This window comes from Nerophis ophidion, linkage group LG03, assembly GCF_033978795.1.
Source record: "Nerophis ophidion isolate RoL-2023_Sa linkage group LG03, RoL_Noph_v1.0, whole genome shotgun sequence".
Lineage (NCBI taxonomy): Eukaryota > Metazoa > Chordata > Actinopteri > Syngnathiformes > Syngnathidae > Nerophis > Nerophis ophidion.
The window spans coordinates 1355324-1425323 of NC_084613.1; the positions used below are offsets into that span (position 1 = coordinate 1355324).

The 70000-nt window shown below is 42.2% G+C and overlaps 1 protein-coding gene and 3 gene segments (V, D, J or C); 2 read left to right on the forward strand and 2 right to left on the reverse strand.

Annotated features, from left to right (window-relative positions):
• Positions 1 to 8216: 8216 nt before the first annotated feature.
• Positions 8217 to 42531, reverse strand: zgc:101744 (Receptor expression-enhancing protein 6-like). Of its 3 annotated transcripts, XM_061893860.1 has the most exons (7): positions 42401 to 42531; positions 42186 to 42319; positions 27888 to 27981; positions 23041 to 23179; positions 21319 to 21487; positions 14029 to 14138; positions 8217 to 8639 (listed from the first exon to the last, which is right to left on the reverse strand). In XM_061893860.1, the coding sequence occupies exons 2-6, from the start codon at positions 42298 to 42300 to the stop codon at positions 14068 to 14070; spliced, it is 588 nt and encodes a 195-aa protein (XP_061749844.1). In that variant the 5' UTR covers positions 42301 to 42319; positions 42401 to 42531; the 3' UTR covers positions 8217 to 8639; positions 14029 to 14067. The 3 variants fall into 3 exon arrangements, with proteins under 3 accessions (XP_061749844.1, XP_061749845.1, XP_061749846.1); XM_061893861.1 differs by lacking the exon at positions 14029 to 14138; XM_061893862.1 differs by lacking the exon at positions 14029 to 14138 and having other exon boundaries at positions 21297 to 21487.
• A 4509-nt stretch (positions 42532 to 47040) lies between these two features.
• Positions 47041 to 48837, forward strand: LOC133548910 (Ig kappa chain V region 3547-like). The segment is given in 2 exon segments: positions 47041 to 47161; positions 47233 to 48837. Coding segments are annotated over 2 exon segments (363 nt in total).
• Positions 48838 to 59714: 10877 nt separating this feature from the next.
• Positions 59715 to 61587, reverse strand: LOC133548670 (Ig kappa-b4 chain C region-like). The segment is given in 3 exon segments: positions 59715 to 60164; positions 61327 to 61411; positions 61570 to 61587. Coding segments are annotated over 3 exon segments (438 nt in total).
• Positions 61498 to 63192, forward strand: LOC133548911 (Ig kappa chain V region 4135-like). The segment is given in 2 exon segments: positions 61498 to 61643; positions 61715 to 63192. Coding segments are annotated over 2 exon segments (363 nt in total).
• The last annotated feature ends 6808 nt before the right edge of the window (positions 63193 to 70000 follow it).

Sequence of the window (70000 nt, forward strand, 5' to 3'; positions counted from 1 at the left end):
ACACACACACACACACACACACACACACACTAGGTGTGGTGAAATGTGTCCTCTGCATTTGACCCATCCCACCTTGATCACCCCTGGGAGGTGAGGGGAGCAGTGAGCACACAAAACACAAAGCTTGTGTCTTCAAAGACTTGTAAAATATGTAAAAACATTTAGGTAGGTACATATATGTGTGTATATAAAGGTATATATATATATATATATATATATATATATATATATATATAAAGATACATGTGTGTATATATACATACATATACATGTGCAGTATATATATATATATATATATATATATATATATATACACACACACACACACACACACACATATATATAATAGAATAGTAAGTACTTCATTGATCCCTGGGGGAAATTCAGCACCACAGTTTGCTCACAATAGACAATAATAATAATAAATAATATAATATATATCATATATATGAGTAATATAAATATAGTAGTCATATATTCTATATAACATATACATATACATATACATGTGTATTTTTACACACACATATATACACACTTTTATTTAAATTGATCTGAACTCTGTACACTGCTGCTGGAATTTTAATTTTCCTGAAGGAATCAATAAAGTACATCTATATCTATCTATGTACTGTATATATACTTATGAAGAATGCCAAGAGTGTGCAAAGCAGTAATCCGAGCAAAGGTGGCTATTTTGAAGAAACTGGAATATAAAACATTTTTTCAGTTATTTCACCATTTTTTGTAAGTACATAACTCCACGTGTTCATTCCTAGTTTTGATGTGACTATCTACAATGTAAATAGTCAAGAAGATAAAGGAAACACTTGGATTGAGGGGTGTCCAAACTTTTGACCTGTACTGTCCATATTTGACATGTATATTATACACTATTATACTGTACATATATGACATGTATATTATACACTATTATACTGTACATATATGACATGTATATTATACATTCTTATACTGTACATATATGTACAGTATAAGAGTGTTGACCAATGCATGACTCACCACCAAGCAGATGTATGTCGCCGCCTGCCGGTAAGTTCAGGTACTACAAAAAAACCTCACTTAGAATTGAATGGAATTGTATTTATTGTCATTGCACAACAAGTACAACACATTGTTGTTTTCAGCACAAAGACGTTGAAGATTAGACAAACATTGTACAAAGTTACAGAACAGGACCACCACTCCATGGGGCGCCTCGTAGAAGGTGGGAAAAAGGTAGACACTGGGGGAGGATGAGTAAAGAGAAAGTAGTTGTCAGCACAACTCCACATTCCAACATACAGCTGGAGACTTACAAGAAGGGGTGTGTGGGCAGTTGTGTTCCAACATAGCAGGTGGAGTGAGTTGTGTCCTGGAGACTTACAAGAAGGGGTGTGTGGGCAGTTGTGTTCCAACATAGCAGGTGGAGTGAGTTGTGTCCTGGAGACTTACAAGAAGGGGTAAGTGGGCAGTTGTGTTCCAACATAGCAGGTGGAGTGAGTTGTGTCCTGGAGACTTACAAGAAGGGGTGTGTGGGCAGTTGTGTTCCAACATAGCAGGTGGAGTGAGTTGTGTCCTGGAGACTTACAAGAAGGGGTAAGTGGGCAGTTGTGTTCCAACATAGCAGGTGGAGTGAGTTGTGTCCTGGAGACTTACAAGAAGGGGTAAGTGGGCAGTTGTGTTCCAACATAGCAGGTGGAGTGAGTTGTGTCCTGGAGACTTACAAGAAGGGGTAAGTGGGCAGTTGTGTTCCAACATAGCAGGTGGAGTGAGTTGTGTCCTGGAGACTTACAAGAAGGGGTAAGTGGGCAGTTGTGTTCCAACATAGCAGGTGGAGTGAGTTGTGTCCTGGAGACTTACAAGAAGGGGTAAGTGGGCAGTTGTGTTCCAACATAGCAGGTGGAGTGAGTTGTGTCCTGGAGACTTACAAGAAGGTGTAAGTGGGCAGTTGTGTTCCAACATAGCAGGTGGAGTGAGTTGTGTCCTGGAGACTTACAAGAAGGGGTGTGTGGGCAGTTGTGTTCCAACATAGCAGGTGGAGTGAGTTGTGTCCTGGAGACTTACAAGAAGGGGTAAGTGGGCAGTTGTGTTCCAACATAGCAGGTGGAGTGAGTTGTGTCCTGGAGACTTACAAGAAGGGGTAAGTGGGCAGTTGTGTTCCAACATAGCAGGTGGAGTGAGTTGTGTCCTGGAGACTTACAAGAAGGGGTAAGTGGGCAGTTGTGTTCCAACATAGCAGGTGGAGTGAGTTGTGTCCTGGAGACTTACAAGAAGGGGTAAGTGGGCAGTTGTGTTCCAACATAGCAGGTGGAGTGAGTTGTGTCCTGGAGACTTACAAGAAGGGGTGTGTGGGCAGTTGTGTTCCAACATAGTAGGTGGAGTGAGTTGTGTCCTGGAGACTTACAAGAAGGGGTAAGTGGGCAGTTGTGTTCCAACATAGCAGGTGGAGTGAGTTGTGTCCTGGAGACTTACAAGAAGGGGTGTGTGGGCAGTTGTGTTCCAACATAGCAGGTGGAGTGAGTTGTGTCCTGGAGACTTACAAGAAGGGGTAAGTGGGCAGTTGTGTTCCAACATAGCAGGTGGAGTGAGTTGTGTCCTGGAGACTTACAAGAAGGGGTAAGTGGGCAGTTGTGTTCCAACATAGCAGGTGGAGTGAGTTGTGTCCTGGAGACTTACAAGAAGGGGTGTGTGGGCAGTTGTGTTCCAACATAGCAGGTGGAGTGAGTTGTGTCCTGGAGACTTACAAGAAGGGGTGTGTGGGCAGTTGTGTTCCAACATAGCAGGTGGAGTGAGTTGTGTCCTGGAGACTTACAAGAAGGGGTGTGTGGGCAGTTGTGTTCCAACATAGCAGGTGGAGTGAGTTGTGTCCTGGAGACTTACAAGAAGGGGTGTGTGGGCAGTTGTGTTCCAACATAGCAGGTGGAGTGAGTTGTGTCCTGGAGACTTACAAGAAGGGGTAAGTGGGCAGTTGTGTTCCAACATAGCAGGTGGAGTGAGTTGTGTCCTGGAGACTTACAAGAAGGGGTAAGTGGGCAGTTGTGTTCCAACATAGCAGGTGGAGTGAGTTGTGTCCTGGAGACTTACAAGAAGGGGTAAGTGGGCAGTTGTGTTCCAACATAGCAGGTGGAGTGAGTTGTGTCCTGGAGACTTACAAGAAGGGGTAAGTGGGCAGTTGTGTTCCAACATAGCAGGTGGAGTGAGTTGTGTCCTGGAGACTTACAAGAAGGGGTAAGTGGGCAGTTGTGTTCCAACATAGCAGGTGGAGTGAGTTGTGTCCTGGAGACTTACAAGAAGGGGTGTGTGGGCAGTTGTGTTCCAACATAGCAGGTGGAGTGAGTTGTGTCCTGGAGACTTACAAGAAGGTGTGTGTGGGCAGTTGTGTTCCAACATAGCAGGTGGAGTGAGTTGTGTCCTGGAGACTTACAAGAAGGGGTAAGTGGGCAGTTGTGTTCCAACATAGCAGGTGGAGTGAGTTGTGTCCTGGAGACTTACAAGAAGGGGTGTGTGGGCAGTTGTGTTCCAACATAGCAGGTGGAGTGAGTTGTGTCCTGGAGACTTACAAGAAGGGGTAAGTGGGCAGTTGTGTTCCAACATAGCAGGTGGAGTGAGTTGTGTCCTGGAGACTTACAAGAAGGGGTGTGTGGGCAGTTGTGTTCCAACATAGCAGGTGGAGTGAGTTGTGTCCTGGAGACTTACAAGAAGGGGTGTGTGGGCAGTTGTGTTCCAACATAGCAGGTGGAGTGAGTTGTGTCCTGGAGACTTACAAGAAGGGGTGTGTGGGCAGTTGTGTTCCAACATAGCAGGTGGAGTGAGTTGTGTCCTGGAGACTTACAAGAAGGGGTGTGTGGGCAGTTGTGTTCCAACATAGCAGGTGGAGTGAGTTGTGTCCTGGAGACTTACAAGAAGGGGTGTGTGGGCAGTTGTGTTCCAACATAGCAGGTGGAGTGAGTTGTGTCCTGGAGACTTACAAGAAGGGGTGTGTGGGCAGTTGTGTTCCAACATAGCAGGTGGAGTGAGTTGTGTCCTGGAGACTTACAAGAAGGGGTGTGTGGGCAGTTGTGTTCCAACATAGCAGGTGGAGTGAGTTGTGTCCTGGAGACTTACAAGAAGGGGTAAGTGGGCAGTTGTGTTCCAACATAGCAGGTGGAGTGAGTTGTGTCCTGGAGACTTACAAGAAGGGTTAAGTGGGCAGTTGTGTTCCAACATAGCAGGTGGAGTGAGTTGTGTCCTGGAGACTTACAAGAAGGGGTGTGTGGGCAGTTGTGTTCCAACATAGCAGGTGGAGTGAGTTGTGTCCTGGAGACTTACAAGAAGGGGTAAGTGGGCAGTTGTGTTCCAACATAGCAGGTGGAGTGAGTTGTGTCCTGGAGACTTACAAGAAGGGGTGTGTGGGCAGTTGTGTTCCAACATAGCAGGTGGAGTGAGTTGTGTCCTGGAGACTTACAAGAAGGGGTAAGTGGGCAGTTGTGTTCCAACATAGCAGGTGGAGTGAGTTGTGTCCTGGAGACTTACAAGAAGGGGTAAGTGGGCAGTTGTGTTCCAACATAGCAGGTGGAGTGAGTTGTGTCCTGGAGACTTACAAGAAGGGGTAAGTGGGCAGTTGTGTTCCAACATAGCAGGTGGAGTGAGTTGTGTCCTGGAGACTTACAAGAAGGGGTAAGTGGGCAGTTGTGTTCCAACATAGCAGGTGGAGTGAGTTGTGTCCTGGAGACTTACAAGAAGGGGTGTGTGGGCAGTTGTGTTCCAACATAGCAGGTGGAGTGAGTTGTGTCCTGGAGACTTACAAGAAGGGGTGTGTGGGCAGTTGTGTTCCAACATAGCAGGTGGAGTGAGTTGTGTCCTGGAGACTTACAAGAAGGGGTAAGTGGGCAGTTGTGTTCCAACATAGCAGGTGGAGTGAGTTGTGTCCTGGAGTCTCTCTCTCAGACAACTTCAACCCCCAGGTGTTATTGGAGGGCGGCTATCAGCGTGATGTCCTTCATAGGATGTTTTCAGAACAGCCTTCATCTGTTGAGGGCATCGTCAAGGCCATTTGACGGAGTCCAATCGTAGATGAGGATTGTTGTTTACAGGCGAGCAGACATTACAATGGCTTCTCTGATCTAATCCCTCAAATTGATCAATCTTAGCCTTTCACTAAGCCTCTCAGTGATGTGATCCATCTTACAATTCAGTGCAGAAATTGCCACAGCCTGTGTTCCTTCCAAAGCCTTTGGGCTTATTGAACGGCTGCATCGTCTTCCAAATGCGATGATACACCAGACCCAGCCCAATCAGCAGATACTCCGCAATCACACTTGCAGATAGATAGATGTCTTCCATGTCCTCGATGGATGTCTTCCATGTCCTCCACGGATTGCACTGAAAAAGTATTTAGTCAGCCAGCGATTGTGCAAGTTCTCCCACTTCAAAGGATGACAGAGGTCTGTCATTTTCATCATAGGTACACTTCAACTGTGACAGACACAATGTGAAAAAAAATCCAGGAATTCACATTGTAGGAATTTTAAAGAATTTATTTGTAATTTATGGTGGAAAATAAGTATTTGGTCAACCATTCAAAGCTCTCACTGATGGAAGGAGGTTTTGGCTCAAAATCTCAGGATACATGGCCCCATTCATTCTTTCCTTAACACGGATCAATCGTCTTGTCCCCTTAGCAGAAAAACAGCCCCAAAGCATGATGTTTCCACCCCCATGCTTCACAGTAGGTGTGGTGTTCTTGGGATGCAACTCAGTATTCTTCTTCCTCCAAACACCACGAGTTGAGTTTATACCAAAACGTTCTATTTTGGTTTCATCTGACCACATGACATTCTCCCAATCCTCTGCTGTATCATCCATGTATCCATTTTGGTATAAACTCAATAAATGCTCACTGACACAGATTTGACAGCTTTGTGAACAATATTTGAGAGAAACAGGTATTTTGTTTATATAGGAAAAGTTTAACCCATGAAAAATGGGAGCAAAAAACAAACTGTTGTGTTTCTATTTTTGTTCAGTGTACATATACATAATTACATACACATACATATATTTGGGGTGTAAAAAATAATCTGTACAAATCGATAACAGATTTTAACTTCAGGAAATATTAATACATCATCTGGCGAGCCTCTGGATCGATCTTTATCTAGTATGGATCGGTCGATGTCCAATTGGGAAGCCGTGAATCGGTTGACTGGAGATTTGTTCTAAAATATGGCCGTTCTAATCTTGCGAGACTTCTTTGATGACATAACATTCTCCTTTGCGACTGTCGACATCAACAAGGCGCCATCACTCTTTCCTAAAATAAACATTAGTATTTGAGTCACACTTGGCTAACTACACCAGAGCAAGCCCAGTCAGAGACAATGACAGAGTCTGTTAGTCCGGGTGAGGAGTCAGTTAAACTAGAACTAACCTGCACCAGGCTGGAACATTCCTGCACACACAGCATTTCTCCTAGAATAACACATAACTCACATAATGTTTTCTTCTGTAGTGACTGTGCCAGAGGTGAACATGCATTACTGAGGTGGAAAATTATGACGCGCTAAATCTACCGCAAGGACCATGCGAATAATCTCAAGATCCCCATCATATCAATTCCAAGATGTGATCGAAATTATTTAAGGTGCACTGCGAAAAATAGATGTAACGTTATTAATATCAGTACTACGGATACCATTTAGAAAAATGCCTCAAAACAGCTCACTACCTATAATATGGGATTTTTAAACATCAGATTATTGTCTCCCAAAGTGTTATTAGTCAATGAGGTCATTAGGGATAATCTTATCATTGGTCTCAGCGAACCTTTGCTAAAACCAGATAAATATTTCCCACTTAACGAGGCATCTCCTCCTAACTGTACGAGTGTACATTTGTACCGTCCCTTTAAAAGGGATGGAGGGGTCGCAGTAATATCCAATGAAAACCTTAACCTTAGCCCGAACTTAAATAGTAGATATACATTATTTGAGGTGCTTACCTGTCACATACCTATCCATGTGGCTAACTATTGTTCCCCTGGGCCCTATTCCGACTTTATCAGAGAATTTTCAGAGTTTGTTGCTGATCTAGTGATGCATGCAGATAATATAATTATCATGTGGGATTTTAATATTCACATGAATACCCAGTCATTTTAGCGCAGAAAAAAGTATTGCTTTTCTGCTTGATTGATGACATCACGCGAGGTATTGCGGCTCCTTACAACTTATTTTTACTGATGTTCGCTGTCATTTTGGCAAATGTTTTAAATGCTACGGGAGGGGGTGTGGCTGTGGTGGTTGTAAAACTTCCCAAAATCGGGATGAATTAAGAATGTCAATAATTTTTTGTGCACTCTTTACACAAACATAATTTATTTTTAATTAATTATTTAACCATTTTTGAAAAGTATAAATATATATCAAAGTGGACCCCATGCATTGACCAAAATGTCAGTAGCTATTTAGAAAAAGAAGTTGGATATTCCTGGTTTAAGGATTTAAATGCAATTCTGCACACCAAAAATGTTTATTTAAAGACCCTCAAATTAGGGGCTTAACTGACATCCCTAGTTTGAGTTTAATAGACTGCACTCAATTTTTTAAAGAGTAAGATGAAGGTTTTATTCTGCGACAAACGTATGTCACGCACACTTTTCCAAGGTCCTTATTGCCTTTCACAGACTTTGACGGGGTATTTCTTTTTTCCCCCATCCATGCGAGTTTATTATTCTCTCGGTCTCAAGGTTTTCATCTTCCTCTGCTGCTGCCTGATTCAAAGCCTGGGATAGATCGCCCTTCTAATGGCTTTCTACGTCCCATTTGGGTTTAATCAATAACCTGTTGTGGACCAAAATCCGGGCAGGGAGAATAGACAAGAAAGTGACAGCAGACACCTCTGTGTGTGTGTGTGTGTGTGTGTGTGTGGCCTCCGTCCACCATTTCCTGTGCATTCTCTGCAGTGTCCCTAACACAAAGGGCGAGCCATTCAGGACCTCTCAAGCGTGAACGGAGCCAAACACAAATTAAAGTCTGGGCGGTTAGGCTGTCTGAACGGCCATAAATGTGCTCTGAGGGGGCGACGGGCCAGGCTAGCTTTTCCTCACACTGCTGCTTCACAGAAGAAAAAAAAAGCCACCTCGGTTGAAATTTAGTGAGTCAAAACATGTCATTAATAGAGCAAAATGAGCAAGACTGTGATGGAGTGAGAGGGCCAAAGAAGACGTCTTTGAAGAGTTGGTCATGGTTGCATTTTATTGTGTCTTCATCGTTAGAAGATGTACATTAAGACATCGATTGGAAAGATCTTAAAAAAGGAGCTGCTACATGCGCAAGTTCACCATGGTGAGAGAAACAAAGACGTCGACAGAACAATGCGATATAATAAAGTTTTGTTTCCAGTCTTAAATGGTCCGACTAAATGTTCACATTTGTGCTCATCGTACAGACAGCAGTGAATTGCTTGATGAACTTTAATTCATAATTCACACACACACACACACACACACACACACACACACACACACACACACACACACACACACACACAATAAATGCACAAAAAAACCTTCACTTTGTCTCATACACACAGAAGCCACACAAGACTTTCCCAAGTTCCTCACTGGTCCTTGTCATGGTTGAGAGCTCGATTAACAGCTGAAGACAAAACACAGAGAAGAACAATTTAAAAAATGTCCTGCAAATTGTAATTTGGAAATGTAGAATATCTCACAAAAGGTGCACACCTCACATTTCAGCAAGCATTTCTATCACAGCACATCTTCAAGGAACAATACGACAGCTTAGAGATACTTTGTTTCTTGTGTTGACGAAGCAGGACCAACAACATGTAAACCATGAATAAACTCTCTATTGCTCAATGTTCTACCGCCTGGCTCAGACCTGCTTCCTGTTCCGGTCTACAGCCTCCTGTGTAATGTAGCATACAAACATCTGGCATCTTCCCTTGCTAGTTAACATGTACTGTCTTTTTTGGACTAAGTGTGAGCAGCAGATGGCAGTCACACATAACACATACGTCTGGATTGCAAGTTGACGGACACATGTTCAATAAATGATCAGTGTTGGGACTAACTAACGCGTTACAAAGTTACTGTTGCGATCTGCTGCTCAGATCTACACTATTTATTTTTCTATTTTGTATATTTCTTTGACTCCTTATTTCCTGTTTGCTTTGTCACCATGGTTACTCATCAGTTCACCTGCTGCTCACGCCCCGCACACCTGCTACAGATAATCACCGTCACTTTATAAGCCGTCCTCTTTTGTTTGTTCAGCCTGGGTTCATAATTTTCTTTCACGCAATGAGTTACGTCTGCACTCTACATCGTATGTATATTCTCGCTAGCTTTTCACGCTCAGCCATTTGTTTATTCCAGCTCTCATGCTGTATGTTTTGTTTTTCTCTTTAATGTGTATATGTGCCAGTTTAGTTCTCATTTTTGTATATCCTAGCTTTTATGCTAGCGTCTTTGGTTTGCCTTTTTATTAGCACCAGTGTTGTGTTTCATAGATCATATTCGTTAAATAAATTGTTTATATTCTTACCTTTGCTGTGTTCACTTGACGCATCCTCGAGGGAATCGAACCCGGCATCACAATGCCAAACAGACGTAACAGTATGAACCCAGCAAAAAAGAATTCCCTCGCGTCGAACCAGAGGGAGGAACCCTTCGACTTAGGGTTGTGGTTGGAGCTCATGGCTTGGGAGCAGGAAAAACTCGGCTGTGGGCCTGAAGTCTCCTCCGAAGCCGTTCGAGCTGCCCCGAAGAGGCGGGGGGTCCAGTGGAGAGGTCCCCCGCGCAGCAGTAATGTTCCAGCACCACTTATTCCTCCCCATGGACACAGCAAGTTTCACCCCGTCCAGGATTCACCCGTCATTACCGGTAATTCTGCTTGTTTTTTTTCAAATCATTCCTTCAGCTGCCATGACACTTTTTCTAACACAAGCGATGACGACATTTGGGGAACGCCCACCAGTGACGCAACACCAGCCGCTGTTGATGACATTTTTTCAGAAGATTTTTATATTGTGGACAGTAATTCTCATTCCCAACCTTTTTCGAATACCAATAACATTTATGATAAAATACATAATTATCAGGATATTTTTTCTCATTATTCTAGTCAACCTCAGTCACCTAGTTTTTCTTCTACTCCACCGTTTAAACCTCTTTCACCGCCCAAGTATAGTGTTGTTTCGCCTTCTAATTGGTGTACAAGTTAAAGGGGAGGAGTCTGCCCGCCTCCATACCTCCCACCACCCTCCCTTAAGGTCAGTCCCTGACCACAGGGAACGGGTCTGGGATCCCCGTCTGGAGGGGGAGGCTATGGCCTATAGCTGTGCTACGGAGGCAGCACAAAGGCGACCTATCAAACCGCAACCTCCTATGAGGCCCCCTTTACCTGTTTTTCGGCTCGCTAAACGCTTCGCTCCTCCACCTGTTTTTCCCCCGGCCAAGTCTCAACGGCCTTGTAGACCTCCTCCACCTGTTTTTCCCCCGGCCAAGTCTCAACGGCCTTGTAGACCTCCTCCACCTGTGTTTCCCCCGGTCAAATCCCAACGACCAAGTAGACCTCCTCCACCGGTGTTCAGACTGGCGAGGTCATTACCTCCAGCACGTCCTCCACCACCGGTGTTCTGCACTTCTCCCAGTCTGGTTCTCACACCAGCACATGACTCTAACCTGGTTTTCACGGCAGAATCCAATTTTCACCCGGTTTTCACACCAGAAAATTTTTCTAGCCTTGTTCTCACACCAGTTTAAGACTCTAGCCTGGTTCTCAAGCCAGCACCAAATCTGAGGCTGGTTCACATACCACCACCAAGCTCTAGTCTGGTTCTCGCACCAGAAACTGACTTTAGCCTGGTTCTCAAGCCAGCACCAGTTCCTAAGCTAGAGCGCACTCCACCACCAGTTCCAAAGCTGGAGCGCACTCCAGCACCAGCTCCAGAGCTGGAGCATACACCTGCGTCGACGACAGGGCTGGAGCCCACTCCAGCACCTCGACAAGTGCCGGTACCAGCACCTCGACAGGTATCTGTACCAGCTCCACGCCACCAAGCACCGGTACCAGCTCCACGCCGCCAAGCACCGCCGACGAAGGGGCTGGAGCCGACACCGACGACGAGGCTGGAGTCCACACCAGTCACGCCTACGACGACGTCGCCGTCTGCTTCTACGCCGACGACTCCTGCGGCTACCACGCCGCCTCCGACGACTCCTGCGGCTACCACGCCGCCTCAGACGCCTTCTTCGGCTGCAGCACCCGCATCATCCTCGCCAGCTGCACTCGGGCCTGCTTTGGCTGCAGTCCCCGCACCCTCGTCTGCTGCTTCCAATCCTGCTGGGATTTCGGTGCTGAGGTGTCGTCCACCAAGTCGACCACGGGCGTCCTCCTCGCCAGACACTCCCTCCTCCATGTCGGCCACGGATGTGGCCATGCCCTGGTCGTCCGCCTCGCCGGGCACCTCATCCTACGAGGCGGCCACTAATGTGGCCTTTTCGAGGTCGCCCGCCAAAACTTTTTCGGCAGCGGCGTTCCACCCGCCGCCGCCACATGATGTGTCCTCGGTGGATTCGGGGACATGCGATCTGGCGACCCTCCACCGTGGCCTCCCTCCGCCCTCCCTTCGTTTGTGAACTTTCTGGTTTTGGGGAGGGGGTTCAAGTTTTTGTTTGTGTTTTTTGAGACATCTGGTATCTGTCTTTTGTTGGGGGGGAATACTGTTGCGATCTGCTGCTCAGATCTACACTATTTATTTTTCTATTTTGTATATTTCTCCGACTCCTTATTTCCTGTTTGCTTTGTCACCATGGTTACTCATCAGTTCACCTTCTGCTCACGCCCCGCACACCTGCTACAGATAATCACCGTCACTTTATAAGCCGTCCTCTTTTGTTTGTTCAGCCTGGGTTCATAATTTGCTTTCACGCAATGAGTTACGTCTGCACTCTTGTCATCGTATGTATATTCTCGCTAGCTTTTCACGCTAAACCCTTTTCTCATTCCAGCTCTCATGCTGTATGTTTTGTTTTGCTCTTTTATGTGCCTACGTGCCAGTTTAGTTCTCATTGTTGTATGTCCTAGCTTTTTTGCTAGCGTCTTTGGTTTGCCTTTTTATTAGCACCAGTGTTTTGTTTCATAGATCATTTTCGTTAAATAAATTGTTTATATTCTTACCTTTGCTGTGTTCACTTGACGCATCCTCAAGGGAATCGAACCCGGCATCACAATGCCGAACAGACGTAACAGTTACTGTAAAGCAGTTATTTTCGGCGGTAACTAGTAGTCTAACATGTTATTTTTTATATTCAGAAACTCAGTTACCGTTACTACATGATGCATTACTGCGTTATTTGATATTTTTTATGTAGTATCGGCTGGAAACAGAAGACCTGAGTGTGTTTTATTGGAGCGCTGCGGTGTCACAAGGAAGAGAAGAGGCTGGCTTTGTGTGGGTGGGGGTGTCTGTGTTTACTAACAAGACATCATGGTGGAGCCAGAAGTCGAGTTTCTTAACATGGAGATATTCTCACTACTTTTCTCTGGTCAAGCACAAAGAAAAGAACATTTTAGTTCAATGTAAGTTGTGTCTTGGATCAAAGATCCTATCTACTACCCAAACCAAAGAAAAGAACATTTTAGTTCAATGTAAGTTGTGTCTTGGATCAAAGATCCTATCTACTACCCAAAACAAAGAAAATAACATTTTAGCTCAATGTAAGTTGTGTCTTGGATCAAAGATCCTATCTACTACCCAAAACAAAGAAAATAACATTTTAGCTCAATGTAAGTTGTGTCTTGGATCAAAGATCCTATCTACTACCCAAAACAAAGAAAATAACATTTTAGCTCAATGTAAGTTGTGTCTTGGATCAAAGATCCTATCTACTACCCAAAACAGCAATTCAAATCTGCTGAAACAGCTATAAAAGCAAAATGCTTCGCCGAAGCTAGTAAATAGAGACAGAGTCCGATGCTACTTCACCTCCACTTAAGGAATTTAACGGAGGGATTGCTAGCCAGGACAAAGTTGAGAAAACACATTTTTGGGTGTAATAATAGATGATAAAATGAACTCCAAACCTCATGTTAAAAATATACAACATCAAGTAGCAAGTAACACGTCATTATTGAATGAAGCAAAATATGTTCTGGACCAAAAATCAGTCCATATTCTCTACTGCTCACTAGTGTTAGCATATCTGAGTTATTGTGCAACAATATGGGGAAACAACTACAAATGTGTGCTTTATTCACTAACCGTGTTAATAAAAGATCAATTGGAATAATAATACATAATGTTGGATATACAGAACATACAAACCTTTTATGTATTGAATCAAAAATATTTAAAATTGAACGCCTTGGCGAATTTGCAAACAGCTAAAATGATGCACAACGCAAACTATAGCTTGCTACCCAAGAATGTTCAACAATTATTTTAAACAAAAGAGAAATATAACCTTAAAAGAAAATCTAATTTAAAAGACTTGTATGCCCGTACAACACTTAAGACCCTAAGTATATCAGTATGTGGAAAATAAATGATGACACAAAGAAATGAAACCAAGCAGCAATATGATTGAGTTTAAGGGACAAGTGTTCACAAAGTGCAGTCAGAAGAACAATTATGATGAACAACTTCAGCCTTTTTTTTTTTTTGCCATGATTATGTATTTAATATTCTTTTACTTACTTATGGTATGTTATTAATGTATTGATTCACTAATCTGTTACAAACAGAGAAGTAAGTTGGATAAAATAAGCTCTGCTTCTTCCTACTCCTTTTCGGACGTGCTGTAATGAAACGACTGGCAATATGTGACGCCTGACATTGTGTGGTATGCAAGTTCCATAAAAACTGAAACTGAACCGAACATACTGTCCAGGTGACTTTTCCTGATGTATTCACAATTTTTCTTGACTCATTTTTACTTTCTCTTCTCACTCCATGCAAAGAATCAACCCAGGACAACAAAATGGCGCAAGCATACTTCATTAATACTAATACTGTTACCTGATTGGCTGTTAGCGTGTCACTCCCACTGATCAGTGATCACTTCCTGCGTTGCTTGGTTACCAGAAAGCGAGTGACTCTGTTCATGCAACCAACCTTGCTTCCGGTTTCTTCCGACAAAGAAGGAAAAATATATATATGTATTGAACGTTTTATTAGACGCATTTTTTTATTAAAAGCAATTACCGTATTTTCCGCACTATAAGGTGCACAAAAAAAACTAAAATTTTCTCAAAAGCTGACGGTGTGCCTTATAATCCGGTGGGCCTTATATCTGGACCAATATTGAGCCACAACAGGTCTCACAACTACGGTAAGCAGCCGCCGACTTCATTTTCCTCTGTAGGAGAAGAAGCGCGTGGTGCATGCTGGGATATATGACAGCGCCATTTCCATTTGTGTGTTTATGTAGAGACAACAAAATGGCTCCTAATGAGAGACATGATTTCAGGAAAGCAGAAATTGTCACTGAACTGCTAGACAACAGCAGCGACACTGACTCGAAGTAGTGCAAACTAATGACAATATGTCAATAACTCAAACGTTAATGTCACACAACACAACACACAAAATAAACATGTAGAGCTCACTTTATTAAGTTATTCCCCATCCACGAATCCCTCAAATTCTTCAGTGTCTGAATTAAATATGCCACAAGAGGTCTCGCAACTACGGTAAGCAGCCGTCTACCTTATTTTCCCTCGTAGAGGAAGAAGCGCGCGGTGCATGCTGGGATATATGACTGCGGGAGGTGTGCAGAGTTTAAAGTCAAGGTGATCAGTCACACAGTAGAAGACGGGAATAGAGCAGCAGCGAGGGAATTGAACATTAACAACAGCGACACAGACTCCTTTAATGAGGACTTGGAGGAGACGGAGCCGGGCATGTTGGAAGCCGCATTCGCATGTTGGATGCCGCATGTCGGATGCCGCATGTCGGATGCCGCATGTCGGATGCCGCATTCGCATGTCGGATGCCGCATTCGCATGTCGGATGCCGCATTCGCATGTCGGATGCCGCATTCGCATGTCGGATGCCGCATTCGCATGTCGGATGCCGCATTCGCATGTCGGATGCCGCATGTCGGATGCCGCATGTCGGATGCCGCATGTCGGATGCCGCATTCGCATGTCGGATGCCGCATTCGCATGTCGGATGCCGCATTCGCATGTCGGATGCCGCATTCGCATGTCGGATGCCGCATTCGCATGTCGGATGCCGCATTCGCATGTCGGATGCCGCATGTCGGATGCCGCATTCGCATGTCGGATGCCGCATTCGCATGTCGGATGCCGCATGTCGGATGCCGCATGTCGGATGCCGCATTCGCATGTCGGATGCCGCATTCGCATGTCGGATGCCGCATTCGCATGTCGGATGCCGCATTCGCATGTCGGATGCCGCATTCGCATGTCGGATGCCGTATTCGCATGTCGGATGCCGCATTCGCATGTCGGATGCCGCATGTCGGATGCCGCATGTCGGATGCCGCATGTCGGATGCCGCATGTCGGATGCCGCATTCGCATGTCGGATGCCGCATTCGCATGTCGGATGCCGCATTCGCATGTCGGATGCCGCATTCGCATGTCGGATGCCGCATTCGCATGTCGGATGCCGCATTCGCATGTCGGATGCCGCATTCGCATGTCGGATGCCGCATTCGCATGTCGGATGCCGCATTCGCATGTCGGATGCCGCATTCGCATGTCGGATGCCGTATTCGCATGTCGGATGCCGCATTCGCATGTCGGATGCCGCATTCGCATGTCGGATGCCGCATGTCGGATGCCGCATGTCGGATGCCGCATGTCGGATGCCGCATTCGCATGTCGGATGCCGCATTCGCATGTCGGATGCCGCATTCGCATGTCGGATGCCGCATTCGCATGTCGGATGCCGCATTCGCATGTCGGATGCCGCATTCGCATGTCGGATGCCGCATTCGCATGTCGGATGCCGCATTCGCATGTCGGATGCCGCATTCGCATGTCGGATGCCGCATTCGCATGTCGGATGCCGCATTCGCATGTCGGATGCCGCATGTCGGATGCCGCATTCGCATGTCGGATGCCGTATTCGCATGTCGGATGCCGTATTCGCATGTCGGATGCCGTATTCGCATGTCGGATGCCGTATTCGCATGTCGGATGCCGTATTCGCATGTCGGATGCCGTATTCGCATGTCGGATGCCGTATTCGCATGTCGGATGCCGCATTCGCATGTTGGATGCCGTATTCGCCAAACTGTTTGATACCAACAGTGAAGAAGAAAAATATGAGGAATTGGTGGATAAGAAATAACTTAATAAAGTGATCTTTACATGTTTATTTTGTGTGTTGTGTTGTGTGACATTATCCTTTGAGCAACCTTGAGTTATTGATATATTATTGCTTTGCACTATTTCCAGTGTTATTATATTGTTATTGCACATTTGATTTACCGTAACAGTATCAGACTGTTTTTTATCGGTTTATTGAATCGGGGGAAAATTAAAACAGCTGTTTATTCATTTTGGGAGTGAATGGAGTTGTCAGAACGCTGGTTTGTCATCTATTAATAAAGTTTGACTGACCTGACTGTTTTGTTGACATTCCCTTTGGCGCAGCTCCATCTAAAAGGATGCATAACGTAACCCCAGCCTCTAGTGTAGCATCTATTCTATGTGCCTTATAATGCGGTGTGCTTTATATATGAACAAAGTTTTAAAATAGGCCATTCATTGAAGGTGCGCCTTATAATCCGGTGCGCCTTATTGTGCGGAAAATACGGTATGTGTTTATTGCAATATAGATTGATATTGTTTTTATCGTCCAGCCTTAAATATTAGTTATAATTAAAACTGTCCAGTAATTTGACAACAAGCGCCAAGTATGTGCTTTTGCTCCCATCTAGTCTACTTTTAGGTCTATGTGGCATAAAATGAACAAAACATCAATACAGTATTTGTTTTCCAATTCTTGTTGAAATCCTGTGCTTTGTGAGGTTAGGCTTACAATGAACATTTTTAAAAACATTCAGTATATTTCCATGCACTTTTTCAAATAATTTGGTTTCTTCTAGTTTTTTGTGTAGCTATTTGGGAATGTGAATAGGAGAGAAGGCTACAGCTCAACTGTTGTTGGCAATGTTTTAATGGGTTTGAAAGACACTTGTGTTGATTATGATCGTCGATAAACATAAAGTGGGTATGAAAAGTATTCACACCCCTTAAAAATGTTTCACTCTTTGTTTAATTGCAGCCATTTGCAAAAATCTAAAATAATAATAATAATAATGGAATTGATTTTATAGCGCGCTTTTCTACTATTAGATACTCCAAGCGCTCACAGAGAAGTGGGAACCCATCATTCATTCACACCTGATGGAGGTAAGCTACCTGGGGTAGACTGACGGAAGCGAGGCTGCCAGTTTGCGACCACCCCCTATCATTCATTCACCAGTGTGAGCGGCACTGAAGGCAAGGGTGAAGTGTCCTACACAGTGGCCTAGTGGTTTGAGTGTCCACCCTGAGATTGGTAGGTCGTGAGTTCAAACCCCGGCCAAGTCATACCAAAGACTATAAAAATGGGACCCATTACCTCCCTGCTTGGCACTATCCATCATGGGTTGGAATTGGGGGTTAAATCACCAAAAATTATTCCCGGGCGCGGCACCGCAGCTGCCCACTGCTCCCCTCACCTCCCAGGGGGTGATCAAGGGTGATGGGTCAAATGCAGAGGATCATTTCGCCACACCTAGTGTGTGTGTGTGACAATCATTGGTACTTTAACTTTAACTTTCCTGCCCAAGGACACAACGGCAGCGATTTGGATGTCAAGAGGCGGGGAGCGAACCTGCAACCCTCAGGTTCCTGGCACGGCCACTCTACCCATTACGCCATAGAAGTTCATTTTCATTCTCATTAACACTCAGCCCTCCATGTTGACAGAAGAAAACAGGAGTGTAGAATTTATTGCACAATTTAAAAAAATAAAAAAACAAAACAAAAATTACATGTAGACGAGTATCTAGATCATCCATCCATCGAGGTCAGGGAAGCCCAAACTTGCCTCTACCCAGCCATTTTGTCCAGCTCTTCCCGAGGGATCCCGAAGCGTTCCCAGGCCAGCTGGTAGACATAGTCCCCTCCAACGTGTCCTGGGTCTTCCCCGTGGCCTCCTATCGTTCGGACATACCCTATACACCTCCACGGGGAGGCGTTAGGGGCGCATCCTGACCAGATACCCGTACCACCTCATCTGGCTCCTCTCCATGTGAAGGAGCAGCAGCTTTACTCTGAGGTCCTCCGGGATGACAGAGTGTCTCACCCTATCTCTAAGGGAGAGACCCGAACCACCTCATCTGGCTCCTCTCCATGTGGAGGAGCTTGACGGACACTTGACGGAGTAAACTCATTTCAGCCACTTGTACCTGTGATCTTGTCCTTTTGGTCTTAACCCAAAGCTCATGACCATAGGTGAGGATGGAAACATAGATCAACTGGTAAATTGAGAGCTCTGCCTTCCGGCTCAGCCCTTTCTTCGCCACGACGGACTGATACAGGGTCCGCATTACTGCAGACGCCGCCCCAGTCGGCCTGTCGATCTCATGATCCACTTTTGCCTCACACATTAATTCCTCCACTTGGGGCAATATCTTCTCCATAAAAGGTATGAACAAAACCGGTGACAAAGAGCAGTCCTGGCGGAGTCCAACGCTCACTGGAAACGCGTCCAACTTCCTGCCGGCAATGCGCACTAAGCTCTGACACCGATCATATGTGGAACGGACCACCACCATCAGGCGGTCCGATACCCCATCCTTCTTGAGCGCTCCACACAGGACCTCCCAAGGGACATGATACAGTACTTTGCCAAAGTCCACAAAGCACACGTAAACTGGTTGGGTAAACTCCCATGTACCCTCGAGTATCCTGCCGAGAGTAAAAGAGCTGATCCACAGTTCCATGACCAGGATGAAAACAGAGGTTCGACTACCCAGCGTAGCCTCCTCTCCAATGCGCCTGAATAAACTTCACCGGACAGGCAGAAGGGTGTGATCACACGGTAGTTGGAACACACTCCGCGGTACCCCTTCTTAAAGAGAGGAAGCACCACACCGGTCTGCCAATCTAGAGGCAGCACCCCGATGTTTACGCAATGCCTCACAGCATCCAAAGCCTTAAGGAACTCTGGGCAGATCTCATCCAGCCCCTTCAACTCTCTTCACCCGAGTGTCCAAAACATGAGGCTGCAAATCCGATGAGACAACCACAAAGTCGATCATAGCCTAGGATGTCACGGTGCCAAGTGCACATATGGTGTTCCTTTTAGATAATCTGTGGCAAGCACAGAAGTCCAATAACAAAACACTCAGGTTTAAATCCGGGCGGCTGTTTCTCCCAAACACACCTATCCAGGTTTCACGACCGTTGCCAATGTGAGCGTGAAGTCCCCCAGCAGAACAAGGGAATCACCTGGGGGAGCACTCTACAGTACTACCTCTAGGGACTCCAAAGGTCTTTGAGCTGCTCTTACCTAGGATCTGTTTGTCCGGAGCATAGAAGCCCCCAGACAACATAGCTCCGAGGATCAGTTGGACACTTTAACTCCTCAAGCATAGAAGCCCCCAGACAACCTAGCTCCGAGGATCAGTGGGACACTTTAACTCCTCAAGCATAGAAGCCCCCAGACAACATAGCTCCGAGGATCAGTGGGACACTTTGACTCCTCAAGCATAGAAGCCCCCAGACAACATAGCTCCGAGGATCAGTTGGACACTTTAACTCCAAGCATAGAAGCCCCCAGACAACATAGCTCCGAGGATCAGTTGGACACTTTTAACTCCTCAAGCATAGAAGCCCCCAGACAACATAGCTCCGAGGATCAGTGGGACACTTTGACTCCTCAAGCATAGAAGCCCCCAGACAACATAGCTCCGAGGATCAGTTGAACACTTTAACTCCAAGCATAGAAGCCCCCAGACAACATAGCTCCGAGGATCAGTGGGACACTTTGACTACTCAAGCATAGAAGCCCCCAGACAACCTAGCTCCGAGGATCAGTGGGACACTTTGACTCCTCAAGCATAGAAGCCCCCAGACAACATAGCTCCGAGGATCAGTGGGACACTTTGACTCCTCAAGCATAGAAGCCCCCAGACAACCTAGCTCCGAGGATCAGTTGGACACTTAACTCCTCGACCACGACAAGGTGGCAGGAGGGGAGATAAATGCAGCAATGTACAGAGCCATCCTGAAAACCAACACTTCCCCTACAATGGGATTGAGCTTGAGAGAGGTGCTGCAAAGAGGAATGGGCAAAACTACCCAAATATAGGTGTGCCAATCTTATGGCGTCGTATTCAAAAAGACTTGAGGCTGTAATTGCTGCCAAAGGTGCATCAACAAAGTATTGAGCAAAGGAAGGGTCTGAATACTCTTTTACATATTCATAAAACAATTCTACAATATTTTTTTTCCTGTCAAGATGAGGTGCCGAGTTTACATTAATGCCATATAAAAAGGATTAACATTTTTTTTATTTTAGTAAATGGCTGCAACGAAACAAAGAGTGTAACATTTAAACAGTTCCCAAGCCACTGTAACAACATTGTATATGAATGTTTAGTTCATAAATTACCAAGTATGAATAACAATGCTGATTTGAATTAGATCAAGGCAAATACGCAGTCTTTAAGTCATGTGATCTACCACTGTTCATTATAAGATAGAAAAGAAGTGAATCAGATCTTTTTAAGTTTACGTTAATAAAATACTAGTTGTATTCGTATTCTAATTATCTTTAGGAGATTGATACACTTTATACATACATATATGACATTATTGATACCTAATGACCAGGCAGTACATTACTAAAGATCCGCATTCGTCCTCTGAAATAACAACTCTGCAAATTCGACTGATCCTCCGTTGACTGTGGGCCAAATCAGAATGAGGTCCATCTCCCAGAAGATTAAGGCAGTGATAAATAACAATTGTACTGGTAATAAATATTGTGTTCCCCACAATTTACACACTAATGAAATAATGTAAATCAACTGTACTATACAAGCAGTACAGCGACTAGCCAGCATTCTACAATGTAGTGTCTGGAGAAGATACGGCATGAAGAAATGGTTGCTGAGATGATAAGTGTGTACTTTTGCGAAATGGTTAATTTGAAAAGTGAATGTGAGGTATGCATGTGGAGTTCAGCATGCGGGAGGAGAAAAGCTGCTGCTGCGTGCCAGAGAGTATCCAAGTATATAAATGTGGTGGTACTTGCATGTGCACTGTTGGTATCTCACCCTCCTTTCTGACGCTTTCTGACACGCTCGTGGCCGTGGCGGTGAGGTCGCTCACCACGCTGTCCATGGCGGCCTGGTGTTTCAGGAAAAAGGGGCGGATGACACGCTTGTACAAGATGTCGGAGCCGTTCCACGTCACCGGAGACATGCACCAGATGAGGAATGCGCACTGAGGGTAGAGAAATGACATTTACCAAAAAATTCAAATATATACATATATATATTAGGGGTCTGGGAAAAAATCGATTCGAATATGAATCGAACCCGTTGTGCGATTCAGAATCGATTCTCACTTTTTTTTAAATTTATTTTTTTGTTTTATTTTATTTTATTTTTTTATATCAATCCAACAAAGCACTACACAGCAATACCATAACAATGCAATCCAATTCCAAAAGCAAACCTGACCCAGCAACTCTCAGAACTGCAATAAACAGAGCAATTGAGAGGAGACACAAACACCACACAGAACAAAACAAAAGTAGTGGAACAAAAATGAATATTATCAACAACAGTATCAATATTAGTTATAATTTCAGCATAGCAGTGATTAAAAATTCCTCATTGACATTATCATTAGACATTTATAAAAATAATCAAAAAGTGTCCAATGTTTTCACAAAGATAAAATAAGTCATATTTTTGGTTCCTTTAATAGTTAAAACAAATTTACATTATTGCAATCAGTTGATAAAACATTGTCCTTTACAATTATAAAAGTTTTTTTTTTTTTTTTTTTTAAACCTACTACTCTGCTAGCATATCAGCAGACTGGGGTAGATCCTGCTGAAATCTATGTATTGAATGAATACACAATCCTTTTCAATCGGAAAAATATCGTTTTTAAATCGAGAAGAAAGTCATGTAAATATTATTTGTTATTATTACACTGTCATCTTTTGTTTTAGCCTGATTATAATTGTGATTTAAAATGTAATCATTCAATGATGTTGAAAAGTCCAAGTAATAGCACTGGTATGACCGTAACTATTTGGTGTTGGATTATTACCCAAGTTTGTAGTATCGCTCAAAACTAATGTAAAGTATTCAAACAACATAAGAATAAATGATTATTACTTTTTACTACCCCTGTCAATTTTAACGCATTGGTTAAAAAAATAAAAAGACTGCTTTATAAATGAATGAAGATCAATCGCTGTTTGTTTTGCCCGTCAGAAGGTGGCGCCTATTTCCCACGCAGTGATCACGCCACACGCTAGTGTATTGATAGCGGCGTGCTCTGAGACCTTCAAATAGAACTCCCGAGGAACTATAGATAAAACTGAGGCAATTAATTACAATTGCAGCAAAAAAATTGATCATAGCACACATCAAGCTAGAATCAGATAACAGTAAATTAGCAGGTAGGCAAATAATAGTTTTAAGAAATGAATGCAACATGTCAGCAGCCAAATCAGGACTCTTTGTAACCTAGTTTGACAGTGTTCTCTTATCATTTACATAGCAAATAAAATATTGTGCTATATATCCGTATTGCAGGAGGCTGTAATGTATATCGCGATACAGATCTGAGGCCATACCACTCCAGCATTTTGCTTCTATTACTATAATCAACAATTGCCACTTGACATTAGAGGTAGCGTCCACAAGAGGGAGCTGTCTACACACACAACAACATGAACACTTCAATACTGAATCAATGAGAAACCTGGCCCACAAGTCCTACTAATAAAGAAGGAAAGCATAAATATATAAAGATACCTTTCCAGCATAGTAAAAGGGGAACCAGAAGAGGAAGATGTCAGAGAAGGCTTCTACAACGCTGAAGAGTCCATACACAACCCAGTAGGTGAGCCACTGCGTGTCATCCTCCTTCACTGTGCTCTCTATGGCTTTGATACTGTTGAACAAGACACACGTCAACATTTACAAAACATATAAAGAGGATTGTACCTGAGATAGGCGCCAGCGCTCCCCGCGACCCCAAAAGGGAATAAGCGGAAGAAAATGGATGGATGTGGTGTTGCATCATTTGAATGTGTTAGAAAATCCACCTGCTGATGGCGGTGTCACTCAACAAGCTGAGGGGACGTTTAAATAAATCATCCTGAGAGCTTATGAACGCGTCCGACTAATTACATGATAATCCACCCGAGTGGTGATTAACCCTCATGATGAGCAAAGTCATTAGGATTCATGGAGGCAGCGAGGTGATTTATGTCTTTTCATCACTGCAAATATTTTGGCCTGCAGCAACAGTGAGAGCACAGACGTTACTTATCATACGTAATCATTGACAAAGGCTGCGTTCCATTCAGATGTGTCCATTCCTTGTACAGGATGCACAATAATAAAACACCTACTGTATGGCAGAATGTGGTGAAAGTTCAGTACAATCACAGACTACTTCTTCATATACTGTACTGTAGCAGCCATATATTTGTTCAACAGCAAAGAAAAAACAGACATCTATGATGAGACATTTTTAATCATACTAAAGTTGTCCTCTGCCGCATCACATTTCAATATTTGCAGCTTCACTCTATGGCAGATTTTTTAAAAACATATTCTTTGTATTTTTGGCCTAAACTAATTATTTTCAAGCATAAAAATGGCTTAATGAAATAGAAGTATTGAAAATGGAATCAAAAACCTGTTCTTGTTCCAAACCAGTTCCCAGCGTATCAAGGCTTTGGAATTGCTTGCCAATTTTTAAATCGATTCTCTTAATGCCTTGGCTGGCAAAGACGTCCTTAGACATGGTCAGACAGCAAGAGGGCGGGGCCCAGGCGGAACAAACGCTCTGGGGTTTACTACATTTTATAAGAAAAGATTGGCACCGCACTAGATTAGATTAGATAGTACTTTATTTATTCCATCAGGAGAGTTCCTTCAGGAAAATTAAAATTTTCAGCACAATCCCATTCAACATCAGACAAACATTACAGGGAGACAGAACAGGATCGCTGCTGGCTTCCAGCGCCCCTTTAAAAAAGATGAGATACAGGTAAACAAGGGGGGGGGGGAATGGGAGAATAAAATAGAATAAAAGGGATAGGCCCCTCCCACCTCCAAAGACATGCACCTGGGGATAGGCCCCTTCCACCTCCAAAGACATGCACCTGGGGATAGGCCCCTCCCACCTCCAAAGATATGCACCTGGGGATAGGCCCCTTCCACCTCCAAAGACATGCACCTGGGGGTAGGCCCCTCCCACCTCCAAGGACATGCACCAGGGGATAGGCCCCTCCCACGTCCAAAGACATGCACCTGGGGATAGGCCCCTCCCACCTCCACAGACATGCACCTGGGGATAGCCCCTTCCATCTCCAAAGACATGCACCTGGGGATAGGCCCCTCCCACCTCCAAAGACATGCACCAGGGGATAGGCCCCTCCCACCTCCAAAGACATGCACCTGGGGATAGGCCCCTCCCACCTCCAAAGACATGCACCTGGGGATAGGCCCCTTCTACCTCCAAAGACATGCACCTGGGGATAGGCCCCTTCCACCTCCAAAGACATGCACCTGGGGATAGGCCCCTCCCACCTCCAAAGACATGCACCTGGGGATAGGCCCCTTCCACCTCCAAAGACATGCACCTGGGGATAGGCCCCTTCCACCTCCAAAGACATGCACCTGGGGATAGGCCCCTCCCACCTCCAAAGACATGCACCTGGGGATAGGCCCCTTCCACCTGATTGGTGGACACTAAACGATTGGCAACACTAAACGGGCCCTAGTGTGTGAATGTTGTCAATCTGTGTTGGCCCTGCGATGAGGTGGTGACTTGTTCAGGGTGCACCCTGCCTATCGCCCGAATGCAGTTGAGATAGGTCCCAGCACCCCCCGCAACCCCAAAAGGGACAAGTGGTAGAAAATGGATGGATGGAGAGATAGAGACTATGTTTACAGTGCTGGCCAAAGTGGCCCAAATCAGATTTGTTCCAGCTGACTGTTTACACTGCAAGTAAAATGTGATTTTTATCAGACTCCAGTGTAAACATGCAAAGGCCCCAATGTGGCCCCAATAAGGCCTCGACGCCACTTGCATTCGCACTTCGATAAAGTGAAAAGAAAGGACGTTGACCAGAAGGAAGTCACTACTACAAAATAAACTAAGTCGCAACACCTTTAAAATGAGTGTTTCTGTACGTGAAAGTAATATCATGTATGAATGGATGTATGTATATAGTGTAATATATTTGGGAAGGTTGTAATCTTCTTATGGCTCTTATGTAAAGTAGACGAGACACAGACATCAGCGTGGATCTACGGGAGCTTGATTTTTCAACTCACATGTAAGCAAATGCGCCACAGCGTCAATTTCGGTCTTTCGATAATTGCTATTTCTTTGCAATCAAAATATACATATATATATTCATATATTACATTTCATCTATTATTTGCGCACTATTGACAACTGATGCATGGAAAAGTCAGTCTTAAATGCAAACCGAGTGTTGTGATGGAAAATCCATTCCCGCTGGCGACTGCGAGTGACGTAGCTTGACCAAAGCTGATGGATAAATAATCCCACTCAGGTCACATACAGGTCTAATTGCGTTTCGACTGAAGTCACATTTGAAAAGATCAGATTCCAATTGGACTTCTTCGGACTGCCTCCTGATGCCAAAAGATCAGATTTGAAGCGCTGGAAAAACCAATTCAGATCTGTGTCACATGAGGGCAAAACAATTCTATTTGGTGTGCAGTGAAAACAGGACCAGATTGTGATTCTGGCTACGAGGTGGGCAGTACTCGCTCTAGTTCATGTCTGCCATGAGCTTCTCCTTACACGCATGGCAGAGCAGGGCAGACAAGTAGCAACCAAGGTGACAACTTCAACTTCTGGTAGACATGCTCTTTTCGCACTCATTTGCTCCTCTTCTGTATCATCTCGCAAGCTCAGGAATTTGTGTGCACTTTGCACGGCTCATTAATCTTCTCAGGAGAAGTCGAAATCTAAATTATAATTGGATTAATTGTTCAGCCCGGCTGGGATCGCCAAAACTTGTCTGCTGTTACTTCCCTTACATCTTTAAAATGTTCCATGTTTTGTTTTTTTAAATGGAGGGTAATAGCAGGTCAAACTACCGCTCATTTAATCTGAAAATATTTGAGTCCACCTAATTCTTCAGGTAAACGTACAGTACATTCAACCTTAAGAGATGTTGCTTGCACTTTATTTTTTATATTAATGTTGTATTATTCTTATTTGTACTGTAAAGTTCAATTTTGAATGACAATAAAAAGGAAGTTTTAGTCTAAGTATTATTTCAATGTCGAAAAATAGCAAATGTAGCAGGTACATCTACTGTTAAAATGTTTTATTGAACATTGTTTGAATGTTGAAAATGAGAGCAGAAATGTATCCTGACATGTCAATTCCACCTAAAGTGTGTGTTGCACTTCATCCAAATACGATGTGAATGCATTGGCCACAGACTGTTTACTTGCTTGTTTGAACCCATCATTCCTTGACACCTCATTCGCTTACAAGAAATGCCATTATAATAGGAAACTGTACCTGCAGTGTCCAACATTCACTGTTTATTTCACACTGAATGAATATTTTTTGCTAAAAGTCACTGAATCAATTTTAACTCACTGATTCGTTTCGGATCGTATCGTTCTAATAAAATTATGTCCCTGAATCCCTGAATTGTATCAGCAACCACAAGTTCTGAATGGAATCGTTAAAACAAATCATTACACCCCTGCTTAGCAGGTCTTCTCACTAGTTGTTTTGCGTCTAGCGAGGCCATGTCCGTGTAGTCTGAGCTCCTGCTCTCGCCTGCTCGGACCCAAACAAAGTGTGGATGACTGAAAAGAGTTTTCACTGTTCATTTAATTCAACTGTCAAATAAATGTACTCAGGTGCTGAGACGAAAAGAAACACGCACACACGCACACACACACACGTATAAATGTATCGATGCGGGCCATGTCAGTTTATTTTAACTTATCGTTTCAATAATTTTTTTTAAATATCTCTGAACATTGTATTTAATGATTTTCAATGCCATTGAAATTCAATATGTATTTTATGACTTCCTGCTTTTTAATGACTTGAATCAAATTTTTTGATGTACATTTAAAAAATAGCTGATTATGCTAACTGTGCTGTCTAGTTGTTACATTCGGTTTTGCTTTTAGTCTCATTTGCAAAGTGGTGTGCATTGCAGTCGTGTATAGACTTTGGTGTCTTGCCAAGGTAGGAAGTAACTGTTGCTACGAAGTTGAAAGTGTGTCTCATCTTTTATGTTGTCTTTATATGTAGTTTTAATTATCGAATTTGGAGGTATGCTAATCATTAGCACGTATATGGCAAAGCTGATGTCAATTACTATGGAGCTAGTGTATTTTAGAAAATGAACAATAAAATCTGAAAGCTCAGTTACAGCTCATGTTATTCTATTCTGTGTTATGTGTGTTTTATGTTGCACCAAGTAAAATTCCTAGTTTTTTTAACCTGTTCTCAAACAATGGCAATAAAAACTATTCTGATTCTCAAAAGTTTTGTTTTTATTTTTAAATATTCGGTGGAGGAGGGGGGCACTAGTTCACAAAATACAGTGTGTAACTTGCTTGAAGTTGATACATACGAAAAATACGCTGGGTAGACAAAGCCGATGAGGTTGCAGAGCAGCGAGGCGCCGTACCCGAACAGGAGAGAGAGTCCGACAATGCAGAGGGCACCTGTGGAGAAAAGCCGGATGTCAGGGCGGCACAGTACCAGGATGAGGAGGAACATGAAGCGCAGTGCAAACAAAGCCGTCTGACGGTGAAGTTTCAATTGAAGACGCCCGCTCGTGCGACACTTCAGTAAACAAAACAATTCCCAGATATCAAGTAGTACGCTTGAAGTTGGAGCTGCTGACATAGTGACTTCATGAAGCTGCTGCCGGATTGTAAAGCATTTAATTAATCAAAGGTCTACAGAAAGACTCAAAAAATGGGATGGAATTAGAGGTGAGGAAAGTGATCAATTCTTCGATGCATCACAATTAAAACATGGACGATTCTTGAATCTATGGACCAACGTCCAAATATTGATTATTTACGTATGTTAAATAAAGTAATACAGAGAGACGGTTGTGAAATACGGCATTAATGCTAATGTTAGCTAAACCTAAGTTCTAGTTCTAGGTTTGGTTCTAACTAAGGGAGAACAATTTGCTAACATTCTTTAAATCGCAGAGGAGAGAGGACAAGCTAAGCTAACTGCGTTGCTAAGCACGCTTGAATGTGAAGTAGTAAAACAAGAATACATTTTTTGTACATTATAACAGAAAGCTAACAAAAACCCTGTTGCAGCAGAAAGTAACCAGCTACAAAGAGGACATCAGCAAGTAGATTAATAAATTAAAAGAGAGTAAAATATACACAGAGTGCGGCCACCAGCCAGCAACACTTTTAGCCATTGATATGAATGAGTAGATAGACCACGCACGTCTTTGAGCCGCATGTTTATGGCAACTGGGGTGTCTGACATTCTGTGGTCTTAGAAGGTAAGAACGTTAAATCAAAAATGCCGATTTGCCAGTTAGGACGGTTATTTTTTCACTTTGCAGTTTACAACAGTTCTCAAGCATCTGGTTATTATCATTATTTAAAAAAAGACTGGATACATGAGAACTAAAATTCAGTTTCAAGAGCTCTGTTTTGGCAAAGCTGGGCTTTGAGGTCAAAGCGTTAAGAACCCCTGAAGTATAGCATATATGGCAACCCTACATGAGATAATGTTGCACAGTGATGTACGCGTAAGAGGCATAAAGTGCTTGATAGGCAAGAAAGCCAATCAAAGCCAACAATTTATTCGATCTGTTTGACCAAGTTTAACATGTTACTGTGACCAATAAACATTTGTCAAGCCACCACCTCATTGCAGGGCCAAAAACAGACTGCATCTGTTCAAGCTTGTTAAAAACATTACTTTTATTGCTACTTTTTTGTTATGTATCCATATTATTAATAATGTAACTATTTAAATGTATGTACCTCATAATGAAAGCTCTTCTCAGCATTTTTAGGGGAGTTTGATTGATTGATACTTTTATTAGTAGATTGCACAGTTCAGTACATATTCCGTACAATTGACCACTAAATGGTAACACCCCAATAAGTTTTTCAACTTGTTTAGGTCGGGGTCCACGTTAATCAATTCATGGTAATTCAACAAAAGACCTAATTATTTCTAATCACTTTTTTTTTTTTTTTTTTAAATATAAATTGTTCGACAGCACTAGGAATGCAACAATTAGAGGTTGCCATATAACGTGGTCAAGTGTACACCACCAAAAAGTCAAAGCAGAGTTGCAAACACTGCATCATTCTACTTCACGATCATAAGCACTAGCTTGCTCCAACAGACCAGAAGCCGAGGAAGAAGAACCGGTTGATGTGTAAGACCGAACAGAAGCTGATGATGCACATGGCAAACATTTGCCTATGGAAAGTTAACAGTGAAACAACCGCAGTGTATTCATACAACATCTCCGGGGCGCAGACGGGATCCAAAGTCCAGCTACATTTCTGCATGGAGTCAAGTCACCTCCCTGCATGGCGTCCAAAGTATCAAATAAGTTGGTGGTCTTACAAACACCGCAGGACATTTCTGGAAGAAGGACGAATGTGATGAAATTTGAACTGCTGTGCAGTAGTTGAGAGACTCTTCATTTGCATTAAAGGTGCATCGTTCTTTTGCATGTATTCCGCAGCGGAACCAAGGGGAGGTTTATGACTAGTTTCACATTCACAGACCAACGTAGTCGGTCAACAACAATCTCCGTTAACACGCACCTGCAGCAATGACTGTACAGTATATGCTGCATTAGGCCAGTAGTGCACATGTACACAGCATCTGCTTGGTAGAAATGACAGACCTTTTCTTGACTCTTTCTCAAATTTGAGTTCTAGGAATGGGTATCATTTACAATTTAACCGATAATAGTACAAAAACGGCACCGCTGCCTAAGCAAATGGGACAAATGCAAATTTTTGTAAAAATAAATAAATGTTTTCACTGTCGAATTTCGTTTTGGAGAGTGCAGCAACTTCATTTTCTGTGTTGTTTTGAGTGGCAACAGGCATTCATGAGTTTAGCACGCCAGCTCTTTTTTATAAGTAACATTAATCTTATCCTTGTGTTGCAACACGGGGCTGATAATGTGTCTGCGGCACATTTGACTCCACTTTGAGAGAGAAAACGCACGGTTACCAATTTGGAAATAAACACAAGAGACAGAAATATCTCAGGTTGGTTTCATAATGGATCAATGTAGGGTCCAATAAAGCTATATAAATCTATTTGGACTTGAGTGACGCTTTAGTATAACTAAACGTTATGAAGGTGCTGGAATATTTCATGCTATTATTCAGAGGCAGCCTAAAATGAATCCTTTATTATTCACAACAGAAACGTGTACAATATCTGATCCAGTTTTGATCTGATGAGTTACATTTATGTGTTATTATTGTACGCTGCAACCCCAATGTCCATTTATTTAATTTAGCCGTTTTTTTTAATGTGGCGGCGTATTTGTCTTTTACATCAGAAATGATTAATTAAATCAGCTAGGTGTGTATTAAGTTACATGTAAATGATGCTACTCTGTACGTTCATTATATGGTTTCTCTCATTTCAGGAAGAAACAAGCCAGCATTAGAGACTTGGTACAAAGGAAGGTGTGCACACCACAGCAAGCGGCTGCATTGACTGATGCTATCCTGAATACGTTGGCAACTGACATGAGGCCACTATCAATGGTGGAGGATGAAGGTTTTACACAAATAATTTACATCCTCAACCCAAATTTTCTCTCACTACTGATATGTGGACAAGTGTAGCCTACCTTGGCAATACATGCCGTTACATTGGAGAAGAATGTAACATGAAGTCAATCTGCCTTACGACCACACCACTAGAGGACAGACATTCAGCATCCAACATTGCAGAGTGGTTGGAATAAGTAGTAGCCAAGTTTGAAATTCCTCCAAGCAAAATTATTGCTATTGTGCATGACAATGGTGCACTTTATAAAAAAACTAACATTTTTGTAACATTTGCCTTATTTTATTTGGCAAGTTGAAAGAACATGGTGCCAGTAGGTTGTTGTTTTTTTTAATAAAATACTGGAAAGAATAGAAATGTAGTTTGTCTCTTTTATATCCGAATATTAATCGATTAATCGAAGTAATAAATCGACAGATTAAGAGATTATCAAATTAGTTTTGAGTTGCAGCCCTAGTCCAAAGTACAGCCTGAAAGAACTTTAGATAGAACTGTTCCCAAGTTTTGTGCAAATAAATGACATACATTCAAGGAAAACGTTCCTGAATGAAATTCTGACATTAAAATTGCAGTGGCGCACAAATATTTAGATATTTTCTAAAGCAAATTTTAATTATGCAAGTGAGTAATCGCCTGGGATTAATCATTATTAATCCAAATTCTAAAATGTGAATAATCGGATCTAAAAAAAAAAAAATCATTTGACAGCCCTAATCAAAACACAAACCATAAGTGCCCGCCGGTGGGATCCGGTGAAGCAGTCAACCTGCATGCTGCGACGGTGTGTAAAAATACCCCCGGGAGCAGCTGGCAGTGGCCTGGTTTATTCATGGAGGTTCAATGAGCACAAATAAGTAGAGTATGTGCTTGGCTCCAAGTACCACTGCTTGGGAAGTGCATCTTCCATTTGGAATGTGCGTCTTGTACTTCTGCTATCCCAGTTACTACTGTTGTGTCCTTGGGCAAGACACTTCACCCACACCTTGCTCCCAGTACCACCCACACAATGTAAATGGAGCATATGTTTAGATAGCGGGTTCCTCAATGGAAAAGCACTTTCAGTCAATAGAGAAAAGCGCTACATTTATATAGTTCATTAAATATTAGCAAAATAACATTTATTGAATTTTCATCATGTATTTGAATTTAAAATAATATTTGCTGTTTGTGCATGCCACCAGTCCACTTACTACAGTTTAAGAATGTTAACTTTGTCAAAAATAATTATGTAATGTAGTGTTGTACCGCTGCCAATATTTTTGTACCAAAATGTATTTTGATACTTTTTGGTACTTTTTCATAAATAAAGGGCACCACAAAAAATGGCATTATTGGCTTTATTTTGACAAAAATCTTACGGGACTTTAAACATATGTTTCTTATTGCAAGTTTGTCCTTAAATAAAATGTTGAACATACCAGACAACTTGTCTTTTAGTAGTAAGTAAACAAACAAAGACTCCTAATTAGTCTGATTGTGTCATTTTCCATTCTATTATTTTGTCAACATTATTAAGGACAAGTGGTAGGAAATGAATTAATGTACTTGTTTATTTACTGTTAATACTGTATCTGCTTACTTTCTCTTTTAACATGGTCTATCTACATTTCTGTTCAAATGTAATAATCACTTATTCTTCTGTTGTTTGGATGCTTTACATCAGTGGTTCTCAACCTTTTTTCAGTGATGTACCCCCTGTGAACATTTTTTTAATTCAAGTACCCCCTAATCACAGCAAAGCATTTTTGGTTGAAAAAAAGAGATAAAGAAGTCAAATACAGCACTATGTCATCAGTTTCTGATTTATTAAATTGTATAACAGTGCAAAAATATTGTTCATTTGTAGTGGTCTTTCTTGAACTATTTGGAAAAAAAGATTTAAAAATAACTAAAAACTTGTTGAAAAAGAAACAAGTGATTCAATTATGAATAAAGATTTCTTCACATAGAAGTAATCATCAACTTAAAGAGCCCACTTTGGGGATTGTAATAGAGATCCATCTGGATTCATCAACTTCATTCTAAACATTTCTTCACAAAACAAGAACTCTTTAACATCAATATTTATGGAACATGTCCACAAAAAATCTAACTGTCAACAATGAATATTGCATTGTTACATTTCTTTTATCACTTTATGAACTTACATTCATATTTTGTTGAAATATTATTCAATAAATACATTTATAAAGGATTTTTGAATTGCTGCTATTTTTTGGAATATTTTAACAAATATCTCACGTACCCCTTGGCATACCTTCAAGTACCCCCAGGGGTACGCTTACCCCCATTTGAGAACCACTGCTTTACATTAGTTCTGGATGATACCAAAAATGTTGGTCTCAATCCAATAATAAGTAGTTACAGGATCATACATCGCTCAAATTCAAAGTCCTCATGTGTCCAGGGACATATTTCCTGACTTTATAAACATAGTATATACATTTAAAAAAACAAAAGAAAATTTTGTGATGCAATGAAATATCGATGTAATCATAGTAATATCGACTGAATATGCTCTTGCACTTGGTATCATTACAGTGGATGTTAGGTGTAGATCCACCCATGGCGTTTGTTTACATTGTGACACCAGGGAGCTACGGTGTGTAGTGAAGCATGTTTAGCTATTCCTCGTCCTGGAGGGATGATACGTGTAAGAAACTTACTTTGTCGCCATGGAGGCCAGGATTAGTGATTTAGAAGTAGCTACAACACAGCAGACTGCAGATGGATGCTAGCTAGCTAGCCATGTCCTAAAGCGCCTCTTGCTGAGGGCGTTTCAGTGTTATAACTTCGCCTTTATTGTTCATTTTTCATCCAAAATGCGTCCGTTCTCCCTTTTCTGTCAACACACCTTGTCTGCTTGTAAGTACTCCATGATTGTGCGCTGCCAAACATGCTCCTCTGCTCGTAAAACCAGCAGCTACACGACATGACAAGGATGGGGGGCGGGGGTGGTGGTGGTACTACAAATGTACAAACCCCGTTTCCATATGAGTTGGGAAATTGTGTTAGATGTAAATATAAACAGAATACAATGATTTGCAAATCCTTTTCAAGCCATATTCAGTTGAATATGCTACAAAGACAACATATTTGATGTTCAAACTCATAAACTTTATTTTTTTTTGCAAATAATAATTAACTTAGAATTTCATGGCTGCAACACGTGCCAAAGTAGTTGGGAAAGGGCATGTTCACCACTGTGTTACATCACCTTTTCTTTTAACATCACTCAATAAACGTTTGGGAACTGAGGAAACTAATTGTTGAAGCTTTGAAAGTGGAATTCTTTGCCATTCTTGTTTTATGTAGAGCTTCAGCCGTTCAACAGTCCGGGGTCTCCGATGTCATATTTTACGCTTCATAATGCACCACACATTTTCCATGGGAGACAGGTCTGGACTGCAGGCGGGCCAGGAAAGTACCCGCACACTTTTTTTTACAAAGCCACGCTGTTGTAACACGTGCTGAATGTGGATTAGCATTGTCTTGCTGAAATAAGGAGGGGCGTCCATGAAAAAGACGGCGCTTAGATGGCAGCATATGTTGTTCCAAAACCTGTATGTACCTTTCAGCATTAATGGTGCCTTCACAGATGTGTAAGTTACCCATGCCTTGGGCACTAATGCACCCCCATACCATCACACATGCTGGCTTTTACACTTTGCGTCGATAACAGTCTGGATAGTTCGCTTCCCCTTTGGTCCGGATGACACGATGTCGAATATTTCCAAAAACAATTTGAAATGTGGACTCGTCAGACCACAGAACACTTTTCCACTTTGCATCAGTCCATCTTAGATGATCTCGAGCCCAGAGAAGCCGGCGGCGTTTCTAGATGTTGTTGATAAATGGCTTTCGCTTTGCATAGTAAATAAATAGATTACTGTACAGATAAACATATTGCACTTTTGCATATGCATCCATAGACCTGGATGCATGTGCAAAAGTGCAATATGTTTATCTGTACATTAATCTATTTATTTATATCTGCACCTTATTGTTTTTTTTATCCTGCACTACCAAGAGCTAATGCAACGAAATGTCGTTATTTGTACTGTAAAGTTCAAATTTGAAAGACAATAAAAAGGAAGTCTAAGTCTAGTAGAGCTTAAACTTGCACTTACAGATGTAGCGACAAACTGTATTTAGTGACAGTGGTTTTCTGAAGTGTTTCTGAGCCCATGTGGTGATATCCTTTAGAGATTGATGTCGGTTTTTGATACAGTGCCTTCTGAGGGATGGAAAGTCACGGTCATTCAATGTTGGTTTCCGGCCATGCCGCTTACGTGGAGTGATTTCTCCAGATTCTCTGAACCTTTTGATGATATTATGGAGCGTAGATGTTGAAATCCCTCAATTTCTTGCAATGTCACTTTGAGAAAGGTTGTTCTTAAACTGTTTGACTATTTGCTCACACAGTTGTGGACAAAGGGGTGTACCTCGCCCCATCCTTTCTTGTGAAAGACTGAGCATTTTTTTGGAAGCTGCTTTTATAGCCAATCATGGCACCCACCTGTTCCCAATTAGCCTGCACACCTGTGGGATGTTCCAAATAAGTGTTTGATGAGCATTCCTCAGCTTTATCAGTATTTATTGCCACCTTTCCCAACTTCTGTGTCACGTGTTGCTGGCATCAAATTCTAAAGTTAATGATTATTTGCACTTTTTTTTTATCAGTTTGAACATCAAATATGTTGTCTTTGTAGGATATTCAACTGAATATGGCTTGAAAAGGATTTGCAAATCATTGTATTCTGTTTATATTTACATCTAACACAATTTCCCAACTCATATGGAAACGGGGTTTGTACTATATCACTATGTCGATGATTAAATGTTTTATTAAGGCACTTAAACATGCAAAATGGTTGATTAGCTTGTTAGCTGTGCTGATTTTAGAAATAATGTACACCTAACTCACCTCACCATGTTGCTGAACATGTTAAAATGATAAGAGTGTTGGCTTTCAGCAGCACAGGCGTGCATTCCCTCTTTAATAATGTTCCCAGGGCTCTGTGTATGTGCCGGCTGCTTTTAAAGATAATGTACATCTAAAGTCAATCCAAATAAACATAATAATAATGCCACCCAGTCAGCTTTTTCTGCGGTTTTCAGGCTTCTGATTGGACAAAAAGTGCATGACAGCAGGTGTTTGTGTGTGTGAGTGAACAGAGACAGTTTGGAAAGTACACTTGTGTGGATGGAGATTGTTTTAACCCCAAATATGCCTCATTGAAACTCTACGTCAGGCGTCGGGAACCTTTTTGGCTGAGAGAGCCTTGAAAGCCAAATATTTTAAAATGTATTTTTGTGAGAGCCATATAATATTTTTTATCAATGAATACAACTAAATGCGTGCATTTCTAAGTAAAACTAACAGTTTTAGACTATAATAAGTCACTTATTATTTTTAATAACATCCTTATTCTGAAGCTAACCGATAATAAATAAAACGCTACTTACCATTAATGCAACTTCTTGAGCAGGTGCGGTAGAAAACAAATGGATGGATTAAAATTAGTGATGTGCGATAATGGCTTTTTTGCAGATATCCGATATTCCGATATTGTCCAACTCTTAATTACCGATACCGATATATACAGTGGTGGAATCAACACATTATGCCTAATTTAGTTGTGATGTCCCGCTGGATGCATTGAACAATGTAACAAGGTTTTCCAAAATAAATGAACAACATAGCACGGCCATATTTATTATTGAAGTCACAAAGTGAATTCTTTTTTTTAACATGCCTCAAAAAAGCAGCTTGGAATTTGGGACTTGCTCTCCCTGAGAGGGCATGGAGAGGTTGACGTGGACAGGGTTGGGGTGAGGTAGGGAGTAGCGGGGGTGTATATTGTAGCGTCCCTAAAGCGATAGTGCTGCAAGGGGTTGTGGGTATTTGTTGTGTTGTGTTTATGTTGTGTTACGGTGCGGATGTTCTCCCGAAATGTGTTTGTCATTCCTGTTTGGTGTGGGTTCACAGTGTGGCGCATATTTATAACAGTGTTAAAATTGTTCATACGGCCACCCTCAGTGTGACCTGTATGCCTGTTGACCAGGTATGCTTGCATTCACTTGCGTGAAAAGCCGTAAGTATTACAGTTGCGATCAAAATTATTCAACGCCACACAATTTTGGTGTTTTAGGAAGTTGGACATTTATTCCGTATTTTGTTTATAGTCATATCAAATAAAGATGCATTAAATAGACAAATGCAACTTGAATTATATTATATTTTGTAACATACCAAACATTGTCATTTCTCTTAAAACCTCATTGACAAAATTATTCAACCCCTTGAAGATCATAACTCTTAAGAACAGAATTTCAATAAGGTCTTTTCAATCAGGTGTTGAAAACACCTGTAGATGTGATTAGAACCATAACGAGCAACAATTAAACTGATTGAAAAAGACTGTGATGCTCAGCTCCTTGTAGATGGTCAATGGTGTATTTGCAACATGGTGAAGTCCAGGGAGTGGTCAAAGAAGTCAAAAGAGGTAATTTCTCTTCATAAGAAAGGATATGGATATAAGAAAATAGCAAAGACATTACACATTCCAAAAGACACAGTTTGGGAGCATAATTTGACAGTTTAAAGCTAAAGGCACAGTGGAAACACTACCTGGGCGTGGTAGAAAGAGGATGCTGTGTGCAACTGCTGTCCGGTATTTGAAGCGTACAGTGGTGAAAAACCCCCGGGTAACAGCTGAGGAACTACAACAGGACATTGCAGAGGGGGGAACGCAGGTTTCGTCCCAGACAATAAGGCAAGCACTACGAGATGAATGCCTCCATGCCAGAACTCCCAGGCGCACCCCACTTCTGACTACCAGGCACAAGAAAAATAGACTCAAGTATGCCAAAAATCATCTGGACAAACCCCAAAGGTTTTGGGAAACTGTTCTATGGAGTGATGAGACAAAAGTGGAACTCTTTGGGCCTATGAATCAAGGTTATGTCTGGAGGAGAAAAAATGAAGCTTACAAAAGAGAAGAACACCTTGCCTACTGTTAAGCATGGTGGGGGGTCAATCATGCTCTGGGGCTGTTTCTCTGCCTCAGGTACCGGGAATCTCCAGTGCGTTCAAGGCATTATGAATTCTATTTCCTAGCAGGATATATTAGCTGCAAATGTCATGAAGTCAGTGAGGAAGCTGAGGCTTGGGAGACGTTGGACCTTCCAACAGGACAAAGATCCCAAGCATACCTCCAAATCAACATCAGAGTGGTTGCAGAAGAAGGGCTGGAAGACTCTGGAGTGGCCAGACCTAAATCCTGTAGAAAAGCTGTGGTGGGACTTGAAGAAGGCAGTTGCAGCACACAAGCCCAAGAATATGAATGAACTGGAGGCCTTTGCCCAAGAGGAATGGGCTAAAATACCTGTAGATGCTTGCAAGAGGCTTATGTATCACCTTTGAAGGATGTCATTACTGCCAAAGGCTGTTCTACTAAGTACTAAAGATGCATGGAACTAGGGACTTCAATCATTTTGTCAATGACATATTAAGAAAAATGTCCTTTTTTGGTATTTTGTAAAATACAGTGTTACAATTTAAGTTGCATTTGTCTATTTGACACATCTTTATTTGATATGACTATAAACAAAATACGGAATAATTGTCCAACTTGCTAAAACACCAAAATTATGTGGGGGTTGAATCACTTTGATCACAACTGTATGTGACTGGGCCGGCAAGGCAGTGCCTTTAAGGATTATTGGCACTCTGTACTTCTCCCTACGGCCGTGTACACAGCGGCGTTTTAAAAAGTCATACATTTTACTTTATGAAACCAATACCGATAATTTTGAAATCGATACGGATAAGTTCCGATATTACATTTTAAAGTATTTAATCGGCCGATATCGGCAGTCCGATATTATCGGACATCTCTACTTAAAATGCATGAGAATGTTTTATATTTTGAATGTTAATTTCAACACTGTGTTTACCAGTGGAATTATTCATGACTTATCGTGTTATGCAATGTCAGCTTAGATTTACAAACCCAAATAATGTGTCATTATTCAGTATTATTATTTTTATTATTATTGAAGTTTTAAATATCTAGATCAACATTAGGAAAAAAAAATGGAAAAAACACAAAATATGCAATATTTTCACCCAATAACTTTTTTAGGTGGAATATTTGAGATTATATAATAATTGGAGCCTTAATTTGGGATTTTGATTCATTACTATTTTTTGAGCAATGGCACTTAAAAACAAATCACACTAAAATAATTGGGGATCCAAAAGTGTCCTACTCATTAAAGTGTTAAAAAATAAATTATACATTTTTTTACTGTTTACTTTTAGCACAATAATCTCAAGATCAACTTCAGATATATCCGTCAATTTTAAGTATTATATTTGTGTATGTTTTTTGTTTGTTAGTCTGTTTTAGGCCCTTCTTTAAAAAAAAAACAGCTCAGGTTTTTATATGGTAAAACATAAAATATGCAACCTTTTTCCCCAAAAATATCTAAAAATGGAATATTTATTGTGATGTAATTGAAGCCTTGAATAGGTCAAGAATTCAAAATGACATTGATTTTGATTCATTATTATTTTTTAAAGAAAGAAACAGCCTGCATGGCAGCTTTGTGTTATTAATGCATTGCAAAATGTTCTTGTTACATTTCACCTGTTTGCGCTTTTATACCACTTTTTATGTTTGTTTTTTTTTCCAATTGTATTTTTAAAATGTGCCGTGGGGTCATTAAAGAATGACCTGCGGGCCCCAAATGGCCCCCGGGCCACACTTATGACACCCCTTTTATAGGCGCAAAGTGGAAAAGCCAGCATGTGTGATGGTATGGGGGTGTATTAGTGATTGTTGTAGGGTGAAAGTGTTGTAGGCAGCATGTGTGATGGTATGGGGGTGTATTAGTGATTGTTGTAGGGTGAAAGTGTTGTAGTCAGCATGTGTGATGGTATGGGGGTGTATTAGTGATTGTTGTAGGGTGAAAGTGTTGTAGGCAGCATGTGTGATGGTATGGGGGTGTATTAGTGATTGTTGTAGGGTGAAAGTGTTGTAGGCAGCATGTGTGATGGTATGGGGGTGTATTAGTGATTGTTGTAGGGTGAAAGTGTTGTAGGCAGCATGTGTGATGGTATGGGGGTGTATTAGTGATTGTTGTAGGGTGAAAGTGTGGTAGTCAGCATGTGTGATGGTATGGGGGTGTATTAGTGATTGTTGTAGGGTGAAAGTGTTGTAGTCAGCATGTGTGATGGTATGGGGGTGTATTAGTGATTGTTGTAGGGTGAAAGTGTTGTAGGCAGCATGTGTGATGGTATGGGGGTGTATTAGTGATTGTTGTAGGGTGAAAGTGTTGTAGTCAGCATGTGTGATGGTATGGGGGTGTATTAGTGATTGTTGTAGGGTGAAAGTGTTGTAGTCAGCATGTGTGATGGTATGGGGGTGTATTAGTGATTGTTGTAGGGTGAAAGTGTTGTAGTCAGCATGTGTGATGGTATGGGGGTGTATTAGTGATTGTTGTAGGGTGAAAGTGTTGTAGGCAGCATGTGTGATGGTATGGGGGTGTATTAGTGATTGTTGTAGGGTGAAAGTGTTGTAGTCAGCATGTGTGATGGTATGGGGGTGTATTAGTGATTGTTGTAGGGTGAAAGTGTTGTAGGCAGCATGTGTGATGGTATGGGGGTGTATTAGTGCCCAAGGCATGGCTAACTTACACATCTGTGAAGGCACCATTAATGCTGAAAGGTCCATACAGGTTTTGGAGCAACATATGTTGTCATCCAAGCAACGTGATCATGGACGCCCCTGCTTATTTCAGCAAGACAAGTGTTACAACAGCGTGGCTTTGTAAAAAAAGAGTGCGGGTACTTTCCTGGCCCGCCTGCAGTCCGGATCTGTCTCACATGGAAAATTTGTGGCGCATTATGAAACGTAAAATATGACAGCGGAGACCCCGGATTGTTGAAGGACTGAAGCTCTACATAAAACAAGAATGGGAAAGAATTCCATTTTCAAAGCTTTAACAATTAGTTTCCTCAGTTCCCAAACGTTTATTGAGTGTTGTTAAAAGAAAAGGTGATGTAACACAGTGGTGAACATGCCCTTTCCCAACTACTTTGGCACGTGTTGCAGCCATGAAATTCTAAGTTCATTATTATTTGCAAAAAAAAAAAAATAAGTTTATGAGTTTAAACATCAAATATGTTGTCTTTGTAGTGCATTCAATTGAATATGGGTTGAAAAGGATTTGCAAATCATTGTATTCTGTTTGTATTTACATCTAACACAATTTTCCAACTCATTTTGAAACGGGGTTTGCATTTGAGAGCCAGATGTAGTCATCAAAAGAGCCACAACTGGTTCTAGAGCCATAGGTTCCCCACCCAGGCTCTACTTGTTCGTGTAGACATGGCCTAAGACCTTTGCTTTGTTTTTAATGAATACTTAGGCCTACTACATAACTGTTTTATAGTCGTCAGGAGGTACTTGAAGAGTTAAGTTTTTTTGAGGTGGTTGTTGGTGAGAAAAGTTGAGGATCCCTGTATGAGTTTGCCACTGTCTTGATGAATGAGGGCAAAATAACAGTTGTTGGTCAGCCAAACCGGAAGTGGTTAACGCAACAAACTTTGGCGAAACTCTCCAACAGTGACGTCATCAGAGATGGCTGTCGAACCTCGAGGCACACACACATTCAGCAAGCTAACGCCTGACATGAATACATTCAAACGTGAACAGCAACAAGTCAGTTAGTAACGTACCTAAAGTGATATATTATCTTAGTAACGTACCTAAAGTGATATATTGTCTTAGTAACGTACCTAAAGTGATATATTATCTTAGTAACGTACCTAAAGTGATATATTGTCTTAGTAACGTACCTAAAGTGATACATTCTCTTAGTAACGTACCTAAAGTGATATATTGTCTTAGTAACGTACCCAAAGTGATATATTGTCTTAGTAACGTACCTAAAGTGATATATTGTCTTAGTAACGTACCTAAAGTGATATATTGTCTTAGTAACGTACCCAAAGTGATATATTGTCTTAGTAACGTACCCAAAGTGATATATTGTCTTAGTAACGTACCTAAAGTGATATATTGTCTTAGTAACGTACCTAAAGTGATATATTCTCTCTTCACACCCGTCTTTTGTTCAAGAGTCGTCAGCTGCTCGGTGACAAAGTTCTTCTCATGGAGCAGAGTCACAAAACGCTCCTTGAAATGACTCATTCTCGGCTTCTTCTTCAGCCTGAAAGCCACACAAACAACCGGAATAAGACAAATGTGTGCCCAATAAGTAATAATTAGGTGGAAAAGATTGTTTGCTGACCTTTAATACCTAATTAGCCCAAACACGTCGAGTCCTTGAAGGAAGGCTTTGTGGTTGTGTCACTGCCGGGGGGCGGGGCTAGCTTCACGCCGCACGGCCAATCAAAGCACGGTAACGGAGGAGGAGGAGCTTATACGACGCCCACTGGCCAATGGGAGAAGGGAGTAACGTTCACGGCGGCAGGTAAAGAAAAAAAAACGGTTCATGGCCAGCTCATGAGTCAAAAGTGTAGCTCTTTTTACCTGTTCACTAAAAAGTCATGGAATGAATATATTCTATCCATTTTCTACCGCTTATTCCCTTTTGCGGTCCCGGGGGGCGGTGGCGCCTATCTCAGCTACTATCGGGCGGAAGGCAGGGTACACCCTGGACAAGTCGCCACCTCATCACAGGGCCAACACAGATAGACAGACAACATTCACACTCACATTCACCAATCAACCTATCCCCAGGTGCATGTTTTTGGAGGTGGGAGGAAGCCGGAGTACCTGGAGGTACGGGGAGAACATGCAAACTCCACACAGAAAGATCCCGAGCCTGGATTTGAACCCAGGACTGCAGGACCTTCTTATTGTGAGGCAGACGCACTAACCCCTCTGCCACCGTGAAGCCCGTAATGAATATATTTCCAAGGTTAAAAAGAATATCAAATATGCAAAACCCAAGACGCATGGACAGCTCATATTGGCCTGGGCCCAAGTTTCTGTGTGACCCTTAAAGGCCTACTGAAACTAGACTTCCTTATTTAAAGGGGGCTAGCAGCTCCATTCTATGTGTCATACTTCATCATTTCCCCATATTGCCATATTTTTGCGGAAAGGATTTAGTAGAGAACATCCACGATAAAGTTGGCAACTTTTGGTCGCTAATAAAAAAGCCTTGCCTGTACCGGAAGTAGCAGACGATGTGCGCGTGACGTCACGGGTTGTGGAGCTCCTCACATCTGAACATTGTTTACAATCATGACCACCAGCAGCGAGAGCGATTCAGACCGAGAAAGCGACGATTTCCCCATTAATTTGAGCAACGATGAAAGATTCGTGGATGAAGATAGTGAGAGAGAAGGACCGGAAAAAAAAGAGAGGGCAGTGGGAGCGATTCAGATGTTATTAGACACATTTACTGGGATCATTCTGGAAAATCCCTTATCTGCTTATTGTGTTACTAGTGTTGTAGTGAGATTATATAGTCATACCTGAAATTCGGAGGGGTGTGGCCACAGGTGTGGTGACCGCCAGTGTCTCTGAGGGAAGCGACGTTTCTCGACGAGGCGAAGCGAAGGTAGTTGTTGGGGCCGGGCTGAGCTTGTTTTCCCCCTCCTCGACGGTGGAAGCATCCCACGTTCGGGGGCGGCCGGTCAGAGGTGGCAAGAGAGTCACAGCTGCCTCTTTGACAGGTGCACGAGGAACGACGCAAGCTCCGCTCATGTCTACGGTAAGAGCCGACTTATTACCACAATTTTCTCACCGAAACCTGCCGGTTGACATGTGGTAGAGAACCATGTTCGCTTGACCGCTCTGTTCCATAGTAAAGCTTCACCTTCGGGAATGTAAACAAGGAAACACCGGCTGTGTTTGTGTTGCTAAAGGCAGCCGCAATACACCGCTTCCCACCTACAGCTTTCTTCTTTGACGTCTCCATTATTAATTGAAAAAAATTGCAAAAGATTCAGCAACACAGATGTCCAGAATACAGTGTAATTATGCGATTAAAGCAGACGACTTATAGCTGGGATCGGGCTGGAACAAAATGTCCGCTACAATCCGAGACGTCACGCGCACGCGTCATCATATGCGTCTGTAACAGGTCTCGTACCTGCGTCTTCTGGATCAGTGACATTCTTGCACACTTCACACAGCGGTTTACAATATTTAATCTTTTCTTTGACACATTACACATACCAGGCTCTTCAGCCCGTACTCGCAGTATTTTAAAGAGTCTTTTTCGGTTCTTGCTTTCCAGCCCGCTCCTTCTCTCCGTGTCTTGCGTCTCCCCCTCTTCAAGGTCTCCCACGCTGCTAATAAAGGAACAGGTGATTAGATAACTCGTTCCAGCTGAGATTATCCACTCACCTGTCAGCTGCTTCATGACCGACCTCTGCACACACCCCGCCCGCAAGGAATGCGCGGACCACGCCCCTTGCCACAGCGTCATTATACCGACATTTTCAACAGGATACTTTGCGCGAAATTTAAAACTGCAATTTAGTAAAGTAAAGCGGCCGTATTGTCATGTGTTGCAATGTTAATATTTCATCATTGATATATAAACTATCAGACTGCGTGGTCGCTAGTAGTGGCTTTCAGTAGGACTTTAAATGCTGGCTGCAATATGAAGCGTTTGATGGTCCTCCATTACGTCTGGTCATGGAGGCAAACTCAACCGAATCATTCGCTTTTTTTTACGAAAAATCTAATCGTAAAAAGCTCATTTAGGATTTGGGTTGAGTTTAAGCACTACTTTGTTTTACAGACTATTTCTAGTCTTGCACCCATCACTGCTAATCATGCTTTCCCTCCCTCTCTTGTTGATAGTGCCTTTTTAAGATGGGGATCAACAACATTAAAGATGTATACACTCGCAACACTTTTGCCTTTTTCCAACAACTTTGTGACACATATTCACCCCCTAATCAATACTTTTTACACGTCTACAGATCGACAGTTTTGTTGGCAATTCTTTCCCCAGGTTTCCAGATGTACTGACTGACAGTTTTAGATGTGTTTCTGACACCGCTTCCAACTTTAAAAGATTTCATTACACGGATGTTTAAGCATATTTTTTTTTACTGAGTCTCTAAATGTAATTAATTCACTTTGGGAGGGTGACTCAGGAGTGAACCTATCTGAGTATAGTTGAACAGAGATTTGGAGTAGAGTTCATAAGTCTTCTATTGGTGCTAGACACAGTGCAAGCTAATACGGCACACCTCTGATACCAAGGTCAGGCTGGCTAAGATGCATGACGGATTATCGGTATTATGTGATCGGTTTTCCCAGTCTCCAGCTAACTTGATAGATATGTTTTTGCTCTGCCCATCCCTGTGCAGTTATTGGACTGAAATGTTTAATACTTTGTCTTTGGTCATTGGCGAAGAGATGGAACCCAATCCTCTGCGGACTATTTGGGGTAGCCCATCTGTCATCTTGTCCCAGCAAATCCAAAAAGAACTTGGTAGCATTTACAACTTTGTTGGCTGGAAGATGTATTTTGTTGAATTGGAGGGCAACAACATCTCCCTCCCACACCCGCTGGATTAAATATCTTCTGTATTTGATCAAACTGGAGAAAATTAGGATGACGTTGAATGGTTGTTATGTGAAGTTTCAGGATGGAATTTTGTCATTAAGAATCATTCCTTTTAAATTGAATAATTTCACAGCTGGAGCATAAAAAAGTGTTTACTCCCCTCTTAATACATCTTTCAACAATATGAGACCATCTCGACACAAAATAGTACCTTTTAGTCACCTTTACGCTCTTTTAATCTGACATAGTAAGGCCGGCCCAGGCTGAGCCAATCAATGGCCAAGACACTGAACAATGTGCTCTAATTGGTTCAGTAGTATTGATATTTTTACATTATTTACTCATGTTTATGCTTGAAAATGCAAACTATTGTGGAACATATTCCCAAAAATGTGCAAGACTTATCAAGCAAGATGTAGCGAGGGCTTTGCACGTGCGAGTCTTGCCAAGGTGATAACCCTCAATAACAATAGATGGCACACTCCACCATCAGGAAGCCCCCAATATTTACATCTTTATGTCTTTGTTTCATCAATAATGGTTTTCATCAAGTGTTCAAACCATTCATTTATTTGGTGTGTTTTTTTGTATAAAAAAAAGTATGTATTTTTTATTCATTTTTTACAACATCGTGCAAACTACTTTAATTGAAAGTAGCCAGAAGGCAAGTTTTAATAATCACACAACCTGTGATATTCAATTAAATATGATTATACTGTAGATATGTCATGTTTACTTCATAGTGTCAAGTAGAGATGATCTAGTAGGATTATCAGTGGATAATGATAATCATAATCACGCATATGTTTTAGTGCATCTACTAAGCCTTTCCTGTCTTCAAAAACTAGTGATGCCTCTGTTTCCAACTTTCATTAAGAGTCCTTGACCGCACCACAGTTATGTGCTATGAGAAGCAAAAGTTACATTTCAACATAACTTTGTCCGCTGCGGACAAAAATAGACTTATTGATATTTTTATCTTACTTCTAAAACCTCATTCTGGTTCCCAAATATGAGCGCTGTGTTTGAATGCATAAATGTGAGCTTTGTTGACTTTTTGACGTCTGTGTTGAGTAAACAGTAAAGAGTTGCATTTTTACAAGAGGTCTAATAATTAAATACGACTCCTTTGTATTCAGGCCTAATCATGGACATTAAACCCAAGAGTTAGAAAGCGATATGAAGGTGAAGTCCAGTCCTCATAGGTAAGAGGACCAAGAATCATTTTCCATAAAGCAAGTTGGAGGAGTTGTGGTGAAAGTGGAGCGTCAGTGAAGGGGTCTGCGGCAGATGTGCAACACAAACATGGACAGGAAGTGGTCCTGCCCACGCCTCCCTCTCACTTTCACAACGACAGGTGCGCCCGGAGCTCATTTGCATGAGCGCTCCGCTTGGCCGCACCGCCACGTCTTGATAAATCTGGACTCTTTCCACGCACTGGGCTGGAAAAGTGCATCAAGATGTGGCCTGCACCAGTGCTTCTGCTCGTCCAGTCGGCTCTGCTGATTCAAGGTGAGACAAAGACTCTTTTCAGTCGTCCCCAAAGGGAAAGTCTTGATGTAATCATGGCCGTCTCCTTTCAGGATCTTCCGCCCAGGATTTGTTGACCCAGACGGACAAAATCAAGTATGTCAGTCTACATGGGACGGTGACCATCAGCGCCAAAGGGAGTTCAAATACTGGTGCTCTTCTCAGTTGGTACCAAGTGAAACCTGGACAGGTTCCTAAACTTCTGATCTATGATGCAACAAGTCGCTTTACTGGAACACCATCTCGATTCAGTGGCACACGATCTGGCTCTGACTACACTCTGACTATCAGTGGTGTTCAGACAGACGATGTCGCTGATTACTACTGTTTTGCCGAGTTTGGACGTGGAAGGTTTACACGGTGATTGAGAGCTGTACAAAAACCTCCTTTGGTTAGAGGGAAGTGAAAGTGGAAGATGTGATGATGACTGGTCCACTGAACAAAGATCACCAAGCAGAACCAGCGTCAACTTGAACAAGTTGATTGGCTTGTAAGAAAAAGTTGAAATGAGGGAAGAAGAAGTCACACTGTTCTGTCCCATAAACATTCTATACCAGGGGTCTTCAAACTTTTCCAGGCCAAAGACAATAAAGATGGAGTGAGGACGCCCTGGCTTGTATAAAATTATATAATTATTCAAATGAAATTGTACTAAATGATATTATTATTATAAATTAAAATTATACTGGCCCTGAAGGTACTTTTAGGTTTCATACCTGAAATCTACATGAATTAACTCCTAAGTCACTCACATTAAAACGAATATTGCTAATGTAAATACAAACCCCGTTTCCATATGAGTTGGGAAATGGTGTTAGATGTAAATATAAACAGAATACAATGATTTGCAAATCCTTTTCAACCCAAATACAGTTGAATATGCTACAAAGACAACATATTTGATGTTCAAACTCAATCAATCAATCAATGTTTATTTATATAGCCCTAAATCACTAGTGTCTCAAAGGGCTGCACAGACCACTATGACATCCTCTGCAGGCCCACATAAGGGCAAGTAAAACTCACACCCAGTGGGACGTCGGCAAATAATAATTAACTTAGAATTTCATGGCTGGAACATGTGCCAAAGTAGTTGGGAAAGGGCATGTTCACCACTGTGTTACATCACCTTTTCTTTTAACAACACTCAATAAACGTTTGGGAACTGAGGAAACTAATTGTTGAAGCTTTGAAAGTGGAATTCTTTTCCATTCTTGTTTTATGTAGAGCTTCAGTCCTTCAACAGTCCGGGGTCTCCGCTGTCAATCAATCAATCAATGTTTATTTATATAGCCATAATGCGCCACACATTTTCCATGGGAGACAGGTCTGGACTGCAGGCGGGCCAGGAAAGTACCCGCACTCTTTTACTACGAAGCCACGCTGTTGTAACACTTGTCTTGCTGAAATAAGCAGGGGCGTCCACAATAACGTTGCTTGGATGACAACATATGTTGCTCCAAAACCTGTATGGACCTTTCAGCATTAATGGTGCCTTCACAGATGTGTAAGTTACCCATGCCTTGGGCACTAATACACCCCCATACCATCACACATGTGTAAGTTACCCATGCCTTGGGCACTAATACACCCCCATACCATCACACATGTGTAAGTTACCCATGCCTTGGGCACTAATACACCCCCATACCATCACACATGCTGGCTTTTACACTTTGCACCTATAACAATCCGGATGGATAGTTTCCTCTTTGTTCTGGAGGACACCACGTCCTCAGTTTCCAAATAGAATTTGAAATGTGGACTCATCAGACCACAGAACACTTTTCCACTTTGCATCAGTCCATCTTAGATGATCTCGGGCCCAGCAAAGCCGGCGGCGTTTCAGGATGTTGTTGATAAATGGGTTTGCCTTTGCATAGTAGAGTTTTAACTTGCACTTACAGATGTAGCGACCAACTGTAGTTACTGACAGTGGTTTTATGAAGTGTTCCTGAGCCCATGTGGTGATATCCTTTACACACTGATGTCGGTTTTTGACGCAGTACCGCTTGAGTGATCAAAAGTCCATAATATCATCGCTTACGTGCAGTGATTTCTCCAGATTCTCTGAACTTTTTGAGGATTTTGAGATGGTAAAATCTCTAAATTCCTTGCAATAGCTCGTTGAGAAATGTTGTTCTAAAACTGTTCGACAATTTGCTGACAAAGTGGTGACCCTCACCCCGTTCTTGTTTGTGAAGGACTTAGCATTTCATGGAAGCTGCTTTTATAGCCAATCATGGCACCCACCTGTTCCCAATTAGCCTGCACACCTGTGGGATGTTCACAATAAGTGTTTGATGAGCATTCCTCCACTTTATCAGTATTTATTGCCACCTTTCCCAACTTCTTTGTCACGTGTTGCTGGCATCAAATTTCAAAGTTAATGATTATTTGCAAAAAAAAAAAATGTTTATGAGTTTGAACATGAAATATGTTGTCTTTGTAGCATATTCAACTGAATATGGCTTGAAAAGGATTTGCAAATCATTGTATTCCGTTTATATTTAACACAATTTCCCAACTCATATGGAAACGGGGTTTGTACTTGTTGAAGGCCACTAAGGGCCACACAAAGACTAGACCATGCTAATGCTAACAAGTGTCCTATTATATGAGTAGAGACTCTTATTTATTGGTTCACTTAGCAGGCTGAAAGATGCCAATTTTGCCTTAAAACAGAACTTTGGATACAAACTGAGGTAACTTGTTGGTTTTGAAACTACAAACCTTTTCATCATCGGCGCACATCAGCTTTGAAATACTATCTTACAGCCAAACACGGACTCCAGGATGGCAACTTCTTTTGTAAACAGCGACTAGCGACACATTTCATGACTTTTCCCGCTGATATTGGAGACTTTTTTGTGTCTTGGAGACTCTTAGGTAAAAGTAACGGCTGCTGCCGATGTGCTAGCAAGTTCAATCTAAACCTAAACATTTTGATCTAAATCTTTAAGGGGAACTGCACTTTTGGGGGGAATTTGGACTATCGTTCACCATCTGTGATGATCCATTGCCTGAATCCTATTTTGTTTTAGTTTAAGACTCCCCTAGTTCTGTTTCAGCACCCCTGGGTTTGTGTTTCTTGGTTGCCATGGGTGCTGATTATTTTCACCTGCCTCTGATTAGTGTTGGGGACGCTCACCTGCTCCTGGGCACTAATCAGAGAACTATTTATACCTGCCTTTCGCCACACTCGGTCTGGCTGTTTTCTTTCTTCTCTTTTCTTTTCTTAGTTTATTTGGAACATGACATACATACAACATTATACATCAGGCAATTCCATCATTTCACATTACACAATACATCATGTCCGAAAAGGAGTAGGAAGAAGCAAAGCTTATTTCATTTTTCCCACTTCCGAGCGCCCACAAATACATACATTCATTCACTGACCTTCTTTGCAGCAAAATATCAAAATGACATCCGTGAATGAGTAACAGAACAGTTCTGTAACATGTACTTCATTCATTCAGTCATTATTTACATACTGAGATGAAGAATATCTTAGTTTCAATAAGGTTGAAAGTGTTTCTCATAATTCTTCTTCTTTGTACTTTGTAAGCACTATTCATTTGAACATCCTCTAAAAGTGGATCATATCAGTACAATGTTTCATTTCTTTACTTAATCCATTCCATCATTTAATTCCACATACTGATATGCTAAAGGTTTTAAGTGTTGTACGTGCATACAAATGTTTTAAATTAGATTTTCCTCCAAGGTTATATTTCTCCTCTTCAGTTGAGAAGAATTGTTGTACATTCTTTGCTAGCAGCTTATAATTTGCTTTGTACATCAATTTAGCTGTTTGCAATTTTATCAAATCATTGAGCTTTAATATTTTGGACTCAATAAAGGTTTTGTATGTTCTCTATATCCAACATTGTGTATTATTCTAATCGATCTTTTTGTAACACAGTTAATGAATGTAGCGCACATTTGTAGTTGTTTCCCATATTTCTGCACAATAACTCAGATATGTAACAGTAGCCAGCAGTAGAGAATAGAAAGTGATTTTTGGCCCAGGATGTATTTTGCTTTATTCATTATTGAAATGTTTTTTGCCACCTTATGTTGTATGTTTTGTATATGAGATTTCCAGTTCATTTTATCATCTATTAATACTTCCAAAAATCTGGTTTCTTTTACCCTTTCAATATCTACTCCATCTATTTGTATTGGTGTCTGATGCTCTTTTCTATTGTTACCAATTAGCATTATTTTAGTTTTGCTGAGATTCAAAGATAGTCTTTTTTTATCAAACCATTTTTTTAATTTTTTAATTTCTTCCGTTATTATTTGTATTATCTTCTGTGTGTTCTCTCCCGAACAGAAAGCAGTTGTGTCGTCTGCAAATAAAACCAAATTCAAGTCCTTGGTAACTTTGCCAATATCGTTTATATAAAGATTGAACAATCTTGGTCCCAGTATTGATCCCTGGGGTACACCACAAGATATATCCAACCGTGTTGACATATTTTCACCCATCTTCACATATTGCTTCCTGTTGGTTAAATAACTTCTTACCCAGTTTAAGACCAAACCTCTGATGCCATAACGTTCTAGTTTTTGTATTAAAATATCACGATTAATTGTGTCAAATGCTTTTGTTCAATCCATGAATACTGCAGCTGCACATTCTTTACCGTCTATTGCATTGCTCATTTCCTCTGTTATTTTGATTCATGCTATTGTTGTTGAGATATTTGCTCTAAATCCAAATTGGTTCTCCACGAGCGTCCCACTTTCATTGATAAATGTGTCTAATCTACTATTGAATAGTTGTTCCAAGATTTTGGAGAATTGTGTCCGTAATGAAAGTGGTGTGTAGTTAGTGAACTGGTGTGTTTCTCCCTTCTTATGAATTGGTACAACTTGAGCAATTTTCATTTTGTCAGGGAATTTGCCGGTTAAAAATGATAGGTTACATATATATGTAAGAGGTTCTGAAATGTCTTCTATAACCTTTTTTATTCTTCAATCAATCAATCAATCAATGTTTACTTATATAGCCCTAAATCACTAGTGTCTCAAAGGGCTGCACAAACCACCACGACATCCTCGGTAGGCCCACATAAGGGCAAGGAAAACTCACACCCAGTGGGACGTCGGTGACAATAATGACTATGAGAACCTTAGAGAGGAGGAAAGCAATGGATGTCGAGCGGATCTAACATGATACTGTGAAAGTTCAATCCACAATGGATACAACACAGTCGCGAGAGTCCAGTCCAAAGCGGATCCAAGACACAGCAGCGAGAGTCCCGTTCACAGCGGAGCCAGCAGGAAACCATCCCAAGCGTAGGCGGACCAGCAGCGCAGAGATGTCCCCAGCCGATACACAGGCGAGCAGTACATGGCCACCGGATCGGACCGGACCCCCTCCACACGGGAGAGTGGGACATAGAAGAAAAAGAAAAGAAACGGCAGATCAACTGGTCTAAAAAGGGAGTCTATTTAAAGGCTAGAGTATACAAATGAGTTTTAAGGTGAGACTTAAATGCTTCTACTGAGGTGGCATCTCCAACTGTTACCGGGAGGGCATTCCAGAGTACTGGAGCCCGAATGGAAAACGCTCTATAGCCCGCAGACTTTTTTTGGGCTTTGGGAATCACTAATAAGCCGGAGTCCTTTGAACGCAGATTTCTTGCCGGGACATATGGTACAATACAATCGGCAAGATAGGATGGAGCTAGACCGTGTAGTATTTTATACGTAAGTAGTAAAACCTTAAAGTCACATCTTAAGTGCGCAGGAAGCCAGTGCAGGTGAGCCAGTATAGGTATATATGTATGTATATATGTATATAAAGGTATATACAGTATAGGTATATATGTATGTATATATGTATATAAAGGTATATACAGTATAGGTATATATGTATGTATATATGTATATAAAGGTATATACAGTATAGGTATATATGTATGTATATATGTATATAAAGGTATATATAGTACAGGCGTAATATGATCAAACTTTCTTGTTCTTGTCAAAAGTCTAGCAGCCGCATTTTGTACCAACTGTAATCTTTTAATGCTAGACATGGGGAGACCCCAAAATAATACGTTACAGTAGTCGAGGCGTGACGTAACAAACTGGGGAACTCCACACGTTACCTTAACGTAGTCCGAGGTCACATTGTTATGGGAGACACACTGCATCCTATCAGTAAGATAAGAGTTAAACCAAGACAGGGCTAAGTCTGACATACCAATTCGTGTTTTGATACGTTCTAATAAAATATTATGATCGACGGTATCGAAAGCAGCGCTAAGATCGAGGAGCAGCAACATAGATGACGCATCAGAATCCATCGTTAGCAATAGATCATTAGTCATTTTTGCGAGGGCTGTCTCCGTGGAGTGATTTGCCCTGAAACCGGATTGAAAGGTTTCACATGGATTGTTAGACGCTAAGTGTTCATTTAACTGCTCCGCAACAATTTTTTCAAGGATTTTTGAAATAAAGGGAAGGTGAGACACCGGTCGGTAGTTTACCATGAGGTCAGGATCGAGGTTAGGTCTTTTAAGAAGAGGATGAATAACCGCTTTTTTGAATGCTAGGGGAACAGTGCCCGAGGAAAGTGATAAGTTTATAATATTTAGCACTGATGGACCTAATAATACAAAGAGCTCCTTGATCAGTTTCCCAGGAAGAGGGTCAAGTAAACATGTTGTTTGTTTTATTCCATTTACACGTTGTAACAATTCCTCTGATGTTATTTCCTCAAAACGAGAGAAACTATTTTGGAGGGCAGTATCCGCCGTATATACAATCGTGTCAGTGTTAATAGAACCCCGTTGTAGCTGGGACGCATTGTCTTTAATCTCCTTTCTAATGACTTCCATTTTATTATTAAAGAATTGCATAAAGTCATCAGCTGAGTGGGTGGAGCTACTGGAAGGAGTCCCTTGTTGGGTTAGCGATGCTACCGTACTAAACAAAAATTTAGGATCGTTTTTATTACGGTGGATGAGATTTGAGTAATATTTAGCTTTAGCTAAGGTAAGCATGCGTTTATAAGTTATTAAACCATCACTCCATGCTTGATGGTGCACCTCAAGTTTAGTCGTGCGCCATTTGCGTTCCAGCTTTCTACATAATAATTTCTGAGCTCTAGTTTCTTCTGTAAACCACGGGGTGCGCTTTTTTGGAGCCTTTTTTAACTTTAGCGGTGCTATGTTATCAATGGTTTCGCGCAGGGCGTCGTTAAAGTTGTTAGTGAGGTTATCAATAGAGCCCACATACTTTGGGAATGGTGCCATTACCGAGGGCAGTAGGTCAGCAAGAGTTGTCGTTGTGGCCGTATTAATGTTGCGGCTGCTATAGCAGTTATTATTATTATTAGTTTGACGAACATGCGTCTGAACCTCGAATTTTATAAGGTAATGATCGGACAATACTTTAATATACGGGAGTATCGTAACTTTGGAAACGGTGATGCCCCTGACAAGCACTAGGTCTATCGTATTACCGTTGCGATGCGTGGGTTCATTTATTATTTGTGTGAGACCACAGCTATCAATTATAGTCTGGAGCGCTACGCACGGTGGGTCCGATGGGGTATTCATATGGATATTAAAGTCCCCCATTATGATTATATTATCGGCGTGTGTCACTAGATCAGCAATGAACTCTGAGAATTCATTAATAAAGTCGAATAGCGCCCTGGGGGGCGGTAGATAACAGCCAGGTGTAGAGGCAGCGGTGTGACAGACCTCATAGTAAGCACCTCAAACGATTTATATTTATTATTTATGTTAGGACTAAGGTTAAAGTTTTCGTTGTATATTAGTGCGACCCCCCCACCCCTTTTAAGGGGACGGGCAATATGCGCATGTGTAAAGTTAGGAGGACATGCCTCATTTAGCGCAAAAAAGTCGTTTGGTTTAAGCCAGGTTTCGCTGAGACCGATGACGTTAAGATTGTTGTCTCTGATAATATCATTAACTAACAACGTTTTAGGAGACAATGATCTTATGTTTAAAAAACCTATATTATAGGTAGTGGGCTGTTTTAGGGAGTTTTTGATCAAATTATCCGTAGTAGCAATATTAATAATGTTGTGTTTATTATGCCCAGTGCATTTAGTATAGTTACGACCATATCTAGGAATTGATACGACAGGAATTTTCCGATTGTTTGATTGTTGCTTTGATAAACTGCACGCATCATGGTTAGCCACCTCAGTAACGGGGATTTTCCGATTGTTTGTTTGTTGCTTTGATAAACTGCACGCATCATAGTTAGCCACCTCAGTAAAACACATGTCCAACTCTGAAACACTCAAAGCAGAAAAAACTTGTTCTAATTTAACTGACTCCTTACCCAGACCAGTAGTCTCGCATTTTCCATCTAAATCCGGCTTCGGGATGGAGGAAAGTGGTGTTCTGTGGGGATTAGCCTTCTGCTTTGTTTTTAGCCCCGCTCGACATCCGCGTTTCCGATCACACCGCTGGCGTCTGCTCCGTAGACGGCCCCCGCTGCTACTAGACTCCCCTGCTTCACAGGCCGCTGGATGTAGCCGCCGATGTATTCCCATGCTAGTTAGCAAGTCTAGCACGCAAGTGTCTATCGGTCCAAAACGGCCCGATATGTCCACATCCAGAAGTGTCTGGCGGTCGTACGTGATCACGGAGTGACCACGATGTGAGCCAGCCATAGAGTTTGTGGAATTGTCCGGTATTTCTGCCAAATGTTCCATCTTTAGCAGCAGCTCCTCGAGAGCGCAGCCCGTCCGGGCGCCGCCATCTTGGATTCTTACCATATCTATTCCATGACAGTCGGTTGAGGTCTTAGATTAATAATTTTTTTACAATTTTGATTACTTCTTCTTTTGTCCCCTTCTTAAGAAAGACGGAATTGGGATTTCTGTCTATGAGCTCACTCAAGTCCTCAACTGACCCATCATCTGCTTTTGGAATTCTTTGTTCCAGATGTTTTCCGACATTAACAAAGTAATCATTAAAACGTTCAACTATTTGGTTCATATTGTCATTTTTTGTATTCCCATCTAGAAAGTACTGGGGGTAATCTTTCTTAGCAGCATTTTTAATGATGCTATTTAGGATGCCCCATGTTGCTCTCATCTTGTTTCTGTTCCTGTTTAATAATTGACTGTAGTATTCCCTCTTAGATGCTTGTAGTATACTAATTAGATTGTTTTTATATTTCTTATACTTATTTTCTGCCTCTATGGATCTGTGTGTTATAAATATTCGATATAATGTGTTTTTTTTGTGACAAGCATTTCTCAGTCCTTTTGTCATCCATGGCTGGTTGTTTTTCTTTTGCTTCTTACTGAGTTCTTTCCAAGGACAATGTTTATCATAGAATGTTAGAAAGGTGTTGAAAAATGTCCCATATGCATCATCTACATCATCTTCATTGTATACATTGTCCCAAGTTTGTCTCCCCAAATCCTCCTTGAAGGAAGTGATTCTTTCCTCCGTGCATAGTCTTTGAAATGTCTTTTTGTGGATGTTCTTCTTCTTGTAATTCCCATCATAAACAGTAAAAACTGGCAGATGGTCGCTGATGTCGGTTGTTAACAGTCCACTTGTTGTATTATTATCAAAGACATTAGTGACAATATTATCAATAAGTGTAGCACTGTGACTTGCAATTGTGGTTGGCCTTGTGATTTGGAGATACAAACTCATACTGTACATTGTGTCTATGAAATCTTTAATGGACTTTTGCTTACTGGGGTCAAGAGATCTATATTGAAGTCTCCACATAGAAAAAAAGTACTTTTTGACTGATTGCAGTAAAAGTTCCCTTAATCCAGTCTTCAAATCCTTCGATACTTGAATATGGTGTTCTATATACACAACTGATCAATATATTTCTACTTCTTTCATGACATATCTCAATGGTGATACACTGTAAAACATTGTCAATAGCGAGTGACATGTTTTGTACCAGCCTGGAATGGAAGTCCTTCATCACAAACACAGCAACTTCGCCTCCATTCTTATTTCATCTATTCATTTTGAGTTCATATCCTTCTAGTTCAAAGTCCTTTCCTTTTTTTGTGTCCATCCATGTCTCTGATACAGCAATCATTTTGAAAGGTTCTACAAATTGTTCCAAAAATGATTTCATATTGTTAACATTTGCCTCCAAGCTTCTGCAGTTAATATGAATAATTGACAGTTTGTTTTTGGAATAATGTTGGTGTTGAATTGTACTTCTGTATATTATAAACAATTATTGTCCACGTCAGGAAAAAAATGTGTGTCTGGATCTACAGCACTGTCCAATTCTGTCCCGTTATGATCGATGCTGGAAAAGGTTATGAATTGTCTTTCTGATTGCTATTTGCTTGTTTGTGTTTAATTTCTTTCTCGTTATTGATATTTATCCAGCTCTGCTATTTTCCTTATGAGCATTACTCTTGCTTCTTCTGGTGTTCCATTTAGTTGAATAAATATCTTGCAGTTTGCTGTCCATGTTTGTTGTATTTTGCCTTGTTTCCTTAGACTACGTGCTTTTCTGTCTGCGTTTTTCTTCCTTAAATGTTCATTTATGTCCACTTCTGTTCCTCTTAACTTCCTCCCTTGTTTTAATAATGCAGTTTTATATTTGCTATTGGCAAACCTCATTATTATTGCTGGTGCCAATCCATCCTTCTTCTTATGTAGTGGGTGGCAAGCTTCTACATTTGCAAAGTCCATTGTTATACCCTTGGACTCCAAGAACGTTGCTACCTGTCTCTCTGTAGATATGTCCAAATTGTCGGGCTCCTCTCCATCATTGGCGGTCACCTCCCGAGCATATGAACAGGGCTTTAGATTAAGCCCGGTCAGGATAAGGTCGTTTCTTCTCACTTATTGTTCTAGCTCGTCCACTTGGTCCGTTAATTGTTCTATTTGTAAGTTTTTAGCGTCATTCTGGACGCGTAGAGTTTTTACCTCCTCCAGCAGCTGCATGAATGTCTGTTGGTATTTCTTGATAGCTGATACCTCTGCTGTCAAAAATTCAAGCCATCTCCTCACCTTCATCAGGAGAGACCACCTTCTTAGGTCCCATATTGATTTTGGCTGCCGTCCGGTTCGGGTGGATGTCGTCTGTCGCCGCTGCTGGCCGCTAGCCGTGAGGTAGCGATGTGTTGGCGTCGTCGCTGCTAGCCGCTAGCCGGGCCTCTCCCCTGCCGATGAGAGGGTGAACTGGAACAGCGGGCCTCTTGGGTAGCTCCTGGTGGTCGTCAAGGCCGGGTCCTCGTCCGCTTACAGGCGCCAACGGCGTGTGTGCTGCAGGGCGACACGTTAGCAGCACCGGCTAACTAGCATCGTTTCGGCTGTCAGCTAGCAGCTAGCATTAGCTGCTCCGGTCCAAGGAGTCTCTCTTCTCCTTGCAAAGCTGCAAACTGGATGTGTGATATAGACACTGAATGACCAGGTGTGCTGAACGTGAGTTATCTGCTGCACTGACATGACGCCCGCTCGCTCGCTGCGTGTTGGCGACTGTGGCGAAACTGCCAATCCTTGAACAAAAGAACCTGTTTTATAAAGTCGCAGAAGCTTTCTAATAAAAACTGTTCTCGAGTTTTAGTTTGAAAAAGTAATGTACAGATGTGCACAAAGAGAAGGAAAACATGAACCTACCCATCTATATGCTTATCATAAATACCATTATCATCCTAGGACAACCAAGTTTTACTAAGTTGCAGCAGCACTTAGCAAATATGCATAGTTTAGTTTAGCCTTCTGCCTAACTAAATGTTTTTTTTTTACTTTTAGTTTGCAATATTAAAGTGCAAATGTGCACAGTCAGAAGGAATAAGTGTGTGTAAATACAAATGTATGGTAGATTCCTGACAAAACATATCTATTTAGACTACACAGTATCCTGCTAGGTAAAAAAGTCACAAGGGAATATTTGCTACCACATTGACTCATGGTTGTTTAATATACAACCAATATAAAACATCATCTAAATCATATTTTTTGCAGGTATTCCCCCTTTTGGCTTCTTTGACTTTCAATTTGATATTTTCAACATTTTCATAATTTTAATACATTTTTAGCACCATTTTATTTCATTAAATGTTTTATTATTTTTCTCAATTTAATTTTCTTGACCATTTGTTAATACAATTCTAAAAAATTCTCATTCATTAAAAATGTTTGGTTTTTTTTTTGCAAATCTAACGTTTTTCTTTACATTTATTATTTTTAATTCACTCATTTATTATTATTTTTATACATTTTCATAACCGAGAAAATTGTAAAAAAAAAAATAGCTTATCGTTCATTAAAATTGTTGTTCATTTGTTATTGCAAATGAAAAGTTTTTCTTTAAATGTATTAGTTTGAATTTACTCATTGATTAATTTTTCTGAGCCTTTTCCCAGCACTTTGAGATGTGCTTCACAGGTGAAGTGAGTTCCAAATAAAAGCTAAGATGAAAGACTGTGAATGTCAAAGGCAAGTGTCGTTGAAGGTGCTCCTCATGGTCCTAGTGAGGTGTGTGAGTGGGTCCATTTGAGGTCCTGAGAGAAAAAGGCGCTGACTCGTCATGAGCGTGGACATTTTATTGAACAATGCTTAAATGTAGAGGTGGGGCGCCAAGTTCTCCGGCATCAAGCAGTAAGAAAGAGGAAGCACTAAAAGCAGGAAGGGGCGCCTCAGCTTCTACACTGAGCAGCGGCCCGGGTCCATCAGGGTTCGGGTCACGGGGTTCTGACCCTCCTTGGTGGCCTCGCAGCTCACCGAGCCGGCCGCCGTCCAGAGGCTGGCGTGGAGTGTCAGGGTGCTGGTCCAGCTGTAGCGGCCGTCGCCGGTGGCCTGGTCCGAGCTGCGTGACACCTCCGAGGTGCTGTTGCTGCTGCTGCCCCCCACCTTCAAGCCCAGGGTCCAGTCCTGAGGCCAGCCTCCGCTGGCCACGCACACCGCCGTGCCCTTGCCAGTCTGCAGCTGCTCTTTGGAGGGGGGGAAGATGGTCAGCGTGGGGGGCCGCACCTCAGGCGCTGGAGAGAGAATGTTGAATATGTCAGACTTGAAAGCTGTCAATCAACATGACAACACCTCCTGCTCGTGCAAAGATGAGCGAGGAGACTCCGACTGCCACATTTATCTTCCAAATCAACTTCACATCAAACTGGCAGAAAGTTTGCTGGGAAGAAATGAGCTGCGTCTAAGTAAGAAATGTCCAAACAATCTTCCTGCTTGACATGAAAAACAATCAGTGATACAAATACAACTTATTAGCAGGGGTGCCAAACTCATTTTAGATGGGGGGCCACATGGAGGAAAATCTACTCCCAACTGCTAAAAGCACGGCACCAGAACTTCCAAATAAAGACAACTTTAGATTGCTTTCAAATCAGAACAATGTACATGTTGGCATCATCTACACTCTAATAGTAGTCTATCTTTATCGCTCCTTGTTTGTACTTTCCCAATAAACCATGTGATGATGTTCATCATTGCTGTTCATTTTCAATCAATCAAGATGAAACAAATCATATCCAAATCAAATGACAAGATGTGGATCATGTAGTTTGATCATTTTCCTCAACTGCTGCACGAACATCATGTGCTTTATTGCTGTTGACATATGTAGCATCATCTACAAATCTGGCTATTGCGACATCTAGTGGACACATTTACAACAGCACTTTCTTTCGTCCCAACATTTCAGCTCATTTTTACACTTAGAGAACTCATCCCGTTTGACACCCCTGCATTACATTCAGCTTTTTCTACATTCAAAGTAGTTTTAAAAAAGCATCCGTCCATGTTTCAGTTTGTGGCACTCACTGACTTGCAAACACAAATATTCATAAGTCATGAATCATTTCATTGGATATTGATTTGATCTTATCTTTAAGGTGGATTTGGATATTTTTGCCCTTTTTTCTCCTCCCTTCATCTCCTTTCTATTGTTACAAAGCACACAGAAGGAGAAGGATGACATAAGCTGGGCTTCTTCCTACTTCTTTTCGCCTGACGTGTCCAAATGTTTGATAATCATGTCAGACATCAATCACATGATAGTCACCATGACGACCAGACTCTCATATTGTTAGCTGCTCCTACACTGACATCACACTCCAATTCCAAATCCCACACAATAAAATGCTGCTTTTGTCACCCAGAGTGGAAAACAAGGACACATCTGGTACTCACTGGTGCCGATGAGCAGTTTGGTCCCTTCGCCGAAACGCCACCACGGTGATGCAAGGTTGTGGGGCGCTCGTACAAAAACCTCCCCCTGTCAGGCAGAGCAATGGTTTCACATGGACAGGAAGTGGTCCTGCCCACGCCTCCCTCTCACTTTCACAAAGACAGGTGCGCCCGGAGCTCATTTGCATGAGCGCTCCGCTTGGCCGCACCGCCACGTCTTGATAAATCTGGACTCTTTCCACGCACTGGGCTGGAAAAGTGCATCAAGATGTGGCCTGCACCAGTGCTTCTGCTCGTCCAGTCGGCTCTGCTGATTCAAGGTGAGACAAAGACTCTTTTCAGTCGTCCCCAAAGGGAAAGTCTTGATGTAATCATGGCCGTCTCCTTTCAGGATCTTCCGCCCAGGATTTGTTGACCCAGACGGACAAAATCAAGTATGTCAGTCTACATGGGACGGTGACCATCAGCGCCAAAGGGAGTTCAAATATTGACGATGATCTCAGTTGGTACCAAGTGAAACCTGGACAGGTTCCTAAACCTCTGATCTATCGTGCATCAAGTCTTGCTTCTGGAACACCATCTCGATTCAGTGGCACACGATCTGGCTCTGACTACACTCTGACTATCAGTGGTGTTCAGACAGACGATGTCGCTGATTACTACTGTTTTGCCTGGGTTGGACCTGGAAGGTTTACACGGTGATTGAGAGCTGTACAAAAACCTCCTTTGGTTAGAGGGAAGTGAAAGTGGAAGATGTGATGATGACTGGTCCACTGAACAAAGATCACCAAGCAGAACCAGCGTCAACTTGAACAAGTTGATTGGCTTGTAAGAAAAAGTTGAAATGAGGGAAGAAGAAGTCACACTGTTCTGTCCCATAAACATTCTATACCAGGGGTCTTCAAACTTTTCCAGGCCAAAGACAATAAAGATGGAGTGAGGACGCCCTGGCTTGTATAAAATTATATAATTATTCAAATGAAATTGTACTAAATGATATTATTATTATAAATTAAAATTATACTTTTAGGTTTCATACCTCAAATCTTCATGAATTAACTCCTAAGTCACTCACATTAAACTGAATATTGCTAATTTAAATACTTGTTGAAGGCCACTAAGGGCCACACAAAGACTAGACCATGCTAATGCTAACAAGTGTCCTATTATATGAGTAGAGACTCTTATTTATTGGTTCACTTAGCAGGCTGAAAGGTGCCAATTTTGCCTTAAAACAGAACTTTGGATACAAACGGAGGTAACTTGTTGGTTTTGAAACTACAAACCTTTTCATCATCGGCGCACATCAGCTTTGAAATACTATCTTACAGCCAAACACGGACTCCAGGATGGCAACTTCTTTTGTAAACAGCGACTAGCGACACATTTCATGACTTTTCCCGCTGATATTGGAGACTTTTTTGTGTCTTGGAGACTCTTAGGTAAAAGTAACGGCTGCTGCCGATGTGCTAGCAAGTTCAATCTAAACCTAAACATTTTGATCTAAATCTTTAAGGGGAACTGCACTTTTGGGGGGAATTTGGACTATCGTTCACCATCTGTGATGATCCATTGCCTGAATCCTATTTTGTTTTAGTTTAAGACTCCCCTAGTTCTGTTTCAGCACCCCTGGGTTTGTGTTTCTTGGTTGCCATGGGTGCTGATTATTTTCACCTGCCTCTGATTAGTGTTGGGGACGCTCACCTGCTCCTGGGCACTAATCAGAGAACTATTTATACCTGCCTTTCGCCACACTCGGTCTGGCTGTTTTGCTTGCTACATGCAACAAGTTACGTTTGGTTAGTCCTGTGATTCTCGATTCTTGTTTCTGCGCCATAGCTTCCCATGCTATCGGCCCGCTTTAATGTTTATTCTTTTTTTCTTGACTGATTTATGGCAAATAAATCATCTTCCAACTGCATGCTGCCTCTGCACTTCCGTCTGCATCTTGGAGTTACAATCTTCTCATTACCAGGCCACCCAGGCGGAACAGAAAATAGCCAGCAAGAGGTTTTCCCGCAGCAGACTTCCACCAGCTGGACGAGGGTAAGTGGTGCGAAGGTCGATGGAGGCGGAGACCCTCCGCTATTCTCCCGAGTAGAACGACAACCCCAACAATGTGGGGCCCCGAAGGTTCGCTGGTCCGCATCGACTTCGTTTGGCCCGGAGACTTGGTTGCACCGCCGTCTCGGACGTCCCGTCCCATGGGGCCGCCAGCTACTTCGTGTCTGGCAGGCCGTCCCTCGACGCCACTATCTTCTTCATCTCCGGCAGGCCGTCCCTCGACGCCACTATCTTCTTCATCTCCGGCAGGCCGTCCCTCGACGCCACTATCTTCTTCATCTCCGGCAGGCCGTCCCTCGACGCCACTATCTTCTTCATCTCCGGCAGGCCGTCCCTCGACGCCACTATCTTCTTCATCTCCGGCAGGCCGTCCCTCGACGCCACTATCTTCTTCATCTCCGGCAGGCCGTCCCTCGACGCCACTATCTTCTTCATCTCCGGCAGGCCGTCCCTCGACGCCACTATCTTCTTCATCTCCGGCAGGCCGTCCCTCGACGCCACTATCTTCTTCATCTCCGGCAGGCCGTCCCTCGACGCCACTATCTTCTTCATCTCCGGCAGGCCGTCCCTCGACGCCACTATCTTCTTCATCTCCGGCGGGCCGTCCCTCGACGCCACTATCTTCTTCATCTCCGGCAGGCCGTCCCTCGACGCCACTATCTTCTTCATCTCCGGCAGGCCGTCCCTCGACGCCACTATCTTCTTCATCTCCGGCAGGCCGTCCCTCGACGCCGCTATCTTCTTCATCTCCGGCAGGCCGTCCCTCGACGCCGCTATCTTCTTCATCTCCGGCAGGCCGTCCCTCGACGCCACTATCTTCTTCATCTCCGGCAGGCCGTCCCTCGACGCCGCTATCTTCTTCATCTCCGGCAGGCCGTCCCTCGACGCCGCTATCTTCTTCATCTCCGGCAGGCCGTCCCTCGACGCCACTATCTTCTTCATCTCCGGCAGGCCGTCCCTCGACGCCGCTATCTTCTTCATCTCCGGCAGGCCGTCCCTCGACGCCACTATCTTCTTCATCTCCGGCAGGCCGTCCCTCGACGCCGCTATCTTCTTCATCTCCGGCAGGCCGTCCCTCGACGCCACTATCTTCTTCATCTCCGGCAGGCCGTCCCTCGACGCCGCTATCTTCTTCATCTCCGGCAGGCCGTCCCTCGACGCCGCTATCTTCTTCATCTCCGGCAGGCCGTCCCTCGACGCCGCTATCTTCTTCATCTCCGGCAGGCCGTCCCTCGACGCCGCTATCTTCTTCATCTCCGGCAGGCCGTCCCTCGACGCCGCCATTGTCTCCTTCACGACCTCCAGCTGGCCTGCCACACAAGTGGCCATCAGGTGCCCGCCCGCGGCTCCCTCAGTGGACAATTGATGGACGCTCCTCGCAGCAACAGTGGCGACGCCCAGGAACCGGGTGCAGGACTCGTAGGCTTCTGGTGTTCTAGCCCCACTCACGTCTGCCTTCTGGACGGCCACAGATGTGGCCGGTCCGTGGTCCCCGCTCTGCCTGGCCTGCTGCAGCAGTGTTGGACTCCTCGCCCTCCACTGGTTTGGAGGTGGCACATGTCTTTTCATATGTTACTTCCATCTTGCACCGCCGTCTGAGCGATAGGCGCACTAAGGCTTGATGAGAAGCGCCATTTAAAAGGAAGTAAGATGAAAGGAAGATGACTTGAATTCACGTCCACTATGACCATGTTTTTACCACTTATTGCTCACATTTGACAACACCTGTGCTTGTCAGTCCACTGAAGTTGTGTAGTAAATTTAGACTTAGACAAACTTTAATCAGCCACAAGGGAAATTGTTCCACACAGCAGCTCAGTTGCAATGATGGAAAGTGGAAGGATGGAAAGGATAACGCAGGTATAGCATACATGTAATATTTACATATTATATATACAGTATAGAATATATATATACTAATATATTATATTATATTTCTATAGAATATATACATACAGAACCATTTTACGGTGACTTGTTGTTTTCTTGAGCTGTGTGAGAAACTTCAAGTCAATCTCACTAACGGGGTTTTGAACAACAGCGCCACCATGTGGTGTATTTGTAAGACCAATGCTAACACAGGCGACACAGAAGGGGTCCATGTTTGAACACATTCTCACCCTTTTGTGTTAAGAGTTGTTTTAGCTCAAGTGCGAGCCGCTCCTCTTCTTTTATTATTGACTTGCGTTACAAGTACTAAAAAAGAGGGAGAAAAAAGAAGAGAGAAAGATGACAAATGTGAAATGTTGAGGGACCGGACTTTCACGTTATTAACCGTATCCACTCGGCATCCGTTACACCTGTCTCCTGAGCCAGAGTTTTTCCTTGCCCTGGTGTGGGATTTAGAGCCAGGATGTTGTTGCGCAGCCCTTTGAGACATTTGGGATTAAGGGCTATATAAGGTCACTTTGATGGATGGCTCCCGTGCGGCTGCAGTGAGTCAGCAATCAACACACCTGCCCGCCCGTGATGAGCCACCTGCCTTCAAAAGCCAGCGCGTCCTGAGATCCAGTGCCAGAACCTAGCTACTCGTACACGTCCAGTAAGCCCATGAGGTCTCCAGCCTTCTGGCATGTGTGTTCCTTCCCCGTCGTCTTCCTTGTGTCCCGTGTTGTCTCCTTCTCCAGCTTCCCGTCGCCCTTCCTCGTTGTCGAGCTGTGTGTCTGGTCTCCCCGGATCCCCTCTGGACTTCCTCTTGCCTCTCCGGATGTCCACCTCACGCCTGCCCACTGACCGCGACGCCTCGCTCCGGCCCTTGACCTTCCGCCCGTCTTTGGCCTTCCGAGCCTGCCTTTCCCTCTTTGGACTTCAACACACACCTTCAACACCCGCTGGTAATCACTCACATATAATTGCCACACCTCATCTATTTGGATTCCGCACACACAGCTCACTTCCATTTCAAGCTGCCAATCATTAAATACGCTGCCAGCTAACGGCCGTCTCCTTCTGCCCTTTTCTTAGCTCCTAAATATTAGCGCTGTCAAAGTCAACTGCTTGGTCACACCAAATGAGGGCATCAATGGTGTAGAAGTGCAGATGAATCACACAATTCATTTGGAGCGCACATGCTTATTGACTTGAATTGCTGATGGTTACCTGAAAGGTGAGCAGGTCAGTGCAAAGATGAGGGAGTAGACTCCAACTGGCAAATTGATCTTCAAAATAAACTTGATGTAAAACCCAGGGCAAGTTTTGTAGAAATAAATGATGCCTGTTCAAGTCAAACACCTCCAAATGTTTCTTTGTATTGCATTTGTGTCCAAATATTGGGGTGTGTCTTCATGGTTCCTTTAATTAGTGCAAGTAACTATATTACTGGCATGAATCACCATGGATTCCAATTCTAAAGTCTTTGAATTGGATTCAAGCGAGGAATCATTTTGTCAGCATTGACACATAGACTGCTAATTCAGAGATTGGATTAGTTTGAACAACTTTGATTCGTCAAATGTAGTCCCTGCAAGATCAGGATTTAGATAGATAGATGGATGGATGGATAGATAGATAGATAGATAGATAGATAGATAGATAGATGGATAGACAGATAGATGGATGGATAGATAGATAGATAGATAGACAGACAGACAGACAGATAGATAGATAGATAGACAGATAGATAGATAGATAGATAGATAGATAGATAGATAGATAGACAGATAGATAGATGGATGGATAGAACTTTATTGATTCCTTCAGGAAAATGAATTGGAATGTGTGAAAAGAATCATTTGACAACACTAGTTTATTGAGCATTCCTGTAAAAAAGAAAGGTATGCTGTTACAAAAGGTGCCAGGAATTTAAAGTTCCTGCACTTTTGGTGGAACAGGGCCTAATGTGTACATTTGTCATTTTTCTTAGGCAATTGGAAACCCTACACTAGCAATAAATACATCTTATGATATTACAAAATACATATTTGACATTCAAATGTTGGTCAAATTGGCTCCAAGCAGCCAGGCTAGTTATTTTGATCCCTTTTAAAGTGTTTTCCTCCAATGCTCACGGAGGGCCGATATCGATGCATCGCTTCTGTATTGGCATTTTTGTGCCGGTTGTCAGGCGCCCTCTAGTGGGCAGATGTCACAGTTGCAGCCGGGTCGCACACACTCACTATGTTAACATGCACTAAAAAGCTCATTATTGTCTTCATTTGGTTGAAAAGATAGTTTTAAAACACTTGTAAAAATCTCTTTTAGGTCAATATTTGTCATGAAGTGGTTGAAGCAGTGGCATCATGAGACATTCTCAGGGGGGCTAAAGGCCCCCTAAAATATCCCTACATAACCCCCTATATTGTTTGACATTGTTTGATTTGAAAATGTGTTTGTATTGACCAAAAATGCCAATAAATGTAAGACAGAATGTGTTTATTCACATCATTTACTTCAATATGAATACAAATATGTCCAGTTTTTCTTGACTTGAAATGAAATGAGTTTGTTTTGGTCATATAATCAACCATTTCCAGTGATCAATTTAACAGCACAGATGATACATATTAACAATCATACACAAAAAGAAAAAGGACTAGGTTGAAGCCAAGGCTTATATTTGACTATCCTTTACATCAGGGGTGTCCAAACTTTTTCCACTGAGGGCCGCACACTGAAAAATCAAAGCAAGCGGGGGCCATTTATTTTAGAAACCAATACAACACATGTATACAAAATATACATTTAGGCCTCCACTCAGGCTTGATCCCAAGGACCCCAAAAGGTTTTGGTCAAAATAAAATGTTAAAAATGTGTCATTATTCAGTATTATTATTCTTAATATTATTCAAGTTTTACATTTCTAGATCAACATTAGGTTTATCCGTCAAGATGACGTTTTTAAAGATTTAAGTTGTATGCTCTTTTTTTTTTTTAAAAACATGTTTTTTTTATTGAAAAAAAATATATAAATTTTCACGCAATAAAATTTGTACGTAGAATGTTTGAGATGATATAATAATTGGAGGCGGAAAAATGTCAACAAGTCATAACACCCTTGATTTTAATTCACTATTATTTTTGTGCAATGACACTTAAAAACAAAACACACTGATCCAAAAGGGTCCTACTCATGTGGTAAAAAATAAATAATGATTTTTTTTTTTACTGTTTACTTTTAACACAATGGTCTGGAGATCAACTTCAGATCTATCCGTCAATTACACGTTTTTTTTTTTGTTTATGTTTTTCGTTTGTTCGTTTTAGGCCATTCTTTAAAAAAACAGCTCAGTTTTTTATATGACAAACACAAAATATCCAACATTTGCCCCAAAAACTATCTCAAAGTGGAATATTTAATGTGACGTAATTGGAGCCTTGAACTGGTCAATAATTCATAATTGATTTGGATTCACTATTTTTTAAAGAAATAAACAGCCTGCATGGCAGCTTTGTGTTCTTCGAGTAAACATTGCAACATGTTCTTGTTACATTTCACCTCTTTTAGACCACTTTTTATGTTGATCATTTTTTTCCATCGTTTTTTTTTTTTTTTAAATGTGCCGTGGGGCCGTTAAAAAATGGTTAACTTGGGGCCCTATTTTAAGTCATTTTGTGGGATTTCGGTGACGCCGAGGAGCGAAGCAGGTGTTCCCGGGGGTGCGTGTCCCTTTAAGAAGGCCGGCCTGCCGTGGATCTCCCCCCGGGTAGGGAATTCAAAATATGTCCCTCTATTTGCTGGAAGTCAGCACAAAAAACTGTACATTTGCCCAAGTCTCTAAAGAGGGAAAAGCAACTTTAAGCCTAAAAAGGAAAGCGGGGATTTGGAGCCCTCCGGTGGACTTCCGCCGCCACTGCACCCATCCAAAAATGCATTATTTCCAAGTGCGCCTTATTGAGAGAGTCCAGACTTATAAAGGGAAACCAAAACCAGGGTTGGGGTTGGATGCGTCACACTGTAAGTCTCGGCTGCAGCCAGAAGCAAGTATTAAAAAGATAGACATCAACAATCATTTAAAAAGGGAAAATAAATCAATTCATAAGTAAATAATATTAAAATTAAAAAAAGAGGCAGCTCAAAAGAGAGGGTGTGTCCAGCAGAAAATAGGCATTGTAAACAAAGAGGGCTGGGGTTTGGAGGAGGGCAAAATGTCCCGCAGCCGGCCGCCCGAGTTCCGGGATGCCCAGCACGTCCATAACGCACCCCGCAAAGTCAAACTGGAAGTGGGGGAGAAAAGCTGGGAAAGAAGTTAAATGTCCTTAAAGTGTTCAAAAATCAGTCCCACGAGTCCCGCAGCTGGCCACCCGAGTCCAGGGAAGCCCAGCACCTCCGTAACAAGGCCTGCAAAGTCACACTGGGAGAGGGGGAGAAAAGCTGGGGAAAAAAGCCAAAAGTCCTCAAAGTGTTCAAAAATCAGTCCCACAAGCCCCGCAGGTGGCCACCCGAGTCCAGGGATGCCCGGCACAGCCGTAACGCACCCCGCAAAGTCAAACTGGAAGTGGGGGAGAAAAGCTGGGAAAAAAGCCAAAAGTTCTCAAAGTTTTCAAAATCCGCATCCGGGACTGGGTCCCACAAGTCCCCCCGGTCCCAAAAATGCGATTTTTTTTTTTGGAATCCCCAAAAATCCAGGGTACGGATTTTGGAATCCGGCGTACCACTTTTGGCCCGCGTGCCCTA

Coding starts and splice junctions, on each gene's coding strand:
- zgc:101744 (XM_061893860.1), bottom strand. CDS start 42,300: ATGAGTCATTTCAAGGAGCGTTTTGTGACTCTGCTCCATGAGAAGAAC. Junction 27,982..42,185: donor GAGAGAATATATCACTTTAG/GTACGTTACTAA, acceptor TTTTCTCCACAG/GTGCCCTCTGCATTGTCGGA. Junction 23,180..27,887: donor GTCTACCCAGCGTATTTTTC/GTATGTATCAAC, acceptor CTTGTTCAACAG/TATCAAAGCCATAGAGAGCA.